General features: G+C 38.4%; 3 protein-coding genes across 3 annotated transcripts in view; all 3 read right to left on the reverse strand.

Annotated features, from left to right (window-relative positions):
• The window catches only part of LOC115738005 (DNA repair protein RadA-like), a 7,730-nt gene extending 226 nt beyond the window's left edge, over positions 1–7,504 (reverse strand). Inside the window, exons 1-16 of the mRNA XM_048283625.1 lie at positions 6,954–7,504; positions 6,482–6,537; positions 6,289–6,347; positions 6,095–6,166; positions 5,740–5,823; positions 5,310–5,417; positions 4,952–5,014; positions 4,682–4,762; positions 2,710–2,775; positions 2,167–2,310; positions 1,900–1,983; positions 1,585–1,623; positions 1,310–1,392; positions 1,098–1,170; positions 791–977; positions 593–662 (exon numbers count right to left, since the gene is read on the reverse strand). Coding sequence (XP_048139582.1) covers positions 593–662; positions 791–977; positions 1,098–1,170; positions 1,310–1,392; positions 1,585–1,623; positions 1,900–1,983; positions 2,167–2,310; positions 2,710–2,775; positions 4,682–4,762; positions 4,952–5,014; positions 5,310–5,417; positions 5,740–5,823; positions 6,095–6,166; positions 6,289–6,347; positions 6,482–6,537; positions 6,954–7,504 — 1,820 coding nt within the window. The remainder of the gene's footprint in view (positions 1–592; positions 663–790; positions 978–1,097; positions 1,171–1,309; positions 1,393–1,584; positions 1,624–1,899; positions 1,984–2,166; positions 2,311–2,709; positions 2,776–4,681; positions 4,763–4,951; positions 5,015–5,309; positions 5,418–5,739; positions 5,824–6,094; positions 6,167–6,288; positions 6,348–6,481; positions 6,538–6,953) is intronic.
• Positions 7,505–39,355: 31,851 nt separating this feature from the next.
• Positions 39,356–48,022, reverse strand: LOC125316119 (senescence-induced receptor-like serine/threonine-protein kinase). Its single transcript, XM_048283414.1, has 13 exons — positions 47,887–48,022; positions 47,042–47,576; positions 44,731–45,224; positions 43,822–43,957; positions 43,465–43,536; positions 43,266–43,337; positions 43,111–43,191; positions 42,793–42,953; positions 41,958–42,160; positions 41,706–41,832; positions 41,488–41,574; positions 41,214–41,403; positions 39,356–39,936 (listed from the first exon to the last, which is right to left on the reverse strand). The coding sequence occupies exons 1-13, from the start codon at positions 48,014–48,016 to the stop codon at positions 39,552–39,554; spliced, it is 2,673 nt and encodes an 890-aa protein (XP_048139371.1). The 5' UTR covers positions 48,017–48,022; the 3' UTR covers positions 39,356–39,551.
• A 23,460-nt stretch (positions 48,023–71,482) lies between these two features.
• LOC115737984 (putative leucine-rich repeat receptor-like serine/threonine-protein kinase At2g19230) overlaps positions 71,483–72,089 on the reverse strand; it is a 7,103-nt gene continuing 6,496 nt past the window's right edge. Inside the window, exon 13 of the mRNA XM_048283413.1 lies at positions 71,483–72,030. Coding sequence (XP_048139370.1) covers positions 71,646–72,030 — 385 coding nt within the window. The 3' untranslated portion in view covers positions 71,483–71,645. The remainder of the gene's footprint in view (positions 72,031–72,089) is intronic.

The following is a 72,089-nucleotide window of genomic DNA, read 5'->3' on the forward strand; positions in this document are numbered from 1 at the left end:
CATGAAAGATATTTTTTAGTTTATTTTCGAATTTTTAGCCAAACACCCAAAAATATTGTCGCCTCTTGAAAAATGACTTCCTGAAAAATATTATTTAAAAATGTCACGTTTTTCGCAAAATAAACAAAGCCTAAATATTTTTTGTTTTTGCTTTGCTCTGGTTCAAGTGTATAGCATTCTTAATACCATTAGGAAAGCTGCTCAAATTCTTCAATTGTTGCACGTTGTTGTAGTTATGAGGTTACAAGGGACTCGAATTAACCGTCCGGAGCCTGCAAATCTGGTGTCAGTCTTGTAGGATGCGTCAAGAATATTGTCATGGTAATCATTCCGCATTGCCAAAGAATAATTTTTCTAAAAAACTTAAGTTTATTATACAACAATCAATTGAATGATAAACATTTTAATTATGTCAATTTAGCCCTAAATTTTTTGACGATTTGCCTATGTGCAGTAAAAGACTCCAGAAAATTACATATAAGGTTGCAAAACAGGCATTTCAACAAACGTCCCTGTTCATTTTACACGACCTGAGTTGACGCAAAAATTATACAGCCAAAAAAGACGTTGAAGATATCAAAGAGATGCTTACAGTTTTAACTTCACAGCCTGCATATAAAAAACGGGCATTTCAACAACGTCCCTGTTCATTTTCATGCAACCTGCATATCAAAACACACCCTTTCAAGCTTCTTACCATGCATGACCATTTCGACCATGTAAGTGTGGAGACTTCAATGTGATCTGTACTTGTCACATCCCTCTTAACATGTAATAGAAGATCGCAGACCAATATCGCCTTGGTCATTATATGGGGGGAAGACGGTGTTTATGACTTCCTTCAGATTTCGACACCCTACAATGACCAAGCCATCAAAGGCCGAATCCGCAAGATCATTCTCAGCTGACTTTGGGATGATACACATTCTATATCCAAGCTTTGCCACAGTGTTCACCCTCTTCTTCATTCCAGGAACCTAGAAATTACGACATCAAACTTTATGACAAGGCAAAATCAAATTGCAAAGAGGGGAAAATTACAGTTGCTTTAATGAAATGCAGTGTGTCTACTAAAACATTTGGAAACTCTATCTTACCACGTGAAGCTCGCCACCGAGGCCAATCTCTCCAATAAAAGCAACGCCAGAGGGAATGGGAAAGTTGATATAGCTAAAGTAAAGCGCGTTAAAATGCAAAAGGGAAGGAAACAAAAGGATGTTAGGTTAATGGACGACGCATCAATTCATTCAATTGATTAGTGTCAGGAAAGGGGAATCAATGCCATAAAAGCGATGACAGAGAGAAGCACCTGCTGCAGACTGCTGCTGCTATAGCAAGATCACCAGACGTCTCAGTTGGTGTCACTCCACCCACCACATCTAGAAAGATGGCCTAGAGGTGGAAATATCAATTACAACTATACAAGATACTGAGAAATCCTTATTTTTTGTAGTTTCACATTTTTCAGAAACCACATGTGAATGACATGTTAAGTCAGATGCTAAAGACCAGTAATATGTATATGAGGGAGATAGTATTGAATTAGTGAAAGCATAAACAACTAAATAAGATTAATTTACCCACATTGCCCTGAAGCTTTAAACCAGCTTGCTTCAGTAAAACCTATGAAGAGCCCACGCGACAATAGTTAGCTTTTACTTCCACATTTCTCCATGCAGGGGATAGAAACTTTCAGCTCAGCTCAATAAATTAGGCCAAATGGCCAATTACCACAAAAGCACATATAAATTTTATAGCCTTGGCTCTTGGCCTCTGATAAAAAAAGACACATGTTTGGTTTATTCATGCAGCTTCTTATGTAGAAGGGTTGTTCTCGGAGATATATCATTTTCATACCCGAAAAGAGAAAAAGGAAAATGAAGACAGAGCATCACTAACCGCAATAATCATGTCTACTCTGCTTCGTTTGATGCCATTGACCTGCCTTGAAATTCTTAAGCGTGGTAACGGTATACATAAAGCCTACAGCGAAATTACAATAGTCAAAATGAAGAAGACAAGAAATAACACAACATGGCAGAGTCAGCAGCAAGGATGATGCTAGAACAGGCATCAGATCTAACACAGAGTCCATCATCGGGATGATGCTTCATGTGTGAATGATGGCTGTAGTAGGACAACGAAAACCGATTATGGAAAATCTACCTGAATTTTGAGAAGCGAGGATCGAGATCCATCCATCACTACAGCAGCAGCTTCTCCAGATTTAGAATACTCTTGACTTGATAAGATCTCACTGGGATTCAAGACAGCTTCCAGTCCCGATTGTGACATTTTAAACACCCCAACCTATATTATGGAGAAAAAGAAGTGTTACAAAAATCTTTGAGCGTTGTACACCCTTGAAATTAGCACGCAGTGTATATGAGAGAGGGATGAAAAAGAGGGAGTGCAATAGTTTCACGAACCATACAAAATGAAGCTCCAAAATGGAGCTGTGTTTCTTCTATCCATAATTGCATCAAGATGACTGGAAAAAGTTTTAGCGATCAACTTTGGTAATTGTGATCCAGATGTGTGCCAAAGCAAACAAATAAAGCAAAGATTTGATGTCAAAAATATCTCAGTAAAACAGCATTCCGAACAAAAGAATAAAGTACAAGATACACACAACTGCATTAACAAAGAAAAGCAAACAGCATGAGTTCTGGTCCTTGTGCTAACGTAAAACATTAACGGAATGCATACCTCATCGGTGGACCCAAAGCGATTTTTCACAGATTGCAGCAGACGATAGGTGAAGTGCTTCTCCTCCTAAGAAATCAAGAGAGAGATTTTACTAAGATGGTGGAAAGCACTGACTTGTGAAGAAGCTCGTACATGTATCATGGTCCTAAACTATCATACGTCAAAGAGAGAACCTCTGCAGTTATCATCGAATGAAATACATGAGATCATAAGTTATGGTTCATAACGCAAGAAACTTATTTTGTTGAAATGAGCAGTTGGAATCGCTGAGACAAAAATTCATTCTACTAGCTGCTGGATAATTTTTTTAGATCGTTGACACCTATAACGACCCCATTTAGTCATTTATTGCATAAGAAAATTAGGAGTCGACCCCCACCCTAAAAAGATATTAATAAAATTTACATTTGCATATTAGAAGCATTTTAATAGCAACAAGCCTATATAGATTGAAATTGTAATTAGTTTGGCATTAGATCTTGGATACATCACATAATCTCTTTGGTGCAATTTAGGAAAATGCTATCTTCAGAAAAGCCCTAGATCTGTGTATGTAAGAAATAATATTCAGGTCATATTTCACATGTCATCTAGTTAGTCACATAATTTGATGTTAGTGTCTTGATAAAAATCACATCATGTAGATAGGTTTAATAGATGATTGCGTTTCATGCATTATTCGTGATACATTTCATAAAAAAGTAAAATATAAAAAAGAATTATCAATGCATTAGGTCAAGTTTAGTGTCCTAAAGTTTATTCTTTTATTTATAAGAAACAAAATACAAAAGCAAATAATCTTTCATGAGGTTCAAATAATAGGGTTAATTTATAATTGATCTCATTACATGTTATTAAAATTGCATATAGCTGGCATTTGACTTAATTATAACACAACATATATGTCATTTAGTTTTCATATTAGTTCATCAACTTATGTTAGATTATAATTCATGTAGTATCTTGAATAAGAAAACCCAGAAAGAGTTCATTAGCATTGCGTAATTACATTTAGAAGTCATGTTTAGGTCATGCATGCTTCGCATCGTTATTTGCTTTCTAGTTAACATTGAGTAGAACCTTTGTTGCATTTGTCGATAACGAAGCTTTGCTCTTGATTTGCTCATCGGATCAAGTTTCTTTCATCTTCTCAAGCAATTTATTTCAAATTGCTTGGATAATCGAGTGTAAAATTCGCGTTTGCACATCCGCTTGTCACCCATCACATATTAGTGATACTGATATGTCGTTAGATTATCTAACGTAATCAAGAATATCTAATTTGTAATAGTAAAATGTACTCCCGCATTTTATTTAAATTTCTTATCACCTCATAATAGATTAGTGACAACTCCTAAATGACTAGAATTGATGTTTGAAAATGATTAAATTGAATACACAAGTTGCGATTGGTATGGGCTTGAGAATGTCCTTTTAGGCGACAACACCATCTTGTCGATGAGTAACCGTTTGTGGCCGCCTAGGATTCCATTAGCTTTCCCTTGATGATTCACCTTGGGAAGGTTGCCACATAAATCACCACAACTAATTGACTCATCTTACGTGAAGGAAACTTGAATTGCTAAGTTGGAATCAATTAACTTCAGCCACAGCAAAAGAATGTTTAGTAACAATTAAGTTCTCGAAAACAATTTCTGAGAAGAAATGATTGTTTTCTAATTCTGTTCCTAAGAACAAAGAAGTAGAACTTTTTTTCTTCTTGTCTATGTTCCAAATCTATTCCCTGGCCATTGATATGTTCCCGGGAACAGAAAAATTAACTAAAGTTACCAAACAGATTTCTGTTCTTTTTCTATTTCCGAGAACAAAAGAACAGTAATCAGAGAAACAGGAAGGTTACCGAACAGGCCCAAGTGACTATGGAATACCTAAAATGAGATGCTACAATTATGCAACAGCTTCAGGAAATTCACTATCCACAGTTAAATGACATGTTGATAAAGGTACCGACTTTCAGATTCAAAATGACATCCACAGTGTGCTGCAAAACTCTGGGACCAGCTATTGCTTCAGATTTTGTCACATGTCCAGTCTGAAACGTACAATTACAAGGGTGGACTCATGTAAGCAGAACTTTCTAGAAAGATTGATTGCTACAGCAACTTGAATATCACCAAGAAAAATGGGCTGACATAATTGTTATAATGTGAGATAGCACTCCAAATTTGTAGGTGTTTTACCATGTAGAAAACAAACAATGAGACGACAAGATGTTGGATACCAATATAACAGGAATGTTCATCTCCTTTGCAAGACGGTGCAATGCTAATGCACATTCTTTCACCTGTCACACATCAATCTCAAGATCCATCACATATATGTCCTGGGAGCATGAATAAGGAGAGTCTAAATCAAGCAATCATTTATTGGTAGGATACGTCCAGAAAAGCACACTTGAATGTGTAGCAACAACCGCATGCACTACTGGTCAATCTCACAAGAAAAGTGGAAAAACCATGAGCACAAGAACTATTGGCAACATATTACTTAACAAATTAGAGTGCCCTACACTGAAATCACCAATATGCTGAACTCAGATCCGTTTTCCCCTCTTTGCAAGGAGATTGCAAAGATGTTACCTGTGAGAGACCTCCGGCACTTCCAGCCACTTCTTTTAGATAAACTGTCTGAATTGAATCAACAAACAAAGCTCGAGGTGAAAGATCTTTAACTTTTTCTAGTATGTCCTGCCGACCAAACGCATGTCAGGCCTCACGCAGAGCAAATGCATAATCGCACTCTTGAATTAGCAACAGATTTGGACTTTCTGTATCCAAACAGAGAAATTTTTGAATGTAGACAACCCATATAGAGGTTCCTTTAACAAGCACGTGTTTCGATAGTTTTCTAAGGAATTATCATCTCCATTGAACTTTGGGTCTATCAGGTTTCTCATGGAAGCTCAAGGATCCAATCCGATATACCCATGAAAAATCAGGATAAAACTGTGAACGCAATTTGAGAGGTATAAATAACTGCTCAATGCAAAATTCCTGATTTTGCAGTCACCTCAATATCAGTGCTTGAGTACAAATACAGTTCTTCAGTTGTAATGCCTAGACGATCAGCTCTGCTTCGAATTTGCTCCACACTCTACCACAAAATCAAAGAGAGTCCTATCAGATAAAATCTATATCTTCATTATGTGATGTAGCTTTCTATCAACACCCCTCGAGTAAAATTGCCTCATGGCTAAATGACATGGTACAAACCAGAGAAAGCCTAAGACAGAAAATGTGGAAGAGCCTATTTTTACAAACAAGAAAGACCGCCTGAGAAGCGCTAACAAATTTGATCTGGCAGCAAGAATGAATATGCATGACAGCAAAGACCAACAGCAGGCCGACATGAAAACTCTATTTACCTCTTCCCCAGAGACACATACTACTGGAGCCGATCTTCCAAGATCATGTCCTTCAGCAAGCATTGCAGCCATCTTCCAATAGAATAATATTATATAGGAGATGGACAAGGTAGAGCACAATGGTTAGACAGGGAAATAGATAAGAGAACTAAACATACTTGATGAATATTTAACATATCCTTGAAGTACATTACCTGCAGCAACAGGGTACTCTTGCCAACACCAGGATTACCTCCCACCAAGATTAAGGAACCTTTAGAGCCACAATGCAGAAAAATCAATAGCTTTGATGCAATTAAATTCTTAAAGACATCCGTATATCTCAAGTGCAAGTTCTAGTACAGCAGCAGATTCATGAGGACCTTACAGCAAAAAAGTAGGTCAAACCTGGCACGAGACCACCGCCTAGCACACTCGAAACCTTCTCTCCAAAGGGTCCATCCCTAAATATCAAGCATCCAAGAGACAATTTAATCTACCGAATCTGCGGGACACATGCTAGTCTTCAAATAATTAATTAATAGAAGCACGGATGTGTTAGAATAATCAGCATGTATGGTTCTATCTAGGTGGACAACAGAATGTCATCAGGACTAAAAGTCATACCATCACTCTTATATTACTAAAAGAAATATACTATCATTCCAACAAAAGTTCATCAGGAAATTGCAAAATCACCACACAACACTCTATGGTCCAACTCTTGGAAAGATTGTGCGAAATAAATCACGTGAAATGTAGATACGACAACAAAAATAACTAAACAACAACTTCCTTCAACTATTTTTCTTTCTGTAGCAGCTGAAGATAGGGTCCAAACCTAAGCAGTCATTAATTTCCAAGAACAGAACAAACTTACAGAGGAATCCGCCTATCTGACTGATTCAACCCGCTATTCACATCTGTCAACCGCAGAGGCCGCACCTCGCCATCCCGCCGCAGCTGCCACGTCCTCACCACATTCTCCGGCTCCTCAAAACCCCTCACTTTCTCACTCCCGCCGCCATTTTCCTCCACTGTGAACTGCTTCCTTGTCCTCCCCTTTTTACTACTACCAGAATAGGAACTCCTTCCACCTCCAAAATGCCTCCTTTTTTCAGAAATTTCGCCATCACCACTTCTTGTTCCGCTCTCAGGACCCGACCCCGCTTCTCTGTCACTGCTTCTGACGCAGCGGTTGGCAGGGTCGTAGCTATCGTCAACAGTGTGGGCAGTGCCGCTCGTCTCCGACTTAAAACTCGAGAACAAGGACGCGAGACTGGGGTTTTGCGAGAGAAGGCGGTGATTTGTGGAGTGAATACTGCGATAGGGATGAGCGATTTGGATGGGCTTGAAGAACGCGAGGGATGTGGGTTTAGTGGTGGGATTGAGGAGTTGTTTGTGGGTGCAGAGTGTCCTCAAAGCTCTCATTTCTGATGCTTGCGTGACATGAAAAGGGAGCGAGAGAATATCAGGAAGATGGAGTCTTCCGGACGAAGAAGCCAGCACCAAACCCCGCGAAGTTCAAAAGACAAGGGAGCTTGGGACACTTATATAATGGAGACTAGAGAGGATCATCAGGTCAGGGCTCGTGTTAATTTTTACGGGTTAATAGTACAAACTTTTTTTAATTAATATATTTATGATAATTTTATTTTAAATTATTTTTTATCATAAAAATGTAAAATTGATATATTTATGAAAAATTTATCCCAATTATTTTTTTGATCATAAAAAATCTAAAGTAATATACATGTGACAAATTTACCTCAAATTGATACATTTGTGATAAATTTATCCTCCGTTAATTTTAATTAATTTTTATAGTCAAATTGCTAAGTTAGATGACATGCGATAATTATCGGGTGTACCCATTTAGGATTTTTATCCTTTTTATTTGTAATAAGTGTATCAATTTAAGGGTTTCCATGGTATTAATAAAAATTAACAGAAGAAAAATTTATCACAAATATACTAGTTTGGGATAAATATGTCGTAGGTGCACCAGTTTAGAATTTTTGGTAGTTAAGAAAACAGTTTAGGGATAAATTTGTCATACCAATTTGGGATTTACGTGATCAAAAAAATAATTTGAGATAAATTTATCACAAGTGTACCAATTTGAATTTTTTGTGATAAAAAAAATAATTTATGATAAATTTATTATATGTGTACCAGTTTGAAATTTAAACTAGACATGCACCACTATTAACAAACGATACTAGATAGGTCGATCAAAATGAGGCGATCGGGTAAGATCCAAACTGTTATATTAAATAAAGATGATTTTTATATTTTTTTAATATTTCTTCAAAATACCCTTCATTTTTTATATCCATGAACCAATGTTAGTTAATAATTCTATTTTATTTCTAATGAATTTTGATTTTAAAATTTGAATCTTTTCCATGGCACATTCTTAAAAAATTGCAAATCTTGTGATATTTTTCTTTTTCCTCTCTTATAAATTCATTATTTAATGATTTAGTTTTTTCGTAATAAGATGGTTTTATTTATATTTGGAACGTTCTCTTTCTTTTTCGAACAGGCAACGTGCATACACATTTACTTATGTCATATGAGCTTAGTAGACAAGATCAAATGAACTTTTGCTCTTTAACTTTCTACTATATCATCTCTTACTATGAGCTCATAGGAGAATATGGTACACATTGATCAGCGATGCTCTCTATATCATTGTTCAATGAGAGGCGGTGCCCATTGAATAATGTGAGTGCTCCTTTTTGGGCTTCTCATTATACTCTTTGGGCTTCTCGAGCCCTTAGCCTTGTGCCGGCAAAGGTCACCAGCTCTCACTTGCCCTCATGAAAAAATAAAGACGAGAAAAAAAAATAAAAATTTAGTAAAATATTGTTGAAAATGTCTATATCAGTACAAATTGCGCTATCCAGCATCCACATAATAATTTCTAGCTAAAGTTGATGGTATTGACTTAATTGATAAATTATTAAAAAATTTAAGAATTAATTAGTATAATTAAAAGATTTGTGATTAAATTGTTATAGATATAATATGTTTAAGATTTTTTGGAAACTTTTTTCGATGAAGACGACGACATGACAAGAAAACAAAGCATCAACTAAATATGGCGGAGGGTCCAATGTCCTCCAACAATTTGGTCACAACTCTGTCATAGCCTATACGATAGGTGCTCCTGTACCCTTACTTACTCGGCACACTTGTATGTAATCTCTTGGCGCAACATAAACCATTTGGCTCCACGTGTGGTTCAGAGAGTCCACTGTGGCCCAATAGTTTGAGTCCACGTGCAAATCGGACACGGGGGCCCCATCCCTTTATTATCGTAATTCCCATAGAAAGAGGTTGCCCTAATCATGTACTTTTTGCTCTTTGCCTTGCTCTCGGTTGAAGCGTATAGCAATTCCTAGTACCATTACGAAAGGGAACCGGATACCCCAACATGCAATGTTAGGGATGACACGGTCGATTCAGGCAGTTCAAATAAAAAATAGATGGCCCGAATTGATTCACATCATTTTTTTTTTAAATTTTAAAAATTTTCACCAAAAATTTTTCCCTCCTTTTAAAAGGTAATGTGGATGAATCCGGACTATCCATTTTAAAATGGATTTCTCGAATCCTTCAATGTCACCCCTTCCTTTATGGTAGGAGATCCGGATCCTTACGAAAGCTTCCCAAGTTCTTCAATTGTTGCATGTTGTTGTAGACGAGGTTATTAGGGTCCGGCATGACCTGTACGGAGTCTACAAATTCGTTGTTAGTATGTTGAGGAAAATTTATCCAAAAAATCTTAAATTTATTGTAATTTTGTGTCGACACCTAAATTTTGATTTTTCTTAAATTATTCATTTTTTATATAAAAAATGAGAATTAACTTTAGTTCTCGCCAAAAATAATTTTCATGCATAACATATTTAATTTTTCTCAAGCATTGCATTAACATTTATCTGGACCGACGGCAGAAAAATGGAGCTTAAATTGACAAGCAGTGGACCCGAGCTTCCATGTAATTTTTAGCAATAATTGGAGGAAATCCTCGAAATTTACAATGCCATTAGGGGGTTACTTTCATTGTCAGTATATAGCCACAAAAAAATTGAGAGGACGGAAAGAAATATTGCACAGACATAGTTCACCCTATTATTTGAGCAATATATCTTTTATGAAAGCATGACACGTTCTTCTTGTGGGCATATGGACTTGCAATACACAAAAAAATAAAATAAAGAAAAGAGATATCTTCACGTGTCCATGGGCTTGAGCAGAAAGAAAAAAAAAGCCACAAAAGGAAACAAAATCTTCTTTCTTTCTCATTAACCTAAACTCTGTCGCTTATAAAAGAGACCCATGAGCGATTGAAGATGGGATATTTATCAAATATTCAGATTTTTAAGATACGCATCTAAAAGGATATGTGAATATTGCATTCTTGCCCATCAAGCTAGGCCAATTCTCTCTATAAATACAAGGTCCTAGCAAGAGGTTAGGCGGGGACGGCAGAGGCACTAAGAAAAATTCCATTCGAGAGCTCGGGTAAGAAACACACGAGCGACAAAAGAGCGAGAGTTGTGGATTCAAAGCCTCCTTTGAAAGAGTTTGCCCAAGTTCCCCTCGACGGATTCCTTTTCTGCTACGGCCATCATCTCGTCCCTTCTCGACGATCTTCCTTGGTGGTCTTGACATCCCAATCGTGGGACCAATCCAACCACGAGTCTTAAAGTTGACGTTCCCGCTGTCCCGGAGAAGACAAAACCGTGAATAGAAGCCATTGTTTTTGCCCAATATTGCTACCGCACCTTCCCGATCTTGCCATTGTCAAAGGTTTGATGTTGCTCGAGAATTTTTCTGCTATTGATCGTGTCTTCTAGTGCTGTTTTTGCAAGTGATCTGTTGGTGCCCACCATTATCCAAGACGCCAAAATATTGTTGTGGCTTCAATTCAATTTTGGAGCCCCTATACTAGCTACTGGACTTATTGGTCACCACTGCCTTTACATGCTATTTGAGTTATCGATCTTGCAGCAATCATCCATTTTGTCAAGCCGGTCGTAGATCAAGGTCCAGCCTCGCGTGTTCCCATAGTTAATCGATCCAAAGGTACAAAGATTGGAGTGTGATTTTCGCGCTGAATTCAAATTAGGAAATTGAATTTTGCAAGACAAGGTAAATTTCCTATCTTGAACTTTGATATATTCACTTGCTTATTTTGTGATTTATTTGCATATCCTGAATATTGCATCGAAGTGGATATTTTTTTAAAATACAGGTTGATTAGGAAAATTTTCTTTCCTAATCCGCAACTTGTCACATGATCGAGAACGTCCACCTTTAAGATTATTGATGGAATACTCGATTAGGCAAGGATTTGAGTTCAATCGTTAATCGTATGATTACGAATTAAAGATTGACTCAAATATTCGCGAAATATTTCAAAACTTGATTGATATATCCACTTTCTTGATTGGCATTGATTGGCATATTCACTTTCCTATTTTGACTTGAATTGTTTGATTGTCATATTTTTTTAGAATAAGTCCGTCGCATGATGTAATCTTGAAAATTCTAAAAAAATTGCATTCATTCACTTTGCATATATGAAAATTGCATCTTTAAAAAAATAACATCATGTAGATATTGCATATCTAATTCTTTTTATTTAGGTAAGATTGCATACTAGAATAGAAATTACATGTTTAAATAGAATCTTATGTTTAAAATAATATATCTTCAATATATTAGGGTTTAGGTCAATATAAACTCTAAAATATGCAAGATAAAAATTATTTTGGCATAGTTCTATTTTAGGAAATAAATCCATCCGAAAATAAAAAATTCATCTTTGCCACGTCATCTTGCCATGTCATCCATGCCACGTTATACACGCCACGTCATTCATCTTTGCTATGTCATCTCATACCATGTCATATAGGTTGCATGCATTGCATGTAAAATTGTATGCTTAGGTTAATTTAATTGATTCCAACATCACGTAATCAATTTAATTAAACTATGAGCATATATTTATACATTAGTTTAAAGTTGCATGTTTAGAACTTTAATTAATTCATATATCACGAAGTTAATTTTCATATGCATGTCATTTTTTGTATCTCATCTAGTTTAGTCTTGCATTTAATTCATAACATTGCATTGCATATAGTATAGTTTTTCATGCATTCATATAAAAAAAATCAAAAATAAAAGAACTATCTTGTGTGGCGCATGCTCCCTTGATTATATTGATTTCTGGATGTTCATTAATTGATTGTGCACTCGCATGATAACCTTTATTAGTGACTTAGGTTAAAATCAATTAATGTTGCCTTCTTAAATGATTTTTCATGAAATAAAATGGTATTGAAAGGGCATTAGAGTAATCAGGCGTAATCAAGTCCCCGAACTCTTAATCTTTGGTTCGTAGAAATAAAATAGTTCTCCCGCTATTTTATTTAGGTTTCTAATCGACCTACCATAAATGATTAGTGGCGGCTCCAAAATTAAAATACATTGCACATTAATCAATTCAATCTCAAGTTGCGATTTGGTATGGACCTAGGAGAGTCCGAGTTAGGTTGGTTAAATAATTAACCCGATAATCCATTAGCCTGGAAAAATCCACGAATTTTTTAGGTCGCAACATTTTGTCGGTTAAGTTGTAAATCTTTTGATTGTATCAATTGAATCCAAAACGTTTTTATATTTTGCAAATTGAGTCCATTAAATCAATTTTGGCTCGAATTCGTTGACCTAGATGGCAACCGTCCTACGTAACCCGACCAGCGTTGATATGGATAAAATTTTATTGATATTTTACTTTTTTTTTTTTTATTTTTGATCTTTTCTTTACTTTTCTTTTGTTTTTTTTTTGTTCTCTACCCTTCTTCCTCTAGTTGGTCGCAAGGTCTCGATGCTGGGCTAGAGACAAGGGTCGGCGAGATAGCCTCGCCAAGTGTTGACACCTAAATTTTGACTACCATTTTTAGTCATTTATTTTGCATAAAAGTCCATACAAAAAATAATTATATCAATTTTTATATTAATTGGACCGGCGGTATGAATTCAGCTTAAATTGACAAGCGGCTAGATCGAGCTGCATTACAAAATTCGGCTAAGGCATGAGAACAAGTTTGCCGTTGCCGAAAATTGAGGGTTTTGGACCTATTTTGGAGCTTAATTCAGCCCATTCGAATGTTATTAGAAGCAAAAGGCTTTGATTAAATGTTTATTAATTGTCAAAAGCTTGATTAAGCCCAAAAAATGCACAGTAAGCTCATAATTGGCTTGAGAGATTCGGCTAGCTTAAGTGCAGTGGGCTTGGCCGAATTCTCTAGTTAATTTAAGGATTGATTTGTGCTATTTAGCCTTTTGAGACTTAATTCAAATTATATTCCAATCTCAAGTCTATTTTGCAATAGTTAATAAACTTTAGGCTCAAACTTGCAACAATTTTCTTTTTAAGCTTAAGTTTAGGATTTTAGAGGCCACAGATTAGATACACACATGGCCACATTGGGGGGGTTCGTTCCCACATACAGAGGCACGAAGGGGCACACTCCCTCTCTCTCTCTCTCTGGTGATTGTTCACAATCCTCCAAGGATGCTCCTCTCATCAGCCGACCAATGGGATCCATCATGGAGACGCACGCTTGTCTCTCGGTTCTGCGTGCACACCCATTAGAGGAAGCTCACATCTCTCGGCCAAGCAACGACACGTGTGGAAAAGTCCAGAGGCAACACCGTCATCCTTTATCCTGTGCCCAAGTTTCCTTGGCGCCTCCCGAGATCAACGACGAAGGCACTGTCGCTATTCCACTGTAACCGAGCTCCCTATCCCGCTCGGTTTGCTCTGTCCTTTTGCAGGTTTCCTGGCGAAGCATCGCGGGTGGTTATCCACTCGACCACAACGAGCCTCCTTGTCCGGAGTTTCCGACACGCCCAGCGAGTTCTATCGAGTGTGAGCCGCCGCTTCCCCAACCAAGGGGAGATCATCCAGACGCAACTCCTCCACCTAAATCAGTCTGAAGGGCCTACGACCCAGCAGATGCAGACGATTTGCCACCCCTCCGGCGAACATTCGAACGGCCTAGCCTTACTTCCGGCGTGCCTGCGGTGCTTTTGAGTCCAGATTCGACGAGGTCCAGTCGCTAATGCACGGAACCGACACCACCGCATCATCGTTACGTCTTTGGTCTGAGTTTGTTTCCCTTTTGTAGGTCCTGTCGGTGTGCCCAGCAGAGGCGTCCACAAGGTAAAATTGGTAGAGAGAACGCAAAGCACAGCCACAGATTATATAGAAAGAGAAGTCGGGAGTGGGAGCCCATAGGGATATTGCTATATCTCTCAAGAGCAAAGGTGGCTAGCCAAAGCGGAGTTTTTGTCTTTTTCGTGGAGGGAGTTTGACCACCTGTTCAAGCATCCACTCAAGGGTTCACCCACAAGAGAGTTCTTCATGGGGTCTTGCAGACAAAGAGAAGAAAGAGAATAAAAGAATTGTGAAAGTGGACTCGTTCCTGTCAAAGAAGAAAGTGAAGATCCTGTTCCTTGCTCGCCAATGTGAAAGTCCCCTCACCGCAAGTCCAGCCGTGCAACCCCCCGCTGTCGGCGTCTGGGTGTCCCTTGGTCCGAAGTTCCGAGCTGGTGTGCAAGTTTTGGTCCAATTCGAATTAGGGAAGGTAAAAATTCTGACTTTGATTGATTGAACTAATTTGAATTCTTGCATATCTAACATATTTGTTTTGCAGATAATTATTGCCTATCTTGATAAAGATGTGAATGTTCGTGTATAGGATAACGCAATATTATTCCATATTTAAATTAGGCACAATTATGAATTTTATTTTTGCATCTCATCTTGTTTTGCATCTCATGTTCATCTTTTTTTTTTAATTAAATTTTCCCATTAATAAACAATCACACATATAACATTTGCTCTCAACTTGTGCCTTGTCCCTCGGAAAAATGTACATTAAGGCACTAATCTGACTTCAATTTGGTAGTATGATTGTACCTATATGTATGAGTTATACATCAAATCCTTGATTTTGAGGAGCGGATTGATAATTCCTGAATAGAATTTTAAGGTTTGCCCCTTATGTATGTGGGAGGACAGTAGTTCTATACTAAATTCACGTTCCAGCCCTAAAGTAAGGGCATGTTGTGAATTAAGTCGGAATTTCGGAGTTTAAAGGTGGATTATAGGAAAAAAATTTATTTATTTTTGTTCATTTTTATAGTCTAATTAAATTCCTAAAAAATCCCAAAAGAGATGTCACCTTTTCTCGAGGTAAAACGTGTTTTTCTACACTTTTGCATGTAGAATAACATCTAATAAAAATTGAGACTTTGAGAAATCAATTTATTAAATAATATTGGATGTCATCTCACTTTAGGATAGCTTTTTACTTTTATTTTTCATAAATCCGAAAATTCATAAAAAAAAATATCATTCACATTGCATAATGATATTGTTTAGATATATATGTCATGCATATTTGCCACGTGAATATTTGCTACGTCATCATGCCGGATCACGCATTTTGCCATGTTATGCATTTTTGCCACGTCATTATACCATGTCATTCATGCAATTGCATATAAATTTTCGCATATAATATAGTTTTGCATGATTAGTTTAGTTTATTGCACTTAACATGTCATATAATTAGTTGCATAAGCATTGCATTTACTTAGAGATTTGACGGCCTGAATTTCACCTATCTGATTAACGGGCGAACTAGTTAGGACTTAAATTTCTGGGGATCGACTGGCGCAACAACATTGAACTTGCAAGGACACTGGATCACGAAGCAGTCATTCGCGCCTGGAAGTGCACACGGTCTGGGCACGAAGCTTTTAGGCCACCCTCCTCCTCATTTAAAACCCCACCCCTCCTCCACTTATTCTCTCTCTCTCTCCCCCATTTTTCCCCTGCGCGGAGCTCCCTCTTCCCTCGATCACTCCGCCCGCTTGCTCCGACCTCTCGGCTCATCTCTCTCGAGCCCACGCCCGATGCTCCTCCTCTTCGCTCGAACTAGCGACAGCAACGACCAAGACCGGTGAGCCGTGTCCCGGCTCAGCCCCATCTCAAGCTCGCCGTCGACCTGTCGTTGCTCGCCGCTCCCTGTCCCTGAAACCGTGAGCCCGAGGAGGAAGAGGAGTTGGCCCGAGCTCATTTCTTCATCAATTCTACTCCCGTTTCTTCGTTCGCGATCCAGAGGCAAGTAGGTTTCTTAACCTAGCAACTAAACTGCCCGTTGACCGTTTGATTTAGCACGAAATGGTAATTTGGGTATTGGGGCTGCCGAATGGAAATTGAGTTATGTGAGGGGGTAAATGTGGGTGCATATTTGATCCGCTGCTTGCGGTTGGGTCTTTAGGTCATGGGTATTCTGATTTTGTGCGTTGATTGTCTTGTTTGTCAATTATCTGAAGTGATTTGGGGTTGGAAGGTTGAGAGTGCTCGGCCGGGTGCATTAAAGGGCGAGTTCATGATGTTTTGTGGCTCGCGTACTGATCCCATGGAGTTAACCCGAGGACGTCTCGCCAGAATAGTAGGAGCTGTTGATGGTGTCCTTGTGGCGGATGGGTCGTGAATTCTGGTGGAGCCCGTGACTGAATTTTGTGTAGCTTTGCTTGACGTTTTCTGCTTAATCGAATGGCTAATTGATTGTTTAGTTGTTGGTTGGATGTCTTACTTGTTGAGTTTAATACTCTCTCCCGCGAATTAAACCTTTTTCAGCTAAGTAGCAAACTGGAACCACGATCGTCCTTCATTGGATATAGCCGTGGGAAGTAACCATAGCGTGGCGAGAATGGAGCACGCGGTTGGTGATCGTGGATAGCAGTCGGGAGAGGTGGATACCTTTTTAAAGCCCTCCCATTGTGTCTCATTGATTCGAAGCGATTAATGTAAACAAGCTCGCTAAGTTTATATATAAAACCTAATGTTTCTATATCAATGCTAATTTATGTACTATTATCATCTATTTGGTTAGTTAATCCCTATTAACGTCATTCCTCCTTAGACGTCGTGCTCGCCGTTTAACCGCATACACTTGTATTTTGTATGGCTGCTTGTTTGTATTTTTGTCCAATCTGCTGCATGCACCATATTATATGTAATAATAGATTAAAACAGAGCTCATTAGTGTTAAATGACGCCCTAGGACGTCAGAGTTCTGATTAAGAAAAGGCCGCTACAAGAGAAAATTCTAAAAAAATTAATTCACATTGCCAATCAAAAGGTTTTCATGAAAATTGGTACCGAAATGGCATTATTGAAAAATTAATGTAAACAAGTTTCTGAACTCATTTAAACTCTGGTTCACATGAAATAAAATATTTTCTCCCGAATACTTTATTTAGGTTTCTAATCTACTTACGAAAAAATGATTAGTGACGGCTCCGGAAATTAAAATCTTTTGTGTAATAATCATTTGAACCTAAGTTGTGATTTGATAGGGCTTGGGAGGGTCCAAATTGAGTTAGCCGAATAATTAACCTAATAATCCATTAATTTGGAATTTTTAGTTTTAGGCCATGGCACCAAGATCTAGGCAAGGCTGGCTGTAATAGCCTAGCCCATGGCTGTTCCTAGAATTGGGCGAGACCGGGCAAGGGCCTGCGACCCTCACCGGCCATTGTAAGAGTAAAAAATAATAAATAAAAAAGTGCATGACTGAATTGACATAATTTTTTATCAAAAAAATTGACACAATTGCAATAGATTTTTGACTGTTTAGGTAATTTCTTTACCTCATGTCGGTGCGTTTGATCCCCACACGGAGTTGGAATGAATTCTAACTTTGGGAGTCAATATTGGGGGTCTCTAATATACGTCGAAGAGAACACTTAAATACAAGTGCGATTATTGATATTATTACTCGTGCTATTGTTTGACCCACAAAACATAGAGCATATTTTGTTATTTCGTGCTAAAAGAATATTCCAATTTTTTTTAGGATTGAATTTTGATTTTTTCATGTCCAAAAGATGCGAATCTGATTTCCGTGACAATAAATTTTAATAGGTATTTGTAAGTGTCGAAAAAATGTTCCTTAAAGAATGATGGGAAAATTTCAAATAAGGCTCTGAAGTGCTCTCAATTTCTCAAATAAGAGTTTGAAGTGAACTTTATTTCAAATAAAGGTCTGAAATGCTCCCATTTTTTCAAAGAAGGGCCTATTCAAAGATATTTCTGTAATTTTACTTATTTTTATTTTTTTTATCTTTTTATTTTATTTATTTTTTCCTTTTTTTCTCTCCTTTTCACTCCTCACTCTTCCATCCTTTCTTTGTCAAAACTGAGTGTCACGAGCCCGCCAAATTCAGGCCGTGCATACCAACTATCACGCTTCTCCTCTTTTTCTTCCTCCTCCTCTCTCAGTTCTTTTTCTTATTCCTTTCCTCATATTTTCCCAATTTGGCAACAATGGCCAAGCCTCGCTTTTGCCCAAACCCTCGAACTTATATTGCCACCAAGACCAACAACTCCACCCTCCTCTACCTCATCGCCACCTCCTTCCTTTGCACCCTCTCCTACCTCGCCGCCCTTTGGCCCCCCTCCAGCAACTTCTCCCCCACCTCTCCGACCACGATCTTCCCATGCAGAACTCGAATTTTTGTGATTTTAAGAATAAGTGTTTCAATAAGGCTATCTAGGAATGAAATTAATTTATCTATATCTACTTATATTAATCTAAATCTTGCTCTTAATTTTTAGAAAGATAAAGCTTTCAAATTTTTGTGTTTCATGTTTTCTTAAATGGATTTTATTTGATCTCTAACTTAAGAAATTTAAAAAACACACACACATATATATACATATATATATATATATATATCAATTCTATACAATTGTAAATGAGGTTGTACTTTTACTCATATAGAGATCATAAACTTAAACAAACTTAAATGAAGACCAAAATGGGGATAAGAAAAGAGTTAATACCATAAAAAAAACCCCCAAACCGATACGTACGTGACAAATTTGCCAAAAACTATTTTTTTTTACCACAAAAAACTTCAAACCGGTACAACTGTGATAAATTTACCCTAAATTGGTACAACAGTGATAAATTTACCTTATATTAGTTTTCGTTAAATTTTACCATCAAATTGTTGAGTTTGATGATATGTGGCAATTGTCGGGTGTGCACAATATCCTCTATTTGTTATAGGAGTATCGATTTGGGATTAATTCAATTTAACGGAAACTAACAGAGGGCAAATTTGTCACATATGTACTAGGTTGAGATTTTTTTATAGTAAAAAAAATTAATTTGGGGTAAATTTATCACGGTTGTACCAGTTTAGGATTTTTGATAGTAAAAAAATAGCTTGGGTAAATTTATCATAAGTGCACTAGTTTAGGATTTTTTATGGTAAAAAAATAGTTTGGGTAAATTTGTCACGGGTATACCAGTTTAGGGTTTTTCGTGGTATTAACCCTAAAAAAAGTAATATCTATCTGTTGATTTAAGAAATTGATTGATGATCAATGATTGCAACCAAAAGTTAAATACATTGTAATTTGTCGATAAATTTGCTGAATCAATTAAGCTAGGTAACTTTATGACCATTCCCATTTTTCGGGAGAGAAAGAAAGGACTCTTACCAATTTTTGATTAAGCATATTAGGGAAAATTCCAAATAAGGAGCTGTGGTGTTCTCATTTTCTCAAATAAGAGCTTGAAGTGAATTTTATTTTAAAGAAAGACACAACCAATGATATTTTGTCATTTACCTTTTTTTTTTCCCTTTTTTTCCCTTCCTTTTCGAGCAAGACGAGAGTTTCCTTGCCCATACAAGGTTGTCCCTCACCCGTGCTTGGCGAGGGCCTGGGCAAGGTGACCCTCGCCGGCGGTCAGCGAGCCCTCGTTGGCTGCAACAAAGAAAAGAAAAAGAAATGGGAAAAAATAAAAGAAAAAAGAAAAAAATGACGATAATGTCCTTGATTAGGCCCTTCTTTCAAACAAGGGTAATACCACCAAAACACCCCAAACCTGTTTCACTTCGACAAATTTACCAAAACTATTTTTTTAACCACAAAAAAAATCTCAAACTGGTACACATATGACAAATTTACTCCAAACTATTTTTTTGACAACCAAAATCTTAAGCTAGTACACCTACGACAAAACCCAAACTGGTACACTTATAATAAATTTACCTTTCGTTATTTTTTGTTAAATTTTACCCTTAATATACTGAGTTAGATGACACGCGAAAGTTGACGGATGTACCGGTTTGATGTTTTTATCCTTTGTTTGTTGTCGGTGTCTCAATTTGGAGTTTTTGGTGGTATTAATCCAATTTAACAGAAATCAACGAAGGGTAAATTTGTCACAAGAGTACCGGTTTGGGGTAAATTTGTCACATGTGTATAATTTTAAGGTTTTTGTTAGGCAAAAAAATAGTTTGCGGTAAATTTAGTACGGATGTACCAGTTTCAAATTTTCTATGATTAAAAAAATAGTTTTGGATAAATTTATCATGCGTACCAATTTAAGGTTTTTTGTAGTAAAAAAATAATTTGAGATAAATTTGTCATATGTGTAGCGATTCGGGATTTTTCGTGGTATTAACCCTTGAAACAATGAGAGCACTTCATACATTTATTTAGAATTTTGTCAATCAAAAATCACTTTTTAGTTTTCTTCGATACATGTCCATGGGACGCAATCTCTCTCATTATGGAGGCAAAGATCTTGCCACATGATTCACGTACGCTCCTTACTCTCGTTTTTGGGGGGGCCAAAAGAAGCATTTGACTAATTACAAGACGTCCCACCACACTCGAAAAAAATAAAAATGATTTTTGCTTCAATAATGCTCATCAACAGCAAATACTTATTGCTGTAATAAAAGTGAGTTTTCCTTACATTCATCACTAAAAAAATTTGAGGGGCGATATTTTCATTTAAAAAGAGATTCTTGTTGTGGAAAATGGGTTTTATTTTTCAAAAGGGTGTGAAAAATAATAATAGGAAATGTCTAGCGGGTCATCAAAGTCAGTTCAACTTGTGATAATGATTTGATTCTTGTGTTCATATTGACAAACGCAAAAATTATTAAGTATCATTAAACGAACTAAGATTATTAAATGCTTGTGCTTCTCTTTGTGCCTAAACAAAAGTTTCATCCTTTTTCTGGAGGACATCCGGAGAAGTGTCATTGTCAAGTGTTAACTCATATCTGGTGAATTCTTCTTTTAACTGGAGTTCAGGAGACACTTTCTACATCGTAGGCATTTTGACTCTGTGATTCTGTTGGAGCATATGGTGCTTGATCAAGGCCCCCCGTACTCAGAAGGGTCATCATATACTTATGTCCCGGTTTGCGAAAATTCCTGTTGGTCTAAGATCAATGACAGGTTGTTTTTCCTGGTTTGCACGCCAAGAGGAGCCCTCAATTTTTCTGAACCCCTCCATGGATTGCCAGAGACGGGGCTATTCTGTGGTGCGTCGGTGGATCCTTTCTTAAAGACTCAGGCCATGTTATTATGCCGGAGGTGTGCCTCTTCTCCGGCCACGTAGCTCTCGTCTAGACGGTGATATTGGTTGTTGCATTGGAACCCCGAGACAGAAAGCCTATTCCGCATTCCAAGAATTAGACAGATCGGGATTGCCTTTTATGTAGATACAAACATGCTGGTCGGAATGCCAACCACCTCCCCCCAAACTCAACATGGAGTTCCTAGTTTCGCAGTATTAGGAATGCCATGAACTGACATTATTAATGGAGAAAGAAGCGACAAAGGACGAAAGGAAGTCATTACTAGACTGCAAGTTTGGAAGATTCAATGACAGAAAGAAAAGGGAATTGGATGATGCAATTAAAGTACAAATTGGAGGACAAAAGGTTATTTCTGACCTAAAAAGAAAAGAGTCTTTCCTGGATCGCAAAAGTTCCTCTACCTCGGGATGGCGGAATCGTCATATTGGAGCACCAAGTAGGTCATTTCGTAAGAATAATGTAACTCACATGATATTATTATTGATGGTTTAATAATAAATTAAATGCTAAAATTTATTGGTTATGAAAGGGTGCAATTAACGTGCTTTGATAGAAGACATCTTTTGAAGATACATCTCTTGAAAACGTTAAAGAGAAATCTGACTCTTTTTCCACCTTACGAACAAACAAACAACGTTTTAACATAACTTACAGTTGTATCTCTCTTTCAAAAAACAACGTAACAATAAAGAGAGTTAAGGGAAAGAAATTAGAGTTCTTCATTATCTCCTATTTTCTATAATAATTGTCTTCAAAGTTATTGCTATAGATCAAGGTACGTCTTCATTTTTATTGTTTGTAAAAAATCATGAAGATCAACGATTCCTTTGATGAATGAATTTTCGCATAAAGTTTACGTTAACACTTACAAAGTTTTCAATAAGAGAGAAAAAAAAAAAAGAATATGAGAGTGGAATCATCAAAAGTTGGAATATAATTAAATAAAAGTGTGAAGCATAGTCGTTTTCTCAAAAAGAGAACTTAGAGTGAATCTTATTTCGAGCCTGAAACAAATACCTCATTCTCAAATGAAAACACCGGCTGGTCAAATCCTCCCCAGGCGAAGAGCACGAACATCTCACATGCTACTTTCCAAGCCACGGTCCATGCATTAAAGCATTTTTCTTCTTTTGTTTTTCTTTTCCCTGTTCTTTAATTTTTTCTATTGCGACCTTCCTAGAGGTGAACCATTAAAGAAAGCTAAACTTACACTTAGTGCGGACTCTTCTAAGTCCATACTAATTGCAACTTTGGATTTTATTTTTTTTAAGTTAAATCATCTAACAATGCAAATCAATTCAATGCGAAGTAGCCACTAATATATTATGAGTCGATTAGAAACTCAAGCAATCGGATATTCATGCATACAAGGACTTGGTTACACTGGGTAAATATAATGCCATTTCACTATTTGTAAGCAATCTAAGTGAATTTTAAGCCTAAATCACTAACATGTGAGAGCTCGTCATGTGGGTGCGTAAGCAAGAACTTAACACTTAATAATTTAAGCGATAAATAAATTACTCGAGGAGATAGAAAAACCTTGATGTGCTAAGCAAAGTTTTCAATAAATGTTCTACAAAATGTTAATTAAAGACCAAGCAACCAAGTGATGTGTGCATGACTTAGACATGATTTATAAATGTAATAATGCAATTCCAATATATTCCTTTTGGATTTTTTCTTGGTTAACATGAACATGGTTTAATTTGCTATAAGTACGTGAATTGTAATATGGCACGGATTGATGAACTAAGATGAAAGCCTAAATGACATGTATCCTACATTAATAAATTTGCATAAATTATATAAAAGGTTTTACATTGAAATGTCACGTAAAGGTTTATGACTCGATTGTAATGTTGAAAAATTCATAATTGAATTGGTATACGTACAATATATTTAGATTGATTGGGTAATTTTTCCCTTCTCTGTAGATGGAAATGGGACTTTTCACAACGTACGACTTACATCAACCAAGAAGAACAACGTATTTTTTGACACGTGCCAAGACGTTTCGCTTAGACATGATGGAGCAGACTTGACATGCACTTGGATGGATGAACCAAAAGCCAGAACAACGACCCAATTAGTGCATACAAAAATGCACGCCCTTTTTCCAAAGCCCTTTTTTTTCCCCTTTATTTGGTTGTTGTACGATAAAATAAAGTGTGTCGGATAATAATTTCACCATGGAAAAAACAAATTTTTTGATCCGAAATATGAGAGCAGGGGTCATCAGGAGTCGTTTCATGTTGGGAATGTGATGACGATCTGTTTCCTGCTTTTCATATTCCACCAACTCCAGCACAATTAAGTTGTCGAGACAATTGAAAGAAAGGGTCGGCGTCAATCATTTAAATTACTTAATCGGACAAGAACATTATCTGATTTTATGCCAAGATACTTTGTTTGAATAGACGAATCAAGAAGTTTTTATTCACTACTTCTATATGATGTATCTTTAAAATTCACTCTTTTATATGGATTTCAAAAGTAAAGTGGGGGATAAACGTCGAACATGAGTCGTTCCAATCAACGTTTGGTGAGAAAAGCAGGGTCATTTTGGCCATTTTCTGAAGAGATTTAACTCTCTCTCTCTCTCTCTCTCTCTCTCTCTCTCTCTCTCTCTTCCCTTTGGATGCAGAATGCTTTTTTCCAATAAAAAACAGTAAGTAGGTGAAAAAAATTCTAAAGGTGTTACCACATATTTTGTTATGTTACACTATCCTTCCACTTCATTAGGACAATATATTTGCTATATAATTCAATTTTACAACGTGTTATATATATTCGTTTTTAATTACGATGACTAGTTGTCTTATCATATGGCACAACAAGTGTACCATAGAAGTTTTTGTGGGCTCATACTATTTATCAGCCTTTATACCACGCAATTCACATGTTTGATAAAAATTTTGTATTATAGAATGATATAATATCTTAAAGAATTTTTATATTTTGTTTAGTTACTTGAAATGCTATTTTCTGCATACATATATATTAGAATCGCAATGGGATAGGATGACCAATGAATTACCTTGAGTGATACTAACATTTGGTTTATAATGATGTCATTAAATGGATGTCATATAAATAAGTTAGTAGAGTTAATAGAGTTACTGAATGTGAATCATGTGGTCTGATTGTGGAGCAATCACTACTATAGAAGAATTTCCGCTGCCTATATATTCAATTTAATTTTTAGATATAAGCCTATGATGAACTTGGTAAAAAAAAAAAGAAAGGAAAATGACACTAATAGTTTCTAAACTCTAACTCAATGTGTAAGTAATCCTTGAACTTTTAATTAGTTCAATGCATTTCTGAAACTTTTTCTAGATAGTTAATTTAGTCCTTAAATTTTCAATTTGTTCAATTCAACCCCTTAACTTTTATATCAAAGTCAAATCAGTCTTTTGTTACTATTTACAAGTTTCCATATTTTTACTATTACCCAGATTTTAGAACAACTTTCATTTCCATCAATTTTCTAAATCAATAAAAAAAAATGCTATATTTTGCTAATTTTTGACTTTCTTGGTCTTTATAGATAGTACGATAGTTCCATTTAAGTGTTTTTAGCTTATGATCTCTATAGCAGAAGAACTTCATTTAAAGTTGTATCTAGTTGCTATTCTTGTAAGGAAAAATTTCAAATAAGGACCCGAAATATCATTATTTTCTTAAATAAGGACTTAAAGTGGAGCTTATTTCAAATAAGGACTTAAAGTGCTCTCATTATTTGAAAGTGGGGTCTAACCAATGACATTTTTGTCATTTTTTTTCATTTTTCTTTCTTTCCTTCATTTTTTTTCTTTCTTTTTTTCTTTTTCCCCTCCTCCCGGTGCTGGCCGGCCACCGGTGAGGGCCTCGCCTGGGCATGGCGAGGGCTGCCCTCACAGGCCTCGCCCAGGCGAGCCGAGGGATCCGCCTTCGTGGTGTGGAACCCCACTGTCTTCACTCGCGATTTGCTTCCCAAGTATTTCCAGCACAACTTCTCCACCTTCGTTAGGGAGATAAACACCTACGTGAGTCGTCTTTATCTCTCCCCTCGTCCTCACGTTGGAGTGATCTGTTGAATTGGACTTAAGAGGAGTGACTTCGGAGGGATCCCGGAAAGCCGTGCCCGATCGGTGGGAGTTCTCCAATGATTGCTTCCGCAGGGGCGAGAAGCGGCTCCTGAGCGAAATCCCGTACCGAAAGGTCTCCGCCTTGGGGACGGCCATGACGGCGATGGTTGTCCCAGAAGCTATGGCAATCCCGACGATGATGCCGGTGATTTCACCTTCGAGTTCGGGAGAAGAGTAAGTGATGTCATTGCAGCACTCATTGCGCGCCGTCCGCGTGCGACCAGAACTGCATGGCAAAGATCATGGACGAGAACAAGAGGCCGAGGAAAGAGAACGAGGGCTGCCCTCGCCTCGCCGGCCACGAGGGTGGCCTCATCCAGTCCTTCACCTAGAGATCTGCCACGGGAGAGAAGGAAGGACAAAACAAAAAAAAAAAGGGAAAAAAAAATAAATGACGAAAATTCACTTGCTCAAGCCCTTCAACTTCGGGCTCTTTTTTAAAACAAGATCTACTTCGGATCCTTATTTGAGAAAATGATGGCACTTTATGCCTTTATTTTGAATTTTCCGTTCTTGTAATTTTAGGGATAAGTGTTTTAGTAAGGCTATCTAAGAACGATATTAATTTATCCGTAGATACTCGTAGTTATATTAATCTAAATCTTGTTCTTAATTTTTGGATGGATAAAACTTCCAATTTTTTGTGTTTCGTGCTTTGTTAAATAATTTTGTTTTGATATGCAAATTAAGAAATTAAAATAGCAACTAGATACAATTGTAATGAGGTTGTACTCTTACTAATATAGACATCATAATTTAAAATATATTTAAATGGACTACTGTAATATCTATAAAGACCAAAGCTGGAATAAAAAAAGCGATATATTTTCTATTGATTTAAGAAATCGATTGATGATCAATGATTACAGTGGAAAGGTAAATACACTAGTAATGTGTCGACAAATTTCACTGTCTTAACGTGTAAATAGATCGGGCAATCAGTCAAATTAAGAAATTATGAACAGAAGCCAGTTGCTTTTTCTTTCTTTACAATTAATTGAGGTCATAGGACTCTATCCATTTAATCATTCGACCCAAACTTGAATATGACCCCATCATACCAATACGTGGAGTAGTGGAATCAAATTGATTCTGACTTCAAACGTTGGATTCATGTTTCAATTAAGAGGGGTCATGGAAAGAACAAGTTCAAAATCATGAGCAATTCCCTTTTCAAATTCTGCTGTAGCTACACAAGCCCTTCCCATGTGCCATAAATGACCTACGAAATAGGAGGCAACTTTATGACCATTCCCATTTTTCAAGCCGTCTCTTGACTCTTGTGATTCTGTTGGAGCATGTGGTGCCCTATCAAATTCCTTCGTACCCAGAAGAGTCATCACGTACTTATCTCCCGATTTGCGAAAATTCCTATTGGTTTAAGATCATTAACAGGCTGTTTTTCCTGGCTTGCTTGCTAAGATGAGCCCTAAATTTTTCTAAATCCCTCCATTGATCGCCGGATACAGTGCTATTCTATGGCGGGTCAGTGGATCCTTTTTTGACGACTTAGGCCATGTTATTATAGAGGAGGTAGGCCTCTTCTCTGGCCACGTAGCTCCCGTCTGGATGAGAATATTGATTGTTGCATTGGAACCCCAAGACATAAACCTATGTTGTGGCTGTTGGGATTTGGTTGCAAGAAATCCCATAATAAGTGAATGAGAATGAAGGATGAATAGTCCCACATGGAAAAAAGAGTAGATGGAAGATGAGTTTAAATATTGGAACCTCACAAATGGGTTTGGGCCCTAAGGGGCACCCCACTTTTGTGGAAGGGAGAGGACCTACGCAAAGCTAGGTCGGCCCACACGCGTGCGCCGCCACCCGCCCGCTCGGTTCGGTTCGGTCATAGGACTCTATCCATTTTGCTCTACTCTTTTTAAACCAATCCTTCATAGGCGAAACCGTACGGTTTCGTGACTCTTCATCTATTTGATTTACTCGTGACTCTTCAATTGTTTGTGACTATATATACAACTGTCGGTTTTTCCGAAAACATACTTCATCATCATTTCTCTTCGCTCTCTTTCATTACATTCATTTGCTGCGATTATTTCTGCAAAATTGCGTTCGGTGGAATCCTCCGAACACGTACCACTTCGGAGGAACGAGATCCGTTCTATCCCGGGAGACAATCGTCCAATTTCCTCGGGTACTAATTGAGGGGGCGAATTTTGTTTTAAGGACACAACGACAATACGTTGGGCTCGGATCAACTTTCTGCATACTCATCTACATTGGCTTCAGGTTAGTTGTTCGTCGTTCAATTGCAATTTCTTATATACGAACATAGCCGATAACAATCTTAAGACAAAATTCTCTACCTTTTTCTTGAAATAATATTCTGTTTCAATTCTGTACGGTTCTGTTCGTATAATGATCTGAATTCGGTGCGTATTCTTATGCGTTGTTCTTTGAGTTGTCTATCAAATATTTATCACGCCGTTCGGAAATCTTGTATATTCCACAGTCGAAATTCTGTGACTTCGTTCATATAGTTATTTCATAGTATATACATTCTGTTTTATAGATTTTGTGATAGAAATGGCATCAACATCGATAACGCCTACACATATTCCGTCGGTTTCGACTCATGGAGAAAAGCCGGAAAAGTTCAATGGAACCGATTTCAAGAGATGGCAACAGAAGATGTTGTTCTATCTCACGACTTTGAATCTGGCAAGGTTCCTCAATGAGGATGCTCCTAAGTTGGATGAAGGAGTGGTAGATAAGGAAAGGTTTGCTGCAGTAGATGCGTGGAAGCATTCTGACTTTCTGTGTCGTAATTACATCCTTAATGGTCTCGACAATTCCCTCTACAATGTTTATAGTCCGCTGAAAACGGCTAAGGAATTATGGGAAAGTCTTGACAAGAAGTACAAGACAGAAGACGCTGGATTGAAGAAATTCATCGTCGGTAAATTTCTGGACTTCAAGATGGTAGATCATAAAACCCTCTTAAGTCAAGTTCGGGAACTTCAAGTGATCATGCATGACATTCATGCTGAAGGTATGATTTTAAGTGAATCATTTCAAGTGGCCGCTTTCATTGAAAAACTGCCACCGTCTTGGAGAGATTTCAAAAATTATCTCAAACACAAGAGAAAGGAATTGTCACTTGAAGACTTGATTGTTCAATTGAGGATTGAGGAAGACAATAGACTCTACGAGAAGAAAGTTGGCAAGAATCTGGAGAATTCAAGGGCCAATGTTGTTGAAGAAGGATCAAAACCCAACAAGAAGAGAAAAATGCCTAGCAAGTCTAGAGAGGGATTCACCCAAGGCCTGAAGAAGTTCGTTGGCAAGTGCTTTAACTGTGGAAAGTTTGGACATCGAGCCAAAGACTGCAGAGCCAAGAAAAGACAGAAAACTCGGGCGAATGTGATGGAACAGATTTCCAATGGCGTTGATGATATAATCTTACCGCCATGATATCTGAATGCAACATGGTGGGAAACCCCAAGGAGTGGTGGATTGATACTGGAGCAACTCGTCATATCCGTGCAAACAGATCGATGTTCTTATCCTACACTACTGTCGGGGGTGATGAAAACCTCTATATGGGTAATTCGTCAACCTCTAAGGTTGAAGGTGTCGGAAAGATTGCTCTGAAGATGACATCTGGAAAGATTGTGACACTAAATAATGTTCTGTATGTGCCGGATGTTCGCAAGAATTTAGTGTCCGGATCTCTCCTTAGTAAGAATGGCTTCAAGTTGGTTTTTGTATCCGATAAGTTTGTACTCTCTAAAAATGAGATGTATGTAGGAAAGGGTTATCTGAGTGATGGTTTGTTCAAGCTGAATGTAATGATTGTTGTATCCAAGGATGATATGAATAAAGTTGCTTCTACTTATGTGCTTGAGTCTCCTAATATCCGGCATGCTAGACTAGGACATGTTAATTATAAATCAATAAAGAAATTAATGAGTATGGGACTATTGCCGAAGTTTGACTGTCCAAGTGAAAAGTGCCAAGTGTGTGTTGAATCTAAATTTTCTAAACCTCCTTTTCATTCCGTAGACAATAAAATCACGGAACCCTTAGATTTAATACACACGGATATATGTGATATGAAATCAATACCGTCAAGGGGTGGTAATAAGTACTTTATCACATTTATAGATGATTGTTCAAGGTATTGCTATGCTTATTTGCTTAGTAGCAAAGATGAGGCAGTTAATGCTTTTAGAACTTATAAATCCGAAGTTGAAACTCAGCTAAATAAGAAAATTAAAATGATAAGAAGTGATAGAGGAGGTGAATATGAATTTCCTTTTGAGGAAATATGCTCTGAGTTTGGCATCATTCACCAATTCACCGCTCCTTATACACCGCAATCGAACGGTGTGGCGGAAAGGAAAAATCGATCTTTAAAAGAAACAATGAATGCATTGTTGAATAGTTCCGGTTTACCGCAGAATTTGTGGGGGGAAGCTGTCTTGACAGCAAATCTTATTTTAAATAGAGTACCCCACAAAAGGACAAAACAAACTCCCTATGAGAAATGGAAAGGCAGAATGCCTAACTTGAATTATCTCAAAGTGTGGGGGTGTTTGGCTAAGGTTGCGGTTCCTAAGCCTAAAAAGGTTAAGATAGGACCAAAGACTGTTGAGTGTGTTTTTATCGGATATGCTCGGAATAGCAATGCATATCGATTTCTTGTTCATAAGTCGAAATCCCGAGATATACATGTTAATACGATCATTGAATCAAGGGATGCTTCGTTCTTTGAAAATATATTTCCGTATAACATAGTATATGAACCAATTGATAATAATGAGAGGTCTCGAGATACTATAACTAGAAGTGATCCAATGGAGGATGAACCTAGACGTAGTAAAAGACAAAGGACTTTCACATCTTTTGGACCTGATTTTTTAACGTATCTCTTAGAAAATGAGCCTCGGACATTCAAAGAAGCTGTGATATCGCCAGAAGCCCCATTCTGGAAAGAAGCTATCAATAGTGAAGTCGAATCCATATTATCAAATCATACTTGGGAATTGGTTGACCTTCCTCCCGGTAATAAACCACTACAAAGCAAGTGGATTTTCAAGAGGAAAATGAAAGCAGATGGTACTATTGATAAGTATAAGGCTAGGCTTGTGGTAAAAGGCTATAAGCAACGAGAATGCCTTGATTATTTTGACACTTATTCACCTGTCACGAAAATTACATCTATACGGATGTTAATTGCTATAGCAAATGTGTACAGGCTTGAAATCCATCAAATGGATGTCAAAACAGCCTTTCTAAATGGGGATCTAGAAGAAGAAATATATCTAGAACAACCGGAAGGGTTCGTTGTTCAAGGGCAAGAGAAGAAAGTATGTCGGCTTATCAAGTCACTCTATGGGTTGAAACAAGCACCAAAACAATGGCATGCTAAATTTGACCAAGTAATGTTGTCAAATGGTTTTAAAATTAATGAGTGCGATAAATGTGTATATGTCAAGAGCACTCATAATAGTTTTGTCATTTTATGTCTCTATGTAGACGACATGCGTATAATGGGTAGCAACAGTGTCACGCCCCGACTCTCGAGCCCGCGACATCCCTACCAAATCGCCACGAGGTCACGAAGAATAACGTCCCAGGCGCGTTATCGACCTTTCAACTATATACGCATGCTGAAACGGTTTACTCCCGGACAACATATAAACAAATAGGGATAGCACAGTAGGAGATACATACCAAGGTAAATAATCAAAAGGTAACATGTACAGTTACAAGACGGCAAATGAGTCTTAACCCTACCGAGCTACAGAAATACATACAACCCCATACTTCGGGGCGGCTCACTAAGACCTCAAAAGGTTACTAGGTCGGATAAGGTTAACTTCTCATCTACTCCAAAAGACTACCCTCATAACCTAGCCTTGGTATCCGCAAAGCTCCATCACTTGGGACCCGAAAGTGGTTCCCACAACGGGGTGAGATATAAATCTTAGTGAATCGAGCCTAAGCTCGGTTAGGACACCGATTCACCCGTAACTTCCTAAACACGAGGATTATAAAAACAATCACGATATAGACATATATCCAGCCATCATATCACATGACAATAATAACCCACATGCATACTTACCAGCCTTCAGCTACACATAATGCAATGCTTGACTCCACTCAACAGCCACATCGGACGACCAACCGAACACGCATTACACTCACAAGTATGCACTGGACACCACACAAGTCCATTTATTAATGATGATCGCGCTCATGGCGCCACAATGATGAGGATCCACGCGATCGGCGTGATCGACTCTCACAATTAATGCGATCCCGCATTCTTCCGGCAGGACCGGGCTACGTTCCTTTTTCCCTCTCGGCAACGGCTACTACAAGCGGTGTATCCGGTGCACCTTGCACGGCACGGCACGGCAAGTAGGCATCCCTATACGGGGCTTCGGTCCATCACAAGCTGCGACCGGCATCCGATAATCCCTTAAAACCGTACGTACCATACGGGGCATGAATTATCGTGCTTCTAGCAAGTCGTGTGGTTCCATAAAAATGGTACGGTGTGTACTATGTGTACAGTACGAACTTGCCAGGAAAACCCATCATCGTTCCTTCATATGACCATACAGCACACCCGACACATCAATCAATTTATTCTCTTTGATTTAGGCCGGATGCTCACACAAACGTGCTCAAAGACTCGGCCCCAAGGCCATTTTCATGCTAAAATATGTCTTTGATCTTGCACACGGTCATATGCATATGCAGACTACCGAATAGACACCGCAAAGATACACATAACAATTAATTCCCAAGCGGACGCCAACTCACTCAACGAGCATCCAAGATACTCAAATCAACATTTCAACGTGGCAATCCACCCAAACAAAGTCATCAATTCAATTAGGCCACATAAAGGCTCAATTTCGTGCCAGAGTCATTAATTAGCCAATTTGATTTATAGTCGTCAATCAATCGCTCGTCCTTAACCTATCGCTCGTTCGCGATCAAATCACAACAAACAGTCAAATTCATTTAACAATAATTAGCCACAGACAATTCTAATTTAATCGATTATGGTCATTTACCCTAAACCGGGTTTCTAACTAATCCGACCATAATCAAATCTACCTAAATTCCTACCGACTAGCTAACTACTTCTAGGCGCAATTAGCGCCCTAACCAAGGATTAGGGTCAACCCACCAAAAACGGTGGTCGAGGTCGGGTCGGGCACGATTTTTGAGATCGGGGCCGAAAATCACTATTCACGCCGGAAAACACTGTTCACACCGAAAATACTGTTCACCGGCGGCACTGTTCCGGCGACACTGTTCACGGCCGAAAACAGTGATGAGTTCGGCGGTGAAATTGCTGCAAACGGTGGCGGCTCAGCGATTGGAGGTCCGGCGAGCGACGGAAGCTGAAAAACGGAACCGACAGAGGTAAAAACAGGGGAAACCGGGCTGAATTTGGGGGAAAAACGATCTCGCGGGCTGAGGCGAGGCTAGGGAAGGCTGGGGGACTCACCTACAGGTCAAGGACGACCTTCGGGACCAGCTGGGGGCGGCGGACGGTGGCCGGAAGCAGCGGAACAGCAGCTGTACAGATCGCGCAGAAAACAGAGGAAAAGCGGGCAGAGCAGGGGAGGTCCGATCGAGGCTCAAATCGGGCTCTACGGGCGGCGGCCGACCACCACAAGTTCCGAGGGACAAGATAGGACTCTAAGGAGGTCGTCGGTGGCGATGGTGAGCGGCGGAAGGGGGCGGTTTGAGCTGGAACAGAAGCAAAAACAGCAAAACCCGAAAATAGAGGGTTGTCGGTTTCCCGGGCTGTTTGCGGCGGTTCCGGTGGACGACGAGCAGCGGGGTTGGGTCGGGATGGTGGTGAGGAGGCTGGTGGACGTTGCTGAGGTGGTGGTTGGCTTCGATGGTGTCGTGAACGACCGGAGGAGGAGCTGGAAGTCTCGGTTTCGGGAGGGCCAAAACAGAGCAGAGCTTCTGCGGCGGTTTTCACGGCCGTCCGGCGACGGCACCGGAGGGAGGTGGAACGGTGGACGGAGGTGGCTGGGGGTCCGTGGTGGTGGTTGGGGTGTTGGTCGCACGAAAATGGCCGGAGGAGAAGAGAATAGATGTTCGGTGAGGGGGGGTTGTTCTTGCGCGAGCAACGGGAGGATGAGGGAGCAGCAGGGAAAGAGAGAGAGAGAGAGAGAGAGAGAGAGAGAGAGAGAGAGAGAGAGAAGTCACGTGGCTTTGACTAGTGGGGGCTGAATTGACCAAAGGTGGGGCCTAGCCATCTCTTCAAAATAAATGTTTTCGTCCTATACGTATAATATCCAAGGGCGAAACGGTCTTTTGATAAATCGGGATCGATCGGATTTTTGGCTCAACCGGTTGGGAATAAAATTGGGATTTTCACGGGCTAATTTCGGTCCGGAAAAAGCTTAGGTGCGAGGATTAAAAATTCTAAGTCACGGTGACCACGATTTCGAGACCCAATCGAAATCGAACGATATTTCGGGAATTGTTCAAAATTCGTCACGTACGTCCTTTCGATCCGAAATTTTATACCGACAAAAGTTCAATAATAATCCTTTTTATTGAACTCGGTCTCTGTACCGAGGGCCTAATTTCCAGGGCGTCACAAACAGTGAAGTTGTTAAGGCAACCAAACGCATGCTCACAAGTAAATTTGATATGAAAGATATGAGGGTCACAGATGTTATTTTGGGAATTAAAATCCATAAAACATCCGAAGGATTAGCACTCTCACAGTCTCACTATATAGAAAACATTCTTGAAAAGTGCAAGAATCTAGACATTGTACCAGTAAAGACCCCGATAGATGTTAATTTACATCTTTCAAAGAATACTGGTGAAAGTAAGACTCAAAATGAGTATGCTAGTATACTAGGCAGTTTAATGTATGTCATAAACTGTACTAGGCCGTACATAGCTTGTGCTGTGAGCAAGCTAAGTCGATTTACAATTAATCCAAATGAAAATCATTGGAAAGCTATGAAACGTGTATTGGGCTATTTGAAGCATACTCAAAACTATGCTTTGCACAACACAAAGTATCCAGCGGTACTTGAAGGATACTGTGATGCAAATTGGATAACCGGCACAAAAGACACAAAATCAACAAGTGGATATGTGTTCACACTTGGTGGGGGAGCAGTGTCTTGGAAATCATCCAAACAAACTTGTATAGCAAGATCTACTATGGAAGCAGAATTTATTGCTTTGGATAAAGCTGGTGAAGAAGCAGAGTGGCTTCGGAATTTTCTGGAAGATATTCCTAATTGGCCCAAACCAGTGCCGGCCGTGTGTATACATTGTGATAGTCAAGCGGCAATAGGAAGGGCAAGGAATGTCATGTATAACGGTAAGTCTCGACATATACGTCGAAGACATGATACTGTAAGACAACTTCTTTCTAGTGGAATTATCACAATTGACTATGTGAAGTCAAAAGATAATATTGCGGATCCATTAACGAAAGGCCTAACTAGAGAGATGGTTGTGAAAACATCAAGCGGAATGGGGTTAAGGCCGATAAATAAGTCGTCATAGCGTAAACCCTACCTCGTTGATTGGAGATCCCAAGATCTAGGTTCAAAGGGACAACCAAGTTATGATGACAGTGTAAAGTACTGTAAATGTTTACTCATTCCCGAATAAAGACAGTACTAATATATGAAGGCTAAGCGAAAGCTTTTAATGATTCTGAATTGAGAGTGCAATATATTGTACATTCAGAAATTACCCGTGTGAGTGTGAAGTGAGGGCCGCTTCTGTGAGAATTGAAAAGGCCGAATTCTCTAAAACACTCATGAGACCAGGCGGTGTTCATGGCCAAAACGAACACAACAGTGAGAACCAATTTTGTTTGAGGGACAGTTGTGTGATCTCTATTGTCTAGGTTTACACCAAAGGTCGACAGTTCAAAGACATCAAGTTTACTGATTGACCAAGTAAGTCCGATAGATTTCACTAAGGAAAGTTCAAAGTCTCGGACTACTTATCCCGATACAACGTTCTCTCATGAAATAATCGCACATTGCATCTCATGCATAAACGAAGAGTCATGATATTTGAATATCTCATTCATGTGGGAGATTGTTGGGATTTGGTTGCAAGAAATCCCATAATAAGTGAATGAGAATGAAGGATGAATAGTCCCACATGGGAAAAAGAGTAGATGGAAGATGAGTTTAAATATTGGAACCTCACAAATGGGTTTGGGCCCCAAGGGGTACCCCACTTTTGTGGAAGGGAGAGGACCTACGCAAAGCTAGGTCGGCCCATACGCGCGCGCCGCCGCCGCCGCCCGCCCGCTCGGCTCGGTTCGGGCCCAGGTCCGCGCGTTCCATTATTTTTTATTTTGCTCTACTCTTTTTAAACCGAATGGACACAATTCGAACAGACACTATTGAAAATTTCTAAACACTTCTTTCGCTCGAACAGATGTGTTTGTTCGGAAACTTTTCTTTGAACGAATATGTTTGTTCGAAAGGAGGTGTTTCGGTTCGTAATCCTTCATAGGCGAAACCGTACGGTTTCGTGACTCTTCAATTGTTTGTGACTATATATATAACTGTCGGTTTTTCCGAAAACATACTTCATCATCATTTCTCTTCGCTCTCTTTCATTACATTCATTTGCTGCGATTATTTCTGCAAAATTGCGTTCGGTGGAATCCTCTAAACACGTACCACTTCAGAGGAACGAGATCCGTTCTATCCTGGGAGACAATCGTCCAATTTCCTCGGGTACTAATTGAGGGGGCGAATTTTGTCTTAAGGACACAACGACAATACGTTGGGCTCGGATTAACTTTCTGCATACTCATCTACATTGGCTTCAAGTTAGTTGTTCGTCGTTCAATTGCAATTTCTTATATACGAACATAGCCGATAACGGTGGCTAGCGGTATCACCTAGAGGGAGTGAATATGTGATTTTAAAGAAGTTGATAACTTAATGCAGAATTTAAACAATCGGGTTCGGAACCATGTTAGAGTCTGAATGGAAATAGTGATCAAATTCTGGTGAATGTAATATACTATCAATAGTAATGAATGAGAGTTGAGGAATTGAGAAAATTGCATACATATGTCATAGTGACCTACTTAGGTCAAGCTTATGTCCACTCTTTACGATGAAAGCCTATTGGCTATATTTTCCTAGTCAATCGATCAGAGGTTACAATGAGTGATGATACTCAAGTTGATGTGATGGAAAACATCCATATGGTATTTTGATGATCACAAAACTATCTCTAGTTCTAATGTCAATCATGATGAGTGCATATGGTGAAATTAGTTATCATCATCAATGATCCTACACTGTCAAGAAAGACGAGAAACTATGTTGTAACATTATGAGTGAACAAGTGCCAAGAGGGGATATTATGGCAGGTTAGAAGGACTAGTCCATATGGTGTTCTTGGAAGTCTTTGGTACTAATGAAAGGTGGTAAGATCAATGTGGCTCTATCAACATGTCATCAAGTCCATATCATCACCGATGATTGTCTACCGAGTTACTTGTAAGTAGCATTGGTAATTCGCACCGGTGATTGTGTGTGTGCTTGTCGGTGTTAGATTAACATTGTTGGTGTAACAAAAGTGTGATATTCGTGGACTAGCATGATTGCTGATACTTTAGAATAAAACCGTTTAACGCTTTGGATTCCATAGACAAAACTACAAAAAGGGCTGTTGAAAGTTGACACTGTACATAGTACGGAAGAACAATGTATTTGGCGTATCATTCCTGCATGCGAATGGAAGTTGTACTATTTGATCTTCAGACAAAGATTGAACATGTACTATCTAATCTTATGACCTGACATGTACAAATTGTCTCCAACGGCTAGAAGGCTGAAGGTCTATATGAAGGAAAGGAAGGCTGAAGAGCTAGGTGGTAATGTGAAAGGGGATTGAGTGCTGAGTTGAAGTACGAACTGTCGAAAAGTGAGCAAGCAAGAAAAGAAACAAGTGAACCTTCTCAAAACCTCTAACACCTTAGAGCGCCCTGTGTAACCAGTGTCACCGCTTATTCTCTGTGTTTGTCTTTGATCACTGTAATGGCCTGAGTATTCATACAAGTGTAAGAGCAGTGCTCGTGTCCTAATAGTGTGATCTATCATGGTATATGAATGATATTTGCCGGTTGTAATCTCGAGTACTGATTACTAGTGGAATCTAGTCACTGTTAAGGTTGTTACTTTGAGAGTGGACATAGACTTGCTATAAGCCGAACCACTATACATCCGTGTGTGATTTACTCTGCTATTGTCTATTTTACTTAATAGCATCACACACATTGGTTCACCGCACGTAACTATTATCACTGGTGATTGTTATAAATTATCATTCAACCCCATTCTACGTTGATTATTAGTCCCGACAGATAGCCCACCCTCTCTTACATACAATCACTCTAATAAACCCTCTCAAGGATTACAGTTTATAGCTCAAGAAAGCTAAGTATGTAGGGTTGAAGCTCTCTTCAAATTTTGAAATTTCAGATTTTGGGTTATCTATTATCTTTAGCATCTCGGTCTCCTTTTATACCCATTTACTTCCAATCTACCTATTGAATAGTATCCAGAGGATTATCTCCAATTAACCCATTGGAAAGATTTGCTAAAAGAAGATTAAGTCGCCATTAAGAGATGAGATCAAATCTCCTGTTGATTCAGTCGTCCATACAACCAAATTTAGGTTTCCATAAGTAGAGTTCTTCGTTTGAAAGCAAATCTTGTCTTTGCCAATCAATTAGGATGTCTTTGCAATATTTGCATTGTGAGACAATCTTTAAGATTGATACTATCCAAAGTTGAAATCCAAGTCAGATCGGTAGCCGTCATGATATAAATAATTTGCATCTCAATTAGTCTGCGTCTGAATCTGAATATAAGTTTCAGTCTAATAATCAAAATAGAGTTTGAGAATCTCAAATGCCTTGAAAATAGTTGTGTTCCAGTTCCTTAACATATCCAGGACTTGACTTATAAAGATATCCATGCGATAAGATCCACAAAGTCATTGCTTAGACTATAGATGCATAATTCAACGTATAGAGTCCGAAAGCATAAACAACATTGATATATGCTTCTTTTCTTAAATATCACTTGCATAAGAATGCTCATATGCATTTATCAGATTTAGATATATTAAGGATTGCTTTGTCAGTTTCAAAATCTATTAGGAAGTTTTCTCAACCGCCTATTCCGTGTTCTAAGAATTAGAGAGATCGGGATTGCCTTTTGTCTGGATATAAAGCATGTTGCAAATGTCAAATGTATGCAGTATTGTAAGTCAAGTTCAAGCCTTGTGTTCATAATTTGTTAAAGACGCGTGTGTATATATCCCAGGTTGATTGCGACAATTACTACATTAGGAACACCAATGATCCATAGTTTTTAGCTTACACCAGAAAGAAGAAAGATAATTAGTCCCCCCTCAAAATTGTGAACTACTTGCTAATTACCCAACGGTGTTGACTCAAACTGAAATCTCATCTGAACTCCAAGAACTTGCCGTGAGGGCCTGCCAATGTTGATTACCCCATCCGTGGATAGCAACAACCTCCCAAACACCACCCCGCAAACTCAACATGGAGTTCCCAACTTTGCAGTATTATTATTAGGAATGCCATGAACTGATATTCTTAATGGAGAAAGGAGCGACAAAGGACGAAAGGATGTCGTTACCAGACAGCATGTTTGGAAGATTCAATGGCAGAAAGAAAAGGGAAATGGATGATGCAATTAAAGTACAAATTGGAGGACAAAAGGTAATCTATAACCTAAAAAGAAGAGAACCTTTCCTGGATCGCAAAAGTTCTGCTACCTCGCGATGGGGACATCGTCAGATTGGAGCACCAAGGAGCTCATTTCCAAGGGATCACTTGATTTGCTCACCAAAGACTCCAGCTCTGCCAACACATGATGTATATCCGGCCTTTGAATTGCCGTTGGTCGTGTACAAGACATGGCAATCTCCGCTACTTTCCAAGCTGAGTTGATGTCGAATACTCCTTGTAACCTTGGATCCATAATCCTCTGTATATCACCACTTTCAACGATCGGAGTCAACCATTCAAGTACGTGCATGCTGTTGCTGCCATCCTGGCTCCTCACAAATGCAGGTTGGCCCGTGATGAGCTCAAAGAGTATGATTCCGAAACTATAAACATCACTCTTCTTGGTAAATTTTCCAGAAGACTGCATCCTGCGAGGAAAAAAAAAAAAATACAGGTCTTTATATCAAAGATGAAACCCTAGGCTATGTCTATATTGTTAAGAAAACTTGCTTCTGAATATTTTGATTCTGACAAAACTGTTCCTTATCTATTATAATCTGGTGAAATGCTCTAAGTGCTTTTATCACAGGTGTAATATATGAACGAAGAAGTTTCCATTGATCCAAATGGATGTTCAAACTCAAAGCTAAAGGTCATTGCATATTTGCTTCTGAAGGAGTTGAATCTTATTATTCAGATTGACTGGATAATCAATTAAAAAGATTTCAACGATCACCTTTATGGAAGACTCATATGCAAGCATCGGCGAGTACTCTATCAAGCTCATATTCAGTGTTCTATCTGTTCGGATCCAAGGAATAGCTTCTATTTCTTAAGTCTAACTTTGAAGATTTGTTAAGATGATGTGATATATTTATTTAGATTCTGAATACCCACGTTGGCAAGTTTCCGTTATGGCTTTGATATTTATGGAAGTTTGTAATATTTAATTGACAGGTTTATTATACAAACGGATTAGTAGAACATCCTTGATTGGATACTACCTTTCAAAGAACAAGATAACTTCCATATTTGAAGACTTGACTTATGAAAACTGAAGATTTAGTTGTATGGGCGATTGAATCTAAATGGTTCAAATTCTGCATTAACGACTACCAAATCTCTATAGATACAGACTCTTGTAATCAAGATTGATGAAGTCCAATCAATGATTAGTTTGAGGTAGAAGGAGTATAAAAGGAAGTCCAAGGCGACTGTTGCTATGTGTGATTAGAACTTACAATTCCCAAGTGTTTGAGTTTTTTATATTCAAACTTGTCCCTGACAGATAAACATCTAATTTTTTAGAGGAACTTTGTGAGAGTGTGTGATTATAAACACTCGTAAGCTTCAATGATTCATTTAGTGAAATCCACTCAATTGACTATCGGTGTGGAAGAGTGGACATAGGCTTATCTAAGCCGAATCACTATAATCATCATGTGCAATTTCTCTCTAGCTCTCAACTCTTTATTTCAAAGTCTATCGCACACGTGTGTTCAGAATCTAACATTGAATATCATTCAGAATTTGAATTAGTGATTCGTTTGGCTTGATTATTTTTATTCCGCGATTTAAAATCAAATTTGTTCAGAATCACCTATTCACTCCCCTTTAGGTGATATTGCTAGTTCCAACATATATTTATATGCAAATTGAGATCCTGAACTAAACCAGAATAGTAATGTTGAGTTTTAGCCATTACTCAGGGTCGAGGTAGCCACGAGTGCCCGCAAGACAAGTTGACACGTGAGAGTCCTTTTCTGTCGCAAAAGCTCTTGACAGGCCAAAATCAGATATTTTGGCTCGGAAATCGTCGTTCAACAAGATGTTAATAGTCTTCAAGTCTCTGTGGATGATGGGTGGCTTGCAACCATTATGCAAATAATCCAAACCTGAAATCCTCGCATAGAACGTGTAAACAATGCCTAAGCAATGATGGGAAAAAACCTACAACTGGGGATATCTCATTAGTGTACCTTGTGCTGCATCCACAGCTACTTGTAGTCTGTTACTCCATGTCAAGACCTTCGGATGGTCCTCTGTTGGATGGATTATAACATTGCCTATGAGAAAGAAATAGAGATCCTATGAGAAAGAAATAGAGTTTCAGGATTTTAACTCTACCTATGAGCAAGAAATAGAGTTTCAGGATCATTGTCGAGAAGAAACAATACAACAGGCCATAAAAACACACCCGACAAATGTTGCTTTAAATTTCCATTTGCCATGTATTCATATATCAATGCCAGGTGCTTGGACTCATTGCAATATCCAAACAGCGAAACCAAGTTTCTGTGGTGAACGATCATTAAGAGTTGCGCCTGCAGCATAAGAGTGTGCATTAAAAATAACGAATACTGAGAAGAGGAAGTTTCTGGACGAACATCTGCGTAAGTGTCAGCATAAGTTGATTTTAAAAGGAAACGTGGTTGATCATGTATCTGACCTCGGTTTGAAATTCCTTGTACCCTTGCTTTGATGATTCAGAGAGCATCTTGACAGCAACTACGGTGCCGTTATCTAGTGTACCAAGATATACCTTTCCAAATCCACCTTCACCAATCACTTGTCCGAAGTTCCCAGTGATTATTGAAACCTCTTCATACGTAAAAGGTCGATTACTTGGTCTCAGCACCCTTTCACTAGATTCTGTACCAAAAGGGTTCCAATGAGTATTGTGACTACCACTTTGGGTAGTAGACTTTCAAGGCAAATGACTCCAATTGCGTTGCGACAATTAAAAGACATAGGAAAGGTTTTTCTGATCTCGTTTTAAGAGTTAAATTAGTGGAGAAGAGGTCAAAAATCAAAACTTCTGGGCAGGGATTCTCTGTCACCTGCCTTCAATATGCTAACAAATAGATAATTTTTCTTTGCTCGGTACATATAGATAAGTTTGAGATTGCACAATCAGACTTTCTTTTGGGGACCCTCAGAATATTAAGGACAAAGTTGTACTCTCTCAAGTTGTTATAAGTCCTCGTGCATAGCACGGTTACTTTTGAAGAAAACAATCCAAAATTTTATTGAACAAATTTAAAGTTCAGGGACCACATTACACATTGGGTCAAAGGTCAGAGACTATTTTTGTCATTTACCCATTGTACACTGACACTCTTAGGGTGGTGAGAAGAGAGAAAGTTGTTGAGCTGTATATTCTCAACTAAATTATCCTAGAAAAGACATTGTTGCAGATAAAACTGTACCAAAGGAATATCAAAGTCAAGATAGTTGTCAAATGTAGTGTAGATTGTGTGAACAGGACAAGTAAGAAAACTTACCTGCTATTGCTCTCCGTTTAATCAACCAAATAATAGCCAAAGCACCGAAGAGAACTACAAAGAAGCCTGAAACTGATGTAATAACTGGAATGAGGATGGTTTTTTGTTTCTGCTTCTGCGCGCAAGGATCAGCTCGGCACAGATTCGCATTTCCTGTCAAACTGCGATAAAGAATGAAGGAGCTGAACTCAAATTCCTATCTGCAACTGTCCAGATTGATTTGCCAACATGTTGATGACAAGTGTCCTTCCTATTTGCTTACAATCAGAATAAACCATTTCAATAGTTTCTAAGCTGTGAGTGAGAGAAAGAACAAGCCTTAAGTTTAATGTCTTGGCTTCAACCCTCATTGTAAGAGCCTTGGGAACAGAACCAGTAAGGTTGTTTCCACTTAGATTTCTGCCAAAATATAACAATGTGTAAGGATTCGCATCCTTGTAATTCTTTGGGACGCCACTAAGACATTAACTTACAGATTTCTCAGCTTTGGCAGTTTCGCCAATGTTTCTGGTATTTCTCCTGACAGTTGATTGTTGGACAAATCTCTGAAACAAGGTCAGTGTAGAATACTTAACTCTCCAACAGATCTAGCAAAAAATTTAGGAATTGATGCAGCATAAGATCTAATGCAGCATTGCCTTTTCAAAATGGCCTCGGTAGAGAGATACTCACAGGGACTCCAACGCTAATAGATTTGAAAACGAGGATGCTATGCTCCCCACCAGATCGCTAGAGCTCAGATTCCTGGCCATGATCAACCAAAGGCTGCTTCAGTGGTACAAAAAGGAAACTTTTTCTGCAAGTGACTCTATGGATGCAGTCTTAGGCAACCTACTTAGAGACTTTGGGAAATGAAAGCTTCTTGTGCAAATATAATGAGGTCATGCAGGGGAGCAAACTTGTAAACTTTCAGTCAGAATTAGAGCAAAACTTCACTTCTTCATAGAGAGAGAGAGAGAGAGAGAGAGAGAGTACTTTTAGAGTTTCACCGCAGGATGATACGTCATGAAATAGTTCGAAGGCACTCACAGTGAAATAATCCTCGGAGGATTTCCATAACTACAATTCAGACCATGCCATGTATAGTTGCTTGGGACGCACGGATCACCTTGCCAGCTCTCTTTATTTACTCGATACGTTGCCTTGGTATCATTGATAGCTTTCACTGTAGTTGATAACACAATAATATCATTTCTTTTTCAAGAATTGTGATGTTGTGAAAATAGAGAAAACACTGTATGTTCAATCTGAAGTGATTTCCAGCAATGAAGAATGCCAAGTAAAGTAGCCTTTCACTTTTGGGGATAAACCTAGTTTAAGAGTAGCCTATTCACCATTAAAATTGCATCTTCTAGAGCTCATTGAAGAAAACTCTTATCTTATTCTTCTTAGATTTTTCACAGCAAGCTTCTTGAAGCTCAATTTCACCGTACATTTTTGTAAACTTAGCTTATAAACTTTCCGTCGCCACAATCGTTACCTACCGAACCTCACCACCAACAATTACTCAACGAATCCAACATCGGTTCTCTCCTGATGGAGCAACCAAGGCAAGCGAATGTAAATTATTTCCTTGTAGGAGCTAATGAGGTATCTTAGGAGGAGTGAGCATTGAGATCTCCCAGATTACTGAGAGAGTACTCTTCATCCAATGGAGACATCAATCCGATCAACAAATCCTTATTCTTTTATCATGTTTTACTCTGATTAGCCGGGAGAAAAACACCAGAAGTGTCAAAAGTTGTCTATGTCATTTAATTTAGTGCCAAAAGTTTCCACAGGATCATTTCAGTGCCAATTTTTTGAAAAATAATCAAATTAAGTGCCAACTCCAATCGACCTATATGGTCAGATATGTAATAAGTTTGCCTTTTAGCCATTTTGTTGTTCATGTCGACTATTCGGGGCTAGAAAAACAGGTAGGATTAGGGGAAATACCATCGATTTGGGCTGTTGGTACATTGGGGAGTCCAACAATGTTATAGACCTCGATGGCATTGAGGATGGGCGGATATGCAGATTGAGGTGTGGGACTGATCGTGAAGACGATCGGGGATCCAGTAACTGGAGTGGAGACTAGAGTCACTGGCTTTAAGTACTCGAGTGCCACCCTCTTCGTGAATTGATTACCATTGACAGAAACTGTGAACTCCCTTTGTTGGCCACTCAGCAAACTCTGGGTTTCGGCAAAATGGAAGTACAAGATCCATTTACCTGAAGAACTGTATGGCTTCCATTGCGTCCAATTATAACTCAAGGAGGAACTAGCATTGCTCGCGGTTCCAGCGGTCATCAGAACTTTCCCAGGAACCTTGTAAGCATCATTGTTGTCGGACAAGGACGCAGCAGATGCTCCGACGCTGGGCGTAAGCGTGAAGTAAGCAGATTGAGAATGGCCCAGCCAGATGCGATCATAATCATCCGTCGGGTACCTGGTTGAGGCATTTTAACGGACAGCTGATACGCTCAGCAATTGAGAAATCAATGAACTTGCACAATTTCAAGCTTCTACGTCTTTGATTAGTGTACTGGTACTATCCACTATCGGTCAGACTCTTGTACCTGATAAAAATCGGACATCATGCGGATGATTCAAGTTGGCGGGCAACTGTCTAGAGTCATTTGACGGACCGCCTATTGCAATATTAAATGGATTTTTTTTAAAGTAAATTTCCCTTGAAATCACTCTTGTTTTTCATAATCAGCATTTTAAAAATTGGATTAGTACCTCATATTACTTAGCAACTCTTTGTTCAATCCACTCGAGTATTTTTTGTAATCAGTCTTTCGAAAACTGAGTTATTACTTCGTATTGAGCATGTTTAACAAGTGTCGGAAGATTTTTCAAAAAAGTGAATATTTGAATGACATTTTTCCGGTAATGAAAATAGTGGAGGTCAACCAAGAGAGTCGTTTGGTCTCATGAAACTATCACACAAGAAATTATCACATCGTACATCTGAAACTCAATTTAGATGCAAACATTTATCAATCGTGCATGAGGATATTCTTATGAGATTGTCATAGAAAATTGAGTGCTTTGGTCATAAAATTAGTAAGTACCGTTAATTAAAGGGAATTGATTATATAGCAGTTTTTGGGCGACTCTTATGCTAATAGTCCGTTTTGAACCACAAAAAAGTAGCCACTAATTTAAAATTAATGTAGAATCCACTCTTTTAAGAATTTGTGGCTCTTACTGTTATTCTCACAGTCACACAAAAACTATTATGCCAGCAAAGTTCATAATTAAATTATGTGTGAATTCCTAATCATCTTCGTCAGTGCATAATGCATAGCAACAAACCAAGCAAAAAAAGAAAAAACATTTTCTTCGGGATGACTTATAAAACATTGGGGATACATTAATTGGTACTAGTTTTAATACGTGGTCATTTTAATTGTTTATCTGTGGCGACCTCTTTCGATATACATATGATTGTCACATCCCATCGAAGAGAAAACCTACATAAGATAATATTTTCTTGAAATAAAGCTTCGATTGTTCATTTGCGAGAATTATCACAAATATCCCAAAAGGAGAAAGTTATCTAAGAAGACATAAATCTCATGTAGGATGGGTAATTCAGTTCTAAACTTTTTAATTTGACCAGTCCTAAATCTTTTGATGATTTTTCAATGTAGTCCTTCCAGTCAATTTTTGCTAAAAATCGCTAACGTAGTGATTTCGTCTGTGTGAGGCTGCCAACTATCTTAGGTGGCATTGTCGGCGCTGACTTGGATGATTTTTGCAATTTTTTTTTTATCATTTTCTGAATTTTTTGTCTTCCTTTTTTTTTTCCCCTTTTCTTTCCTTTCATTTCCTTTTTATTTTTTTTCCTTCTTTCCCTCCACCGGTCGTCGTGGCCTTAGAGAGGGCATCGCCATCCTCACCTATGGACGATAACCTCTGTTGGCCATTGCCAAGGCCCGGATCCAGCAGAGTGAAATAGGAATAAAACCAAAACTGAAAAATGAAAGAAAAGGAAAGGAAAAAGAGAAGAAGAATTAAAACAAATTGAAAAGATCGTGCATATAAAACAGTTGGTTTTCACATCAGCGATTTTGATCAAAATTAGCTAGATTGGCAAATCGTGAAAATGTTTAGGACTAACTTGGTCCAAAGGAAAATTTTAAAACTGAATTTTCCCTGTAGACAACGGATTTACTGCTTTCTGCATAGTTATCCGTCTCTCTCGGAAGAAATGATCTCATGCAAGCTAACTTGTGTACTCCCAAAACGACTCACCTTGTCCGGGATGAAGAGATTGTTCCCACGTCGATCAGCCAAGTTCGCCTCAAGAACCCAGGTTCAATTCGATAGATGCTGCTATTGCCCAAAACTCGTAATTCCAGAGCAGAAAGGTAAGGGATTCCACTCCCCGTATTCACAACACACACCTGTATATAATCTGCCTTGGACACGTAAATAATCTCGTCGAACACATCGCCTGTGTAGTCGATAGTGGTCCAATAGTTAACATCGATATAAAGGTCAAACGTGGGCGTTTGCCTTTTCCGGTCGTAGTTGCCGTACCAGAAGTAGGTCCTGATCAAGTAAAGGCTGTTCTTGCCTCCATCAGGTTTTAGCGTGTAGCAGTTCCTCGTTCCGTTCGGAAAGCTCCTCAAACTTTTGGTGATTTGAGGATGAGATTCGTCACTGTATTCTGCGGAAACCAGCTTGTTTTCCCCGGAATCTGTAAATCCTTGGTCCGTCTCATAATATATCCCGGTTACGTCATTGAGATATGGATCAGGGGCCCCACAGTTGATGCTTATGAAACCTGGAAATCGAGAAAAATTAGAACCAAATAGTCGATATATATTCTCAGACTTTCCCCTAGCAAGTTCAAGAATTCGGAAGCATATGTGCAATATATATTGCGAATGAATGATGCATCGAACATATTTCATTTCAATGCCTGTGATCACCCTTTTAATCTCATCCTTCCCTTAATTCTTCTCCTTCCATCTTTTATCTATTGCATGTTCTGGTCATTGGGTAAACAAACCCGCCACTCACCATTGAATGAATAATTGAGAGAGAGAGAGAGAGAGAGAGAGAGAGAGAGAGAGAGAGAGAGAGAGAGAGACCTGGAATTTGTTGGGCTAGAGCCAGCAGCTTCAGTCCCGGAGCTAATAGAGAAGCAACGGAAGCACACAAGAGGAGGAGCAACATTGATCTTCCCATTTTCGGGAATCCAGAAGACAGAGAAACTTGCATGTAATATCTTCAGTTATTTATGTTGGAAACTTGCATTGGTTTTTTGTTTTTTTTTTTTTTGGGGGGGGAGGGGAGGGGTGTGGGGGGAGAAGAGAAAGAGCCCACATTGGATATAGAATAATACACTAAAATTAACTGTTCAGTTAAATTTGCGCTGGTTGAGTATGACCGACAGCTTTAGGCTTTGGGCCATCTCTTGTTGTTCCACTAGCTTCATATATAGCTCGATTGCGGCTAGAACGTTCGAATAATAAACAGTGTTTTACATGCAACAACAGTTGGAAGGTTTACAACAGTTGGCATTGATTCCATTCCCATGTTATCATAATCAAACCAAATTGTCTATCGTTATAAATGGTCCATGAACTTTAGCTTAATATATAATGTGTCCCTAAACTTTTAATTTGCTCAATGTGGTCCTCAAACTTTGACCTAAAGTGTAATATGGTTCCTGAACTCTTAATTGTTCAATATGGTCACTGAACTTTTGGTAAATGCTTAAGCTAGTCTGTGGGATATATGAGAATATCCAATATCATCCTTGCATTAATTTAAGTTCAAGGACAACATTGAACACTTTTATATAATTTAGGAACTAGTTTGAACATTTATCGACAGGGGTCACATTGAACAACGAAAAGTTGATGAACCACATTGCATATTAGGTCAAAGTTCAGTTACCATTTGTGTCATGTTTACCCAAGATGTAATTAACTCAAGTCTTTGAACGAAACCGAGTCTAATTAATTAGGTTAGAGGAGTACTTATTTTGAAATTTTAGGGGATGATGTACTTTGGAGTGCACTTGAAAGTTCCTCTACTCACATTATAAATGATCCCTAATAAGAGTGATTCATTTTCATATGAACTATGAGACGTAAAATTCGAGATTATTCTCTAGGATGAAGGGAAGAAAATTATTTTTTTATTAATTTAGGTGTTGATGGTGTGGAAAGTAAACTCTACGTCATCTTCGGATGGCTACCTCCGAGTAAGATCATATAGTAACATCCCGCGCTTAGGGTAAATCATCGGAGCTACGGCTCTTGCATTGTCTACCTATGCTTCGCACAACGTCTTGAACCGACTTGTCGGTGACGTACCCTCGATTCAAGACACTGTATATTAGTGGATGATGTATTTTGGAGTGCACTTGAAAGTTCCTCTGCTCAAATTATAAAGGATCCCTAATAAGAGTGATTCATTCAATACCTATTCCTTGCACCAAGTACGGGCTGATAGAGAAGAAAAATCTAGAGAGATAAGTTGTATTTGTACTGAGGCACAAGACCATAATAAATAGGTAGAATGAAGCATATTTTACGAGGAAACAATCCCATAGAATAAACAAAAATAATTCTAGAATAAATACAGAATCAATAAAATATGCTAACACCCTCCTAAAACTTAAGGTGGATCAAATAGCGAGAGTTTGGAAATAAGATACTGAAAATCCAGCGATATAAGAGTCTCGTAAAACCATCAGCTAACTGGTTCGTAGTACCAATAAAAGGAAGAGAAATAGTTTGAGCCTAGACATGATGAGTAAGATGGCAGTTGATCTCGGTATGTTTGGTGCACTCATGAAAAACAGGATTAGCCCCTATATGGATGACGCTTTTGTTGTCACAATAGAAAGGAGTGGGATCCTGGAGCAAAACGCCCATGTTAGCAAGCAAATGACGAAGCCAGACAATCTCAAAAGTAGTGTCAGCTATAGCACGTTACTCAAACTCAGTAGAGAAGCATGAGACAATTTCTTGTTTCTTGGTGCGCCAAGAAATGAGAGAATCGCCAAGGAAAATGCGGAACCTCGTGATGGAACTACGACTAGTTACATTGGAAGCACAGTTAGCATCGGAATAATTACGCAACTCCGGAGGAGAAGAGGAAGGTAAAAATAAAGACCGCGTCAAAGTATCTCGAAGGTAGCACAAAATCCACAGAACAACAGCATAATGCGTAGATAGAAGGGCAGCAACAAACCGACTAACAACATGAACTGCATGGGCAATGTTAGGCCACGAACTTGTGAGATACATAAGGCTACCAACTAGAGTCCGATAACAAGTCACATTAGAAAGAGGTTCCCATCATTAGGGCGAAGCTTCTCATTCAACTCAATAGGAGCAAGAGCAGTATGGGAATCCGAAAAAGCAACCCTAGAGAGAATATCAGTAATATACTTATGTTGAGAAAGAAGAATACCATGAGAACTGCGAGCAATTTCAAGCCCGAGAAAATAACACAACGGACCAAGATCCTTTATGAAAAATGTCACTGAAGATGCCTCTTGGTATGCGCAATATAATCAAGGTCATTGCCAGTAATGACCATGTCATTCACATAAAGAAGAAAGATAGTAAAGCCAGAGAACGAAGTGTGAACAAACATAGCATGATCCGCCTCATTCTAACAAATCCTGCAGTACATATCGCAGCGGCAAACTTCTCAAACCAAGCATGCGGTGCTTGTTTGAGACCATAAAAATCTCGCCGAAGATGACAAACCCGACTAGGGACTTGAGCAAGACTATGTGGTGGTTGCATAAAGATTTCCTCATGAAGATCTCCACGAAGAAAAGCATTCTTCACATCAAGTTGATAGAGAGGTCAGTTAAAAACAGAAGCAACGGCCGGTAGACTACAAATAGAAGTCATCTTCGCTACTGGAGCAAAAGTCTCCTCATAGTTAATGCCATATTCTTATGAGAAACCACGTGCAACCAAACGCTCCTTATAATGCTCAATACTACCATCAGAATAAGGATCTACTTGTAGATCCAGTGACATGATATCAAGGATTGACTAGGTGGAAGAGGAAGAAGTTCCCAAGTACCAGTATTCTGTACAGCAGAAAGTTAATTAGCTATGGCATGATGCCACTTGGCGTGTTGTACCGCTTCGAGGGTAACTGGTAGGTTCCCGCTTATCATGAATAGTAGTCGAAAAAGAACAAAACCCAGCAGAATAAGAAGCAGCTGCAGCATATCGAGCAAGGGGACGACGATCTCGAGGAGGAGTACAACGCAGCTCCAGAGGGGTAGAATCGTCGATGGCGGGGGGAGCAGGAAAGGCAATAGTAGGAGGGAACTTAGACAGAGAAGGAGGGGCTGAGATATCCGGAGGAAGTTAAGTAGAAACATGAGGTGGGTTAGGACAAGAATCAGCCCGAAAGTACATGAAAGGAATAGGAGGAGGCATTGAAGACGTAGTAGTAGTAGAGAAGTAAGAAACATGCTCATGAAAATTGACATTACGAGAGATACGAATATGCTGAGCAATCGGGTCATAATAACGATAGCCCTTGTGTTCGGTACGACAGCCCAAGAATGCACACGATATCGTCCAGTCAACTTCGTATGTTCGGTGGGAGAGAGAAGCACGAAACACATGCACCCAAGAACTCGAAGATGTGTATAAGTAGGAGAGCGAGAATGAAATCACTAAAAGGGTATAGCCCGATGAAGAACAGGTGAGGGAAAGCGGTTAAGGAGATGAATCGCAGTGAGAAGAGCCTCAACCCATAACTTGGTAGGAATCGAAGTAGAAAGTAAAAGAGGAAGAGTGGTTTTAAGGATATGTTAGTGCTTACGTTCAGCAACCCATGGGACTCAATATGACCACGACGATGACAATAAGAGCACCTGAGCAATCGATGAGAACCTGCGTTGAAGCAAGCTGATGAGAACCCCACGTTGGAACATGAGGTGGTGGTGTAGATTGAGCAGCAGCCCATGGAGGAGTGGCGACAATGGCAGTGGGATCAGATTCCGCATAAGATGAGAGAAGATCCAACTAGATTTTCTTAGATTGAAGCTCCTTGAAAGCATCAAGGAGAGAGGGTAGAGGATTCGATAAAGAATTTGACTATGAACACCCTTAAAAGCAGTTCGGAGCTTCAGAAGAAAATCATAGAGTCGCAAGCGATCATGAGTCTGTAGCCGAGAAGATTGACATGTGGCACAACTAGAACATGTGGAACATAAAGCGGGAGATATAATGTCAAGCTGATCCAAAGCGGCTTTAAATGATTATAAACTCACGGATTGATAGAGCACTTTGAGTAGCAACAAAAATGTCTTGATGTAATCGGTAGACACGAATAGAGCCGGTCCGAGTAAACATTTTTGTAAGTTGATCCCGGAGATTCTTTGCACCTATAATGTGAGCAAATTGTGGACGAAGGGTAAGATCAAGAGAGCCAAATATGATGGCCCAAGCCCTTCAATCAGCAACATCCGAGTTCTGAATGTCAGATTTATGCTGAGCAATCATCTCATCTATGAGTTTAGATTGCTCGGTGTCCTTGAATGGGCGGGACAGACATGAACACCCTCAACATGCTCAAACAAATATCAATAAACAAGTGTAGCCATAGCCGATGGCTGCTAAAGAGCGTAATTGGAACCATCGAGTTTGACATCGATCCGATCGCTCGAATCATCCATATCAATGAACGTTGGACCACAAAGTTGGAGCGATGACAACAATGTCGGGTGGCTGCCGCAAGACGAAGGCGCAATGAAGAAGACGAGTGAAAATTTTTTCTTGGCCCAGCTTGCTCACCGGTAAGTGGGACTGCCGTGGTTGAGGATTGGTGTATAGTACTAACAAGAAGCTAACCCTAGCTCCGATACCATGATAGAAAAGAAAAACCTAGAGAGATAAGTTATTTTTGAATTGAGGTAGAAGGTTGTAATAAATAGGTACAATGAAGCCTAATCTACAAGAAAACAATCCTATAGAATAAACAAGAATAATTTCAGAATATATACAGAATAAATAAAATATTCTAACATGGGCAACTTATAGTATATTGGATTCTAACAAAATATAGGCTCCGTTTGTTTCGCGAAAAATGAATGATTTAGGTAATATTTTCCTAAAAATAGTTGATTATGTCGCTACGACAATGGATGAAAAATGAGTCCATCATGCATTAAAAAAATTTAGAAATATATTGTTACCGACAAATAAAGCGTTTATCATTGGCTAATTATTCTAAGTGATACAAACGATCATTTTTAGGAAAATATTTCCTAAATTATTCAGTTTTCATCAAATGGAGCTACAAAGAGAAGTCGTTTACACACAATTGTACATATTTATTTCAAGGCATTTTTCATATTCCCTATTCATCAGCATAACCAACACTGGTCAAATTATCCTACGTTTGAAGTTCCACCATCGGAACATGAAATCTCAGACGATAACTCGATTAGATATGCGCACTCGACGCCCCATTGATAATGTCTTTCCTTGTGGGGAAGACAACTGACCGTGAATCATGATCACAATGCACAATTTTTAAAGCGAAAATCACTTTTAGTTTTGTCCAAATTAGGAGCATGGCACGCAATCTCTCTCATTACGGAAGCAAAGAACTTTCCACATGATTCACGTACAGTTTAACTTTTTCTTTTTGGGGGGCCCAAAAAATCCCTTAGTGCTTTTAATGGGCAAAAGGACATTTGAAGTACTAATATTTATGTATGGCGCTCACTTTAGTATTAATATTTTTTTTGGATCACTTAATTGCCAAATCGAAAAAAAAATGATCAGTTACGTGCCAATTCTCAGCAAAAAATGATCACTTAAGTGTCAATTTCTACCAAACAGTACACGTGACATTTTTTTTATTAATTTTTTAATGTTATGTGAATTTAAAAAAAAAAAGTTAGTCCACCTGGCGTCCAATGTTTCATTGCTAGCCGTCCAGTGGCCAGGGGTTGCTGAATCGGCTATGCAAGCCCTAGTTGATGCAGCTTATCTTTTATTTTATTTTTACTTTCTTTTGTTATTTATTTAATTTTGAAAATACAAATGCTGAATTCTGATTTTTTTAGGTACCTTTTTTGCCTACTTTTTTTTTTTTTTTCAGGTTTTAGCTTATTGGGTGGATTTTTTTATTAATTTTTGGCTTATTTATTGTTGATTGGGATCTCTGGCAAATCACATATGCGCCATGTATGATTTCCAGCAATCTTCGTAGGACTTAGCATTGAAATAACCGTTTTTTTTTTTTAAATTGACACTTAAGTGATCTAAAAAAAATATTGACATTAAAATAGGCGCCGTACATAAATATTGGCACTCTAGATATCCTTCTGCTTTTTAATGATAGTTTGAGCAAGGAAATCATTGGACTAATTAGACGATGCACCATCGAGAACGGCAAGAAAAATAATTTTTGCTTCAATGATGCACATCAGAGAAATTAAAAAGAAAACAATTTGCTTTAGGAAAAAGGGAGTTTTGCTTTCACATTTACAGATTGACAAGATGCCAACAATCGTTTCACTCGTCGAGAAAAAGAACGTTTTCCTAGCATGAATGCTAGGAAAACGGGAGTTTTGCTTTCACATTTACAGATTGACAAGATGCCAACAATCGTTTCACTCGTCGAGAAAAAGAACGTTTTCCTAGCATGAATGCCTTTTCCGTTCAAAAAGAGATTCTCTTGTGTTTGCTGGTTCACTTTCGTCTATTTTATCTTTTTCAAAAAAAGCATTTTTGTTAAAGGTGGAGTCGAGAGGGAGATGGGACATCCCACTATTTAATATCTAGTTTAATTATTGCGACTTCTGGGCCGAGCAGCGTGCAAAGCTATTTTCCAAGGAGAGAGCTCTATCAGACAAAAGAGTACATTAGGACTCCCCTAATGCATGCATGGATCAGTCATAGAATAACAACTTTAGTAATGATGTCATGGAAAATGAAAGCATAGACTAAGAGTACCGAGTGCTGTTGTGTCAAATCATTCACCGTGTAATGCTTATCCTTAATAGGAACTCACATTTTCAAGTACTTCCCATTTGTAAAGGAAAATGAGATTTAATTTAACACCAGTTAAAAGATAATTGTTCGGCTGGCCATATCCTGCTTGGCGACGAGCACGTGCATCTCACATCCTAGCTTCCAAGCCATGATAGAGGCATTGGAGCATTTTTTTTCCCATTTGTTTTCTTTCTTCTTCTTTATTTTTTCCTGTTGCACCCTTCCTAGCAGCGAACCATAGGGAAAGCTAATGGATTACTAAGCTTACACTTAGCACGGACTCTCCCGAGCTCATACCAATCACAACTTTGGGGGTTTTTTTTATTATTAATTAAATCATCTAACCATGCAAATCAATTGAATTAGGATTAGCCACTAATCTATTATCGCTCAATTAGAAACCCAAGAAATTTGCGAACTAGATATTCATGCATACGAGGACTTGGTTATGTTGCGTAATATAACGCCATATCAGTACAATTTCTCTTTACTAAAAAATATTTTGGAAGCAATTTGAATCAATTTTAAGCCTAAATCACTAACACATGGGAGATGATCATGCGTGTGCATAAGCAAGAACTTAATACTCAAGAATTTAAGCGATAAATAAATTACTCGATGAGATAGAAAACTTGATGTGCTAAGCAAAGTTCCCAATAAATGTTCTTCAAAATGTTAACTAAAGACCAATCAACCATGTATTGTGTGCTTGACTTAGACGTGATTTCTAAATATAATGATGCAATTCCAATCAATTCTTTTTGGATTTTTCTTGATTAACGTGAACATGATTTAACTTAAATGCTATAGGTACGTGAGTTCTAATCTAGCATACATTGATGAACTAACATCAACCTAAATGACATGTATGCTACATTGGTAAATCAACATAAATTGTCCGAAAGGACTACATGAGAATTTCACGCAAAAGTTTATGACTCGTTTGCTAATGGTAGAAAATTTAAGACTGAATTGATTTTCGTACAATAAGTTTATAACTGATTGGGTAATTTTTCCCCTATGTGCAGATGGCAATGGGAGTTCGCACGACATAGGACTTACAACAACCAAGAAGAAAAATGTATGCATTGAGAACTTACCAAGATGTTTCGCTTGGAAATAATGCAGGAGACTTGACTTGGACTTTGACAGATGAAACAAAAAGCAGAACAACGACCACCACAGTGTATACAAAAATGCACCCCCTTTTTCTAAAGCCTCTTTTGACCCCCTTAGTTGGTTGTCGTACGATAAAATAAAGTGTGTCGGATGATATTTTCGCCATCTAAAAAACAGATTTTTTGGCATGGAACTTGAGAGTGAGGTCATGTTGGGAATGTGATGACGTTCTGATTCTTGCTTTTCCATACTCCACTAACTCCAGCACAATTGATTTCTCAAGAAAATTGAGAAAAGGGTCGGCGTCAATGCTTAATCGGACGAAAACATCATCTGATTTTATGCCAAGATGACTTGTTTGAATATACGAATCAAGAAATCTTTATTCACTATTTCCGTATTAGTTATCTGTAAAATTCACTCTTTAGACGAGTTCTACTCTACACAAATTGGTGGATTGTCATGGTTTCAAGTCGTCAACAGACGATGCGAGTGTAATTTCATGCCGTGATTTTTTCTCCCTTTTTTTATTGTAATTTCGGTGAACTTTATGTTTTGCTTCACTCTCATGTTGTTATTTCTTGTTGCCTAACCCGGAATTCCAATTTGGATGTATACAATAAACTAGATTTTATATAGAAAACAAATTGGATGTCAAAAATAAAGTGGAGAATAAATGTCGAACATGAGTCATTCCAATCAAAGTTTGGCGAGAAAAGCAGTCATTTTGGCCATTTTCTGAAGAGATTTAACTCCTTTTATTTTTTTTTCCTTCGGATGCAGAATGCTTCTTTCCAATAGAATACAGTAATTAGATGAAAAAAATTCTAAATGTATTACTGCATAATTTTTATGTTACACTATTCTTGCACTTCAGTGCACCTTCTCCTGAGGCGGGCAGGCAAGGAGATTACTTAGCGCATTGACTAATTCAATTTGGACGACTAGCCTAGTGTCACAATAAAAAGCATATATATATATATATATATATATATATATATATATATATATATATAAGTCTGTTCTACTCTCCCAAATGCTTTCCGGAAAAGGAAGCGTCATATTGTTGATTTACCTTATGAACTTGACTTTTCTGAGAAAAATATTCCTACCAAGGCCAGGCCTTCACAGATGAATTTTGAACTTTTAACTTTATGCAAAAAAGAAATTGAAGACCTTTTGCAAAAGGGTTTAATCCGAAAAAGCAAGTCTCCATGGAGTTGTTCTGCTTTTTACGTCAATAAGAATGCAAAATTAGAACATGGAGTCCCTAGACTTGTTGGGAATTACAAACCTTTAAATTTTGCTTTAAAATGGATTCGTTACCCGATCCCAAATAAAAAGGATCTTTTGAATAGATTATGCCATTCATTTATATATATATATATATATATATATATATATATATATATATACGTATGCGCGCGCGTACATACACATATTCTGTTTCAATTATGACAACTAGTCGTCTTATCTTGTGGCACGACAAGTGTATTATAGAATGAAATAATATTTTCAAGAAATTTGTATATCTTGTTTAGTTACTTGTAATGTTATTTTCTGCATAGATATTTATTAGATTTGGAAAAGAGTAGGAAGACCAATCAATTAACTTGAAGATACTAGTTTTTCGAACGCTTATTGAATTCATAATATCATGATTTGTAATGATAAATGAACATTTTAGAGCCAAACACGTTAAATTCTCATTATTAAATGGCTGTCATGTAAATAGGTCAGTGGTAGTATGGCACGGCACAACAAGTATATTTTAGAAGTTCCTGTGCGCTTGTATATACTTTTTATTAGTCTCTTTTTCGTAACCAACTGTTTATTAGCCTTCATACCTATGCATTTCACATGCTTAATAAAATTACTTTATCAAAGACATTCGTTATTTTCATCTTGCTTAGCCATTATTATTGTTTTCTCTTTCCGTATATACACATATATTAGATTCACAAAGGAGTTGAAAAAACAAAATTTGAACAATTATCACTATAAGATAATTCAATGGGTTCGAATTGACAATATTTGGTTTATTATGATTTGCCAACCAAAGTAAAGTTGTCATTAAATGGATGTCACATAAATAAGTTAGTTGAATTAATAAAGAGTTAATAAATGTGAATTATGTGGTTTGAATTATGGAGCAATCACTACTATATATATATATCAACAATTAGAAGAAAGATTTCCGTTGCCTATATATTCAATTTAAGTGTTAAATAAAAGTCTATGACTTGGTTAAAAAATTGGAAAAATGACACTAACAGTCTATGACTTGGTTACAAGAAAGATTTCCGTTGCTAATGTACCATTGTACCAAAGTTATGACTTGCTCTGCCATTCTCTTGCTTTGTAAAGATGCCCCACGTCTGGGCTTCGCGACTTTATCTAGCTTATGATATAAATAAATTAGTCAGTTGACCAAAAAAAAAAGGTATATCAATGCTGATGATTTCCTTAAAAAAAAGTATCAAAATGTCGGGATGGAATTTTCCATGTAATATCTCGTTCATTGGAAGAAAAGAAATATGAAAATTAAATCTCGGGTACTAAAGTAACCATTCCAACTGAGATTGTTACTTATTAACAAGTAGAGATTATTAAGGAATTTTAACTAATCCAACGGGGACATCGATTGCATTTATTGGAAAATATTTTGTTCCCAAAAGGCAAAAATACACACAAAAGAACTCCAGATTATATGGTCCGAACTCCAAATTATATCGTCCATGATGGCCGTTTCCCCGAAAGCTCGCGCTTTCAACAAAGCTTCTTTCGGCCAAAAAGCCTAAAGGCATCATGCCAAAGCTGAAGGTGCTAGAGCAGTTAGCACTGATTTCACAAACTTTCGATCCACAAAGTCCCACATTAATTAGGAGAATTGAAATTAAATCGTTTGTTGATGAATAGTCATTTACCCAAAAATATATATATGAACTCGAGTCTATAGCAAAATCAATTCTAATTTTTTTGGGTCGAAAAGTCAAGTCTAATTAATTAGGTAAAATGAGTACTTACTCCGAAATTAAGGAAGAATGTGCTTTCGAAGTGCTCATATTATAATTCCTAAATGATACCCGAAAAGAGTGATTCGTTGGATATTTATTCCCTGTATCGAATTAGATTCCGAAGAGATTAAAGTCCTTTTTTTTTTAATGCAGAATGCTTCTTTTCAATTAAAGATGAGAATTACGAAAGGAAAACGGTGAGTAGGTAAAATTCTGATAGTACTACCTTACAGTATTTTATTTTAGGAATAAATCCATTAGAAGTCCTAAAACTTATCATGAAAATGTAATTTAGTCCTAAAACTTTAAAAAATCTGCAATCAATAGAATGATTTGATTGGACTAATTTGACAAATTTTAGAACTTGATTGTACTTTATGAAAATTTTAGAACTTTATTGTACTTTTTAAAAATTGTAGCACTAAATTTCACTTTAATAATAAATTTTAGGAATCCAATGCGCTTATTTCTTTATTTTACGCTATTTTTGAACTTCAATGGGACAATATATTTATAATGCTATAAATCAATTTTACAGCGTGTCACAATATTGTTTTATACTTAATTATGATGAAACGCTGCAATATTGTTCGACACGGCAAATGTACCATAAAAGTTATCGTTCATGCTGATCAATTATTGCAGCGGAAAGTAAAAAACACTCGTAATTTGTCGACAAACATAACCAGATCAATTTGGTTGGGAAACTATGATGAGCATAACAATCTATGCAAAATAATAATGGTCATTTGGTGCATGTAGAAATACCCAAATAGGATGAGAGAAATATTGCGCTAAAAAAAAAAGATAAATAAACAATGTTTTTCTGCAGGAAAATTGTCCAATCAGTTTAAATCTATATTGATGCCTATTCAATCCCAAATTTTTCAATTTTGTCAATTGTGTCATAAATCTTTGCATGAAATTTCAAAGGGGATTGCTAGTATAATGGTCTTTAAGTGATTGTGAGTCATAAATTCTTAAAAGAATGAACCCCACAATCATTTTTCAAAATAGATAATCAATTCTCAATTTCAAAATACATACAATTTTTGTCGAAAATCAGTGACATGGCGGTGTGCCACGTAAGACGACATATATATATATATATATATATTTTTTCTAGAAAGACTATATTAGAATTTCGAATAAATATTTTACTTGATTGACAGAGTTGAAAAATTTAGGACTGAATTGACATTCGTACAATAAGTTTAGGGCTGACTGGATAATTTTTCCTTTATTTATTGACCGCGCTGGGACTTACACAACGTGCAACGAAGAACAACCGAGAAGATCAATGTATGCATGAAGACTTGCCAATATGTTTCGCTAATAAACTATGCTTGAGTTCGACCCACAAAAAAAAAAGAAAAAAAACTACGAAGGAGACTTGACTTGCGCTTGAGTGGATGAAATAAAAAGCAGAACACCGACCACCTTAGTGCATTCCAATGATGGCTGCTCTCTTTTGCTTTATAAAGTCGTCGAACGAGAGAATAAAGCATGTCGGGCCATATTTTGGGGAAAACAGATGTTTTGATGTTTGAATGGGAGAGGAATTAGGATTCGACGCATAATCATAACGAAATAAAGCGTAAAAATGAGAAAGAGAAATCGAGACACAAGATATATTATGATTCACCCTTAAACTAGGATTACATGCAGTAGATAATTCCATCATAATTAGTACATTGCACATTTTTGTTAGATCACTAAATTACAAGCAATATATATAGATGGGCCCAAATCCGAACTACCAATAAAATATAAGTGAGATCCTGTACTTTCCTTGAGCCACAACCCAGCAAGAGCGAAAGGGTGATCAAGAGTCGGTTCATGTTGGGAATGTGATGACGATCTAATTCTTGCCTTTCAATATCCCACCAACTCCAGCACAATTGAGAAAGAGGGTCGATGTCCATCATTCAAAATGCATTTGGTTTAAAGTATATTGCCTTGAAGCTCGATGTGGTATGGCATCTTGGAGAGTAAATTGTGAATTGCTTGACTAGCCCCGAAACATTGCTCTTTTCTCTTATGTTAATGAAATCGATCAGGATAAGAATTTGCAGCCCAAAAGTCTTATCCTCTCTCTTCTCTTTTCTCTCTCCATCTTCTTCTTCTACCTTCTATTGAAGTAATAAATCAAGGACTGCACTTTTTCCGCTCCTCTTTTGACTAAAACACTCCTTTTTCTTCTGTTTTGACCATATTATCCCTTATAAGATCCACCACTCTAAAAAGATCCACCACTCTAAAAAGTGATTCTATTTTTTGTTTGGTCTTGCTCTTTTATTTTGTTTTTTCTTTTATTTTTTTCTTGCTGATCTCACTTTCCCTTTTTTTCTTTCTTTCCACCTTTTGACGTCTTAGTTCTATGTGTGAAAGTAGCAGATAAGCTCAAGAGCGAAGGTAAGCTGTGATTGCTTCTTGGGTACTTTTTGACGAGCAATCTCCCAAGTATAAGGAGAGTATGTTGCCTTACAACTGGATCATCTATCGTTAGTATGGAAGCTGGAACGACTTTTGGTCGAAAGAAGATCGTTGGAAGCAAAGTTAAGGCCATTGGAATTTGGCATTACTGCCAAGGCAGTCATTGCTGCAAACAAGCAAGTGTCTTAACCTAAGTGGTGGTATATTTATCTTGATTTTTTCTCGAGATTTGGGTTTAGGAGCAGAGCTTAAATGGAGTAGCCACCCTTAACAAGGTCACTTAAGCTTTAATAAAAGAGAATTATGAAGTTTTTGGCCACTTAAATTTCCTCAATGCAGCAAAAGATAGATTTTAGAATGGAGTAGACTAAGTAACATTGCAATTGCGAAAACCCCTAGAGCTTCTCTCTCTCTCTCTCTCTCTCTCTCTCTCTCTCTCTCTCTCTCTCTCTTTATTTTTTTTAAAGCTTGTATTGGCTTATGGCTGAATCACATGAAACACGTGTATCCTCCATTTCCATCCTCTCTGCAGGAGTTAAATGGTTTAAAGTGTGTTTTTGGTTTTTGCTCTTAAAAGAAAATTATTTTTGTTTCTTGAGAAAACAAGAATTCTTTCGACATAGGGAGAGAGGCCACATAAAAGAGTTGCATTTCTCTCTATCCTCAAGCCACAAAGGCGTCAGGTGTGCAGGAAGAAGAGAATGGCTTGCAAGAGAGAAAATAGAGAGACATTTGCGAGAGCTTAGAACTGAGACGTTAAAGGGGTGCAAAGAAAGAAAAAGAAGGAAGAGAGACCCGCAAAGACAAAAAAAAAAAAAAAAAGAAACAAAATAAGAGGACCTTTTTTTTTTTGTCAAAAAAAGAATAAGAATAGTTAACTAAATAAAAAAGATCACTTTTATAGAGTGGTGGGCCACAAAGGGTATTATGGTCAAAACACAAGAAAAAGGGAGTGTCTTAACCAAAAGAGGAGTGAAAAAAGCGCCACCCTAAATCAAAAAGAGAAAAATTAGGATTGTCGAAGTTCGAAATCTTTTACAGATCAGCATGAAGATAACATATCAAGCAGAGCATCCACGAATTGATCATTTAGAGATTTCTTCTGATTTGTTTTTTTGTTTTTATTTGTTACTTCAATATTTGTAGAAGATTCCGCTCCCAATTCTGATTTTTTGCTTTTCGATTAGTTACTTCAATACCTTCAACCAACGGAGAGGGTTTGAGCTAGTCTCACTCTCCCCTCCCTTCTCTTGATAGTTTTGCTGGTGTTTTCTTGTTCTTTCTTTTCTCCCGATCAAGAATAGATCTGAGAGTTTGAACTCTCCCAATCTAGCTCTGGACTAAAGAGCTATTCTCTCCCAGCCTTGACTTGGGAGTTTAGGAAATATGTTTTCAGGGATTCGATATTCCTGTACTTTGTTCATGTACAGGTCCTCTATCTCCAGCTTCACTAATGATTGCAGGAGCTCTGGTTCCCAATATGATAGTCCCACATTATTAGAGTCAAAATCGAATCATCTTCCAATATGTACTCGTTTACCTGAGAATGAGATACCATTAACGTAGGTCTTTGAGCGAAATTGAGTCTAATCAATCAGGTGGGAAAAAAAAATGACGTACTCTGGAGTGCATTTGATAGTTTGTAGGCTCCTATTACTATTTTTAAAATGATCCAATAATCCATTCGCCATCCAAATTACGCACAATCTATATCATATTGGATTATAGGAAAAAGCAAAGAGAAGAGAGAATTTATCTCCTATTTCGTTTCCAACTTACACGCAATTTGAAAGTTCGTACGCGCAATTATACGTACTTCTTTCTACACATTTCACATATTTCCTACTCGTGAGCATAACTAATAATCGTCAAATTTTCCTATTTATGAAGTTAAAACCAGCGAAAAAAAATAAACAGATATAATTACGTTGATTAGGCATGCACACACGATATCTAGTTGATAATCCTTCCTTGTGGGGAAGACTACTCCTGGTCATACTACACAACTTCTCACAGCAAGATTCAGAGCATTAGCAAATTAATTAGACTATTTCAAAGCGAAAATCACTTTTAATTTTATTTAATCCAATTGCATGGGACGCAATATGGACCAAAAAAATTTGCCACACGATTCACGTCCATTTTTTAACTCTTTTTTTGGGGGGACGTGTTAGAAAACTCAACTTGAAACTTTAAGTAGAAACTCAATATCAACGAATCTTCGATCTTCATGATTTTCACGATAAGAAGGATGAAGACGTACCTTGATCCATAATAATTACTTCAAGGATGATTGTTGTAGAAAACAAGAGACGATGAGGAGCTCTTATTTCTCTCCCTTAACCCTCTTTACTGTTATCGTTTTATTTGATGTAGAATATTACGTTGTTCGTTATGGGTGGAGAGAGGACGAGACTCTTTTAACGTTATCAACATGTGTCTCTTCAACATGTGTCGTCCATCAAAGCACATCAAAATCGCATATTTTCAATTGTTTCTTTTTATAACCAATATAATTAACTTTATTTCATGTAAATAATTATCAAATCATTATTAATAACATCATGTGGGCCACAATTATTCTTACAGGCCAACAGATGCCCAAGTGCTTGACTTGAACAAGAAAAGCATTGACCGAATTACACGATGTACCGCACTAGAGAACAATAAAAGCGATTTTCGCTTCAATGATGCAGATGCACAACGATAAAAGAAATTAAAAGCAAAAGTCCTTTTGCTGTACTAAAAAGTAAGTTGTGCTTTCACATTTCTAGATTGAAAGGATGTCGGAACCCCTTTTTGAATAAGCCATCAATCTATTGTATGAATGTCAATTCTATCCAAATTTTTTTAATTTTGTTAATGTAGTCCTAAATCTTTGCATGAAAAATTTCAAAGAGTCTTTTGGCCAATTGTCGCTAAAAAAATTACTGACAGGACATCTAGTCATGGTGTGCCTTCCTATGTGTTACGCTGACGTGAATAACTTTACTTCAAGTGATGTCCTACGTGGATTGCCACGCTTGTGATTTCTAGCGGCAATTAGCGGGAAGGCTTATATTGAAATTTTGGACAAAGGTTTGAGATTATATTAATACAATTGAATAATTTAAGACTGAATTAACATCCGTACAGTAAGTTTAGTACTGAATTGGTAATTTTCCTCGTGATTTTTCCATTCAAAAAGAAATTCTTGTCGTGGAAAATGGTTTTCTTTTTCAAAAAGGAGAAAAAAAAAGCAGGAATATGAAAGACGGGCCGTCCATAGTTAGTTCAATTGTCGACATAAATATAACACAAGTGCCATAACTTTCGTACGGTGCTCACTTGAGTGTCATAATTTTTTTTTCCGACCATTTAAGTGTCATAACTTCTAAAAAATGTTCATTTGAGTGTCATAACTTTCAATCAATCACTTAAGTGCCAATTTTATTTTTAAAACGTTCACTCAAATGTCAAAAATCGGACGTGGCACAGCACTTGTGGTGATTGTTTTTAAAAAAGTTATGGCACTCAAATGATCGATTGAAAAGTTATGTGGCACTCAAGTGATAAAAAAAAAAAGCTATGGCACTTAAATGAGCGCCGTACGAAAGTCATGACACTTTTGGTGTCTTTATCCCTTCATTTGTCAGTCATATGTGATCTGGTGTATTCTTCTTGTGCTGACATAACATGTTTCGTTATTGAGAAAGAAAATTAAATGGCAATGGAGCTGACCGGATCTTTGGTCCATCATCCATAATAAGACAACAACATTATCATTGCTAATATTTTCTCTAAATTCAGATCATCAATCAATCATACGCTCATCCTTGACCTATTGTTGGCTCGCGATCAAGCAAGGCCAATCAATCAATCAATTATTCGGTCCAAACTAGCCACAGTCAAATTACCTAATTAATTAGGGTCATTTAACCCGAACCGAGTTTCTAGCCTAAACCGGCCCTAATTAATTTACCAAAATACCCTAATAATCTAATTAAACTAATCCAAACGTAATTAACGACTTAGCCAAGGATTAGAGGTCGACTCACCGTCAATTACGCGAGGCAAGGAGGTCGGCGATCCTTGAAAATCTTTCGACACGAGCTTTGGATTTAATCGGATCACGGGCTCCAATTCTTAGACAAATTGGCCTAGTCCCTCGGCCACGGGCCAAAATTCTCGGCCAACTTGGCCCACGGAGCCGGCACATGGCCCAGGCCCTCGGCTAACTTGGCCGGCCCACTCGGCCCATTTTACAGGACACGACCCTGGTCGGATAGGGCCACTGCCTAGCCCGTTGGCCCACGAAACAGGCTCAAACAGGGCACTCACGAACAGAGCAGAGCAGGCACGGGCAGGGGCTGAGGCGGCTCTTCTCCATTGTTCCGGGCGGTGAACGGCCGAGACAACGACGTGGACGGCTGGTGGAGGTCTGAGGGAAGTCGAAGTAGGTGGTGGTGGTGGTGGTAGAGGGTGGCTGGAGCAGTGGCTGTGAGCTGCAAACAGAAGCAGCAGCAGCAGCAGACAAAATAGAGGAGCAGATGCAGGAAAAACAGGGGAACCGGGACTGTGCAGGGCTGTTCGTGGCTATTCCGGCGTGCTATGGCGGTGGCTTGGCTTGGTGATAGCTGGATAACATCAAGGGAGGTCTGTGGTGGTTGGAGGGAAGCGGAGCTGGGCTGAGGAGCGATGGAGCAGCACGGGACAGCAGCAAAACAGAGCTCGGGCGTGAAACAGGGGAGGCAGAGCAGGGTCTCGGGTTTGGGCTGTCCAGGGCTCTCCGACGGCTTTGCAGCAGTTATAGGCGATCGAGGATGGTAGCTAGAGGTCAGTGGAGGGCTGAGGTGGTGGCGGAGGTGGTGCTGGGGGTCGGGTGTCGCTGCAACAGCGAGGGTTCGAGCAGAGCAGCAATAACAGACGCAAAACAGGGAACTCCGGCTGTGGGATCGTCTCGCGGCTATTCTGGGCTACTACAGTGACGACGATGGTGGTGGTGATGATCTGGAGTGGCGGATGGGAGGATAGGGGAAGGGTGGAGGCAATGGCGGTGGCTGTGGTCACACGAAATGAGGGCTGAAGAAGGAAGAAAAGAAGAAAGAAGGAGAAGAGAAAAGAAGAGGCAGCAGAGGAGTGAACGTGGAAGAGAGAGAGAGGCAAAGAGTTGCTGTCGCCTTTGACCAAGAAGAAAGAGGTAAGAATGGGCCCCACCTTAATTATTTCCCTTATCTAGTAGTTCACAAATCCTAGGATGTCACAATGTGTGTAGATAGCAGAGCCATCAACAAGATAACTATGGACTACAAATTTCCAATTTCGAGATTGGATGACATGCTGGATAGATTGCATGGAGCTAAGTGGTTTTCGAAGCTAGATTTGAAGAACGGATATCAACATATTCATATTCGGCCTGGAGATTAGTGGAAGACAATTTTCAAAACAAAAGAGGGGCTGTACGAGTGGTTGGTGATGTCGTTTGGGCTTTCTAATGCTCCAAGCACTTTCATAAGGCTTATGAATCGGGTTCCGAAATCTTTTATTGGTTAGTTTGTCATAGGTTATTTTGATGATATCCCGATTTATAGCAAGACCGAGGAGGATCACTTAATGCACTTTAGGGAGGTTTTGACAGCTTTGTAGATTAATAAAATGTACATAAATCTTAAGAGGTGTAATTTTCTGACTAATAAGTTGCTATTCTTGGGATTTATTATCACTACGAAGGAAATAGAGGTGGATGAGGCGAAAGTAAGAGCAATAAGAGAGTGGCCAACTCCTAAAACCGTTTCTAAAGTTGGGAGTTTCCGTGGGTTGGATACCTTTATAGACGATTTATTAAGAATTTCAGTATTATTGCGGCCCCAATTACAGAGTGTATGAAGAAAGGTAAATTTGTATGGGGGAAGAAGCATATGATAGTTTTGCTATATTAAAAAAAAAGTTATGTACTGCCCGTATTTTTGCCTTACCTGATTTTGATAAACTGTTTGAAGTGGACTGTGATGCAAGTGGAGTGGGCATAAGAGCTGTATTATTTCGGGAGCATAAACCAGTTTGCTATTTCAATGAAAAGCTTAGCAACGCGAGGCGGAAGTGGAGTACTTATGACAAAGAATTTTATTATGTCGTAAAGGCTTTAAAGACCTGGGAGCATTATTTGATTGGAAAAGAATTCATGCTATATTCTGCTCATGAAGCTTTGAAGTATCTAAAGAGTCAGAAGAGGATAAGCAAAGATATGCATGCGCGATGATGTCAATTTTTACAAAAGTTTCCTTTCAGATTGCATCACAAGTCAAGTGTGCGGAATATGGTGGCGGATGCACTAAGCGGGAGAGTTGGCTTGTTGGTTACATTAAGCTAAGATATTTTGGGACTCGAGCGGTTGAAAGGCTGTTATGCGGGCGATGATGACTTTGGGCAGATTTGGGAGACATGTCTTGCTGGTCAACCCGTGTAGGAGTTCTATGTCATGGATGGTTATATGATGTAAGGTAATCGGTTTTGCCTTCCTCGGACATCATAACGTGAGAAGGTAATTCGTGACTTACATGATGATGGTTTAGCTTCACATCTAGGATGTGTCAAAACTATTACTGCCATTAGGGAGTGATTTTACCGGCCCTGATTGTGTAGAGACGTCAGCAGAGATGTGCAAAAATGTTATGTTTGTCAGACCGCTAAGGAGCAATCTAAGAATACAAGTCTATACATGCCTTTACCTGTTTTCGACAATATATGGGAAGACCAGTTTATGGATTTTGTGATTGGTTTTTATTGTGGTAGACAGATTTTTCAAGATGGCACATTTCATTCCTTGTAGGAAAACTTCTGATGCGATAAGCGTGGCCCGATTATTCTTTAAAGAAATGATTCGTTTGCATGGCGTCCCTAAGTTTATTACCTCGGATCGGGATAGCAAATTTCTGGGGCATTTTTGGAGGACTTTGTAGAAGCTCTTTGACTCTTCTTTGAATTTTAGTAGCACAGCACACCCGCCAACCGATGGACGGACAGAGGTGATCAATAGAATTCTAGGCAACTTGATTCGAAGTATCCGTGGAGACAAGCTGAAGTAGTGGGATATTGCTTTATCTCATGTGGATTTTGCTTATAATAATGCAGTCCATCGTTCTACTTGCAAGTCGTATTTTTCTATTGTGTATACAAAGGCGCCTCAACATACTCTGGATTTGGTGCAATTGCCTAAGCAAGCAAACAAGAGTGTAGCAGCGGATCATATGGCTAAACAGGTGTTAGAGGTGCTTCATGAAGGCAGGCATAAACCGGAGGAAGCTACTAAAAATTACAAAGCTGCAGCAGATAAACACAGGCACAAGCGGGTATTCGCAGTTGGTGATCAAGTCATGGTGTTTCTTCGTAAAGAGCGGTTACCAGCTGGCTCTTACAACAAATTGTAGCAAAAGAAGTATGAACCTTATACTGTCGGTAGGAAGATCAACGATAATGCTTATGTTATAGACCTTTCACATATCATGGGCATATCCAACACTTTCAATGTTGTTGACTTGTCGCCGTTTCATGAGTTCATTGACCCGTTGTATCCAGATCCTACTTCTAACTCGAGGACGAGTTTTTCTCAAGTGGAGGAGAATGATGCTGAATGTATTGGTAGGGCGTTTTTGGATTGATTGGACAGGCAGAAATCCAATCGAAAAGCGAAATGGTGATGTGTCAAGAACCCACGGACCAGGTCGACGACATCGGATCGGGCTCAAATTCGGTCGGATAAAGCGAAACGACGTCCTGATCAATATTCACAGCCTTAGGCTATGACTAACGATGGATTTTGGCGATTTGGGATGGTCTAGATGGGTTTTCCTATTTTTTTAATATTTTTGGGATATATTTTACTATTAATGGCAGTTTTGTAATGTTTAATTTTGATGTTTAGAGTCCTACTAGGGTTAGATTTAGGATTGATACCCTATAGATTGATACCCTATAAAAGGTGTTATCATGTTTTAGAGGATTATTATTGATTATTAGACTGAGATTTCTCCCTAAGCAAGATTTGCTTGTCATACTCATTGAACGCTGCGTTAATATAGTTCTAAAACTGTCGAAACTTCTTGAGCTAGCTCTGCCTAAATACTCAGTGCTCATTTTTTAAATCAAAATTTGAGTAGGACTAGCTTTAGTCTTCTGCTTGAAAGGTCGATCGCCAACGGAAAGAAAGTTAGACCCTGAATCATCAACGTGCCCTTATCCTGTTGAGCTAATGTCTCAACTCTTTACAGTTCAATCATCACTGTGCATGCGTGCGTGAGATCCAACATTCCACTAAGAATGTCCAAGCTGTTTTGGAAAAGGACATATGATCATCTGATACATCCCTTGCAGACTCTTGTAATAACCATAGTCGCAGACAAGATTATAATATTGGGATGTCCTTAACATAACATGTATAGATCAGTTAGAAGAGATTTTGCTTCTATTGCCTTTTCAAATGTCTCAAGTACTCTTTCAGATCCATTTTAGCTGAGAGTTAACATCGATCTAGGCTTAGTTTGACTCGATCCGTTCTGTCAAAGGCTGCAAAAAGATTTGAGGCCTCCACTGAAACAATGGGGGCACAGAGTCAGGGAAAAGAATGGTCGTTTCCCTTAATGGCTCCACAGAGAGAGAGAGAGAGAGAGAGAGAGTCCTTTTCCAGTTGTTTGACCTCCCATCTCGAGAAATGATCCATGAGAATTGCCATAAGGCAATGACAATAGGCTGGACTTTAGGGTATCCAAATCCAAATCCCAATCCAACAAAGAGTGAGCCTCCTGAAGTACATAGCTTCTCCCATGAATGACAAAATCTTAGAACTTGCAAGTGTTGTCCATGTCGCAATCTCTCTTGAAGAAACTTTTCTTGATCCAACAGTGCTTCACTCCAAGATGTTTGAAGATTGTCAACTCGGGATCACCTGATTGAGTTTAATACAGTCATTAATGACCTAAAGATTGTGGATGAGAATATATCTGATTTATAGCAGACTACGATACTGCTTTGTTCTTTGTTTATGTCTAATGAGCACTTTCTCAGATGAGAGAAAGTGAATTCAGCACTGTTTTCCGAAAGTAGGATAAAAGAAATTGTAGGGCAACGATCAAAGAAGTGGCACCGAGGGCTTGATGGTCAGAAGGAAAAAACATAAAGAGGGGTTCTAACAAAAGGCGCCAGTCTAGATTGAAGTTTAGAGTGAGGAAAAAGCCATTCAGATTAGGTGTGATTGGTTCCCTATCCAGTCCGGTCCGGTTACCGGTCCTTGAAACTGGGAACCGGTCCTCCCAGTCAAGTGTTAGTCATATCTGATGTATTCTTCTTTGAACTGGAGTGCAGGACACACTCTATATCGTAAGGATTTTGACTATGTGATTCTGTTGAAGCACGTGGTGCTTGATCAAGTCCCCCGTACCCAGAAGGGCTATCATGTACTTATGTCCCGGCTTCTGAAAATTCCTGTTGTTCTAAGATCATTGACAGGTTGTTTTTCCTGGTTTGCTCTCTAAGATGAGGCCTCAATTTTTCTGAATCCCTCCATTGATCGCCGGAGACGGGGCGATTCTGTGGCAGTCGGTGGATCCTTTTGTGACGACTCAGGCCTTGTTATTATACCGAAGGTGCGCCTCTTCTCTGGCCACGTAGCTCTTGTCTGGACGATGATACTGGTTATTGCATTGGAACCCCAAGACAAACCCTATTCTGCATTCTAAGAATTAGACAGATTGGAATTGCCTTTTATCTGGATATAAACATGTTGCAGATTATCATGACTCAAGTTCAAGCCTTGTGTCCATAATATTGTAAAGATGCTCTGTGTATATCCGAGGTTGCTTGCGACAATTACTGCATTAGAACCACCAATGATCCATATGTATATTGAGCTTGCCCCAGATAGAAAAATGATAATTAGTGCCCCCCTCAAAATTGCCAAATAGTTGCTAATTACCCAATGGCGTTGACTCAAACTGAAATCTCAGCCGAACTCCAATTAATACCAATTACCCCATCCATGGATAGCAACAACTTCCCAACCACCTCCCCCCAAACTCAACACGGAGTTCCTAATTTCGCAGTATTAGGAATGCCATGAACTGACATTAGTAATGGAGAAAGGAGCGACGAAGGACGAAAGGATGTCATTACTAGACAGCCAGTTTGGAAGATTCAATGACAGAAAGAAAAGGGAATTTGATGATGCAATTAAAGTACAAATTTGAGGATAAAAGTAAATCTCTAACCTAAAAAGAAGAGAGCCTTTCTGGATTGGAAAAAGTTCTGCTACCTCACGATAGGGGCATTGTCAGATTGGAGCACCAAGGAGGTCATTTCAAAAGAATCGCTTGATTTGCTCACCAAAGACTCCAACTCTGCCGATACATGATGTATATCCGGCCTTTGACTTGCTGTTGGTCGTGTACAAGACATGGCAATCTCCGCTACTTTCCAAGCCGAGTTGATGTCGAATTCTCCTTCTAACCTTGGATCAATAATCCTCTGTATATCACCATTTTCAATGATCGGAATCAACCATTCAAGTATGTGTGTGCTGTCGCTGCCATCCCGACTTCTCATTAAGGCAGGTCGGCCCGTAATCAGCTCAAAGAGTATGATTCCAAAGCTATAAACATCATACTTCTTGGTAAATTTTCTAGAAGATTGCATCCTGGGAGGAAAGAAAATCCGGGTCTTTATATCGAAGATTAAATACTAGGCTATGTCAGT

The sequence above is a fragment of the Rhodamnia argentea genome, chromosome 8 (genome assembly GCF_020921035.1).
Source record: "Rhodamnia argentea isolate NSW1041297 chromosome 8, ASM2092103v1, whole genome shotgun sequence".
In the NCBI taxonomy this organism is placed as follows: Eukaryota; Viridiplantae; Streptophyta; class Magnoliopsida; order Myrtales; family Myrtaceae; genus Rhodamnia; species Rhodamnia argentea.

Bases quoted from the DNA above. Each gene is read 5' to 3' on its own strand.
- LOC125316119 (XM_048283414.1), bottom strand. From the start codon at position 48,016: ATGCAAGTTTCTCTGTCTTCTGGATTCCCGAAAATGGGAAGATCAATG. The intron at 45,225-47,041 runs GTGAGTCGTTTT...TGCCTCAACCAG, and splicing joins ATCTCTTCATCCCGGACAAG to GTACCCGACGGATGATTATG. The intron at 42,161-42,792 runs GTAAGTTTTCTT...CTTTTGGTACAG, and splicing joins TAAACGGAGAGCAATAGCAG to AATCTAGTGAAAGGGTGCTG.